This window comes from Bufo bufo, chromosome 8 (genome assembly GCF_905171765.1).
Source record: "Bufo bufo chromosome 8, aBufBuf1.1, whole genome shotgun sequence".
Taxonomy (NCBI): Eukaryota; Metazoa; Chordata; class Amphibia; order Anura; family Bufonidae; genus Bufo; species Bufo bufo.
Genome location: NC_053396.1, coordinates 230239866 through 230311954, shown reverse-complemented (window position 1 = coordinate 230311954; position 72089 = coordinate 230239866). Strand labels below are relative to the sequence as shown.

The 72089-nt window shown below is 52.3% G+C and overlaps 2 protein-coding genes across 7 annotated transcripts; one reads left to right on the top strand and one right to left on the bottom strand.

Annotated features, from left to right (window-relative positions):
- Nucleotides 1-15519: 15519 nt before the first annotated feature.
- LOC121009295 (guanine nucleotide-binding protein G(I)/G(S)/G(O) subunit gamma-8-like) lies at nt 15520-64039 on the bottom strand. Of its 6 annotated transcripts, XM_040442312.1 has the most exons (5): nt 63830-63971; nt 60968-61046; nt 53260-53378; nt 27087-27171; nt 15520-15726 (listed from the first exon to the last, which is right to left on the bottom strand). In XM_040442312.1, the coding sequence occupies exons 3-5, from the start codon at nt 53370-53372 to the stop codon at nt 15598-15600; spliced, it is 327 nt and encodes a 108-aa protein (XP_040298246.1). In that variant the 5' UTR covers nt 53373-53378; nt 60968-61046; nt 63830-63971; the 3' UTR covers nt 15520-15597. The 6 variants fall into 6 exon arrangements, with proteins under 6 accessions (XP_040298246.1, XP_040298245.1, XP_040298247.1 ...); XM_040442311.1 differs by lacking the exon at nt 27087-27171 and having other exon boundaries at nt 53265-53378; nt 63830-64035; XM_040442307.1 differs by lacking the exons at nt 15520-15726; nt 27087-27171 and adding an exon at nt 52052-53176 and having other exon boundaries at nt 53265-53378; nt 63830-64039.
- A 508-nt stretch (nt 64040-64547) lies between these two features.
- On the top strand, nt 64548-71082 carry LOC121009294 (fukutin related protein). Its single transcript, XM_040442306.1, has 2 exons — nt 64548-64709; nt 69422-71082. Exon 2 carries the CDS (start codon nt 69429-69431, stop codon nt 70932-70934), a length of 1506 nt encoding a protein of 501 aa, XP_040298240.1. The 5' UTR covers nt 64548-64709; nt 69422-69428; the 3' UTR covers nt 70935-71082.
- The last annotated feature ends 1007 nt before the right edge of the window (nt 71083-72089 follow it).

The window sequence follows — 72089 nt, the reverse complement described above, 5'->3', positions numbered from 1 at the left end:
GTGACGGTCTAGACCCCGGTATAAGGAGGTAATGTATCATCAGCCGGGGCCCCTGTGATAGATCTGGTGCAGGTCTAGACCCCGGTATAAGGAGGTAATGTATCATCAGCCGGGGCCCCTGTGATAGATCTGGTGCAGGACTAGACCCCGGTATAAGGAAGTAATGTATCGTCAGCCGGGGCCCCGGGGATAGATCTGGTGCAGGACTAGACCCCGGTATAAGGAGGTAATGTATCGTCAGTCGGGGCCCCTGTGATAGATCTGGTGCAGGTCTAGACCCCGGCATAAGGAGGTAATGTATCATCAGCCGGGGCCCCTGTGATAGATCTGGTGCAGGACTAGACCCCGGTATAAGGAGGTAATGTATCATCAGCCGGGGCCCCTGTGATAGATCTGGTGCAGGACTAGACTCCGGTATAAGGAGGTAATGTATCATCAGCCGGGGCCCCTGTGATAGATCTGGTGCAGGTCTAGACCCCGGTATAAGGAGGTAATGTATCATCAGCCGGGGCCCCTGTGATAGATCTGGTGCAGGCCTACACCCCGGTATAAGGAGGTAATGTATCATCAGCCGGGGCCCCTGTGATAGATCTGGTGCAGGTCTAGACCCCGGTATAAGGAGGTAATGTATCATCAGCCGGGGCCCCTGTGATAGATCTGGTGCAGGTCTAGACCCCGGTATAAGGAGGTAATGTATCATCAGCCGGGGCCCCTGTGATAGATCTGGAGCAGGACTAGACCCCGGTATAAGGAGGTAATGTATCATCAGCCGGGGCCCCTGTGATAGATCTGGTGCAGGTCTAGACCCCGGTATAAGGAGGTAATGTATCATCTGCCGGGGCCCCTGTGATAGATCTGGTGCAGGACTAGACCCCGGTATAAGGAGGTAATGTATCATCAGCCGGGGCCCCTGTGATAGATCTGGTGCAGGACTAGACCCCGGTATAAGGAGGTAATGTATCATCAGCCGGGGCCCCTGTGATAGATCTGGTGCAGGTCTAGACCCCGGTATAAGGAGGTAATGTATCATCAGCCGGGGCCCCTGTGATAGATCTGGTGCAGGACTAGACCCCGGTATAAGGAGGTAATGTATCATCACCCGGGGCCCCTGTGATAGATCTGGTGCAGGACTAGACCCCGGTATAAGGAGGTAATGTATCATCAGCCGGGGCCCCTGTGATAGATCTGGTGCAGGACTAGACCCCGGTATAAGGAGGTAATGTATCATCAGCCGGGGCCCCTGTGATAGATCTGGTGCAGGACTAGACCCCGGTATAAGGAGGTAATGTATCATCAGCCGGGGCCCCTGTGATAGATCTGGTGCAGGTCTAGACCCCGGTATAAGGAGGTAATGTATCATCAGCCGGGGCCCCTGTGATAGATCTGGAGCAGGTCTAGACCCCGGTATAAGGAGGTAATGTATCATCAGTCGGGGCCCCTGTGATAGATCTGGTGCAGGACTAGACTCCGGTATAAGGAGGTAATGTATCATCAGCCGGGGCCCCTGTGATAGATCTGGTGCAGGACTAGACCCCGGTATAAGGAGGTAATGTATCATCAGCCGGGGCCCCTGTGATAGATCTGGTGCAGGACTAGACTCCGGTATAAGGAGGTAATGTATCATCAGCCGGGGCCCCTGTGATAGATCTGGTGCAGGTCTAGACCCCGGTATAAGGAGGTAATGTATCATCAGCCGGGGCCCCTGTGATAGATCTGGTGACGGTCTAGACCCCGGTATAAGGAGGTAATGTATCATCAGCCGGGGCCCCTGTGATAGATCTGGTGCAGGTCTAGACCCCGGTATAAGGAGGTAATGTATCATCAGCCGGGGCCCCTGTGATAGATCTGGTGCAGGACTAGACCCCGGTATAAGGATGTAATGTATCATCTGCCGGGGCCCCTGTGATAGATCTGGTGCAGGACTAGACCCCGGTATAAGGAGGTAATGTATCATCAGCCGGGGCCCCTGTGATAGATCTGGTGCAGGTCTAGACCCCGGTATAAGGAGGTAATGTATCATCAGCCGGGGCCCCTGTGATAGATCTGGTGCAGGACTAGACCCCGGTATAAGGAGGTAATGTACCATCAGCCGGGGCCCCTGTGATAGATCTGGTGCAGGACTAGACCCCGGTATAAGGAGGTAATGTATCATCAGCCGGGGCCCCTGTGATAGATCTGGTGCAGGACTAGACCCCGGTATAAGGAGGTAATGTATCATCAGCCGGGGCCCCTGTGATAGATATGGTGCAGGTCTAGACCCCGGTATAAGGAGGTAATGTATCATCAGCCGGGGCCCCTGTGATAGATCTGGTGCAGGACTAGACCCCGGTATAAGGAGGTAATGTATCATCAGCCGGGGCCCCTGTGATAGATCTGATGCAGGACTAGACCCCGGTATAAGGAGGTAATGTACCATCAGCCGGGGCCCCTGTGATAGATCTGGTGCAGGACTAGACCCCGGTATAAGGAGGTAATGTATCATCAGTCGGGGCCCCTGTGATAGATCTGGTGCAAGACTAGACCCCGGTATAAGGAGGTAATGTATCATCAGTCGGGGCCCCTGTGATAGATCTGGTGCAAGACTAGACCCCGGTATAAGGAGGTAATGTATCATCAGCCGGGCCCCTGTGATAGATCTGGTGCAGGTCTAGACCCTGGTATAAGGAGGTAATGTATCATCAGTCGGGGCCCCTGTGATAGATCTGGTGCAGGACTAGACCCCGGTATAAGGGGGTAATGTATCATCAGCCGGGGCCCCTGTGATAGATCTGGTGCAGGACTAGACCCCGGTATAAGGAGGTAATGTATCATCAGCCGGGGCCCCTGTGATAGATCTGGTGCAGGACTAGACCCCGGTATAAGGAGGTAATGTATCATCAGCCGGGGCCCCTGTGATAGATCTGGTGCAGGTCTAGACCCCGGTATAAGGAGGTAATGTATCATCAGCCGGGGCCCCTGTGATAGATCTGGTGCAGGTCTAGACCCCGGTATAAGGAGGTAATGTATCATCAGCCGGGGCCCCTGTGATAGATCTGGTGCAGGACTAGACCCCGGTATAAGGAGGTAATGTATCATCAGCCGGGGGCCCCTGTGATAGATCTGGTGCAGGTCTAGACCCTGGTATAAGGAGGTAATGCATCATCAGCCGGGGCCCCTGTGATAGATCTGGTGACGGTCTAGACCCCGGTATAAGGAGGTAATGTATCATCAGCCGGGGCCCCTGTGATAGATCTGGTGCAGGTCTAGACCCCGGTATAAGGAGGTAATGTATCATCAGCCGGGGCCCCTGTGATAGATCTGGTGCAGGACTAGACCCCGGTATAAGGAGGTAATGTATCATCAGCCGGGGCCCCTGTGATAGATCTGGTGCAGGTCTAGACCCCGGTATAAGGAGGTAATGTATCATCAGCCGGGGCCCCTGTGATAGATCTGGTGACGGTCTAGACCCCGGTATAAGGAGGTAATGTATCATCAGCCGGGGCCCCTGTGATAGATCTGGTGCAGGACTAGACCCTGGTATAAGGAGGTAATGTATCATCAGCCGGGGCCCCTGTGATAGATCTGGTGCAGGTCTAGACCCCGGTATAAGGAAGTAATGTATCATCAGCCGGGGCCCCGGGGATAGATCTGGTGCAGGACTAGACCCCGGTATAAGGAGGTAATGTATCATCAGTCGGGGCCCCTGTGATAGATCTGGTGCAGGTCTAGACCCCGGTATAAGGAGGTAATGTATCATCAGCCGGGGCCCCTGTGATAGATCTGGTGCAGGTCTAGACCCCGGTATAAGGAGGTAATGTATCATCAGCCGGGGCCCCTGTGATAGATCTGATGCAGTACTAGACCCCGGTATAAGGAGGTAATGTATCATCAGCCGGGGCCCCTGTGATAGATCTGGTGCAGGTCTAGACCCCGGTATAAGGAGGTAATGTATCATCAGCCGGGGCCCCTGTGATAGATCTGATGCAGTACTAGACCCCGGTATAAGGAGGTAATGTATCATCAGCCGGGGCCCCTGTGATAGATCTGGTGCAGGACTAGACCCCGGTATAAGGAGGTAATGTATCATCAGCCGGGGCCCCTGTGATAGATCTGGTGCAGGACTAGACCCCGGTATAAGGAGGTAATGTATCATCAGCCGGGGCCCCTGTGATAGATCTGGTGCAGGTCTAGACCCCGGTATAAGGAGGTAATGTATCATCAGCCGGGGCCCCTGTGATAGATCTGGTGCAGGACTAGACCCCGGTATAAGGAGGTAATGTATCATCTGCCGGGGCCCCTGTGATAGATCTGGTGCAGGTCTAGACCCCGGTATAAGGAGGTAATGTATCATCAGCCGGGGCCCCTGTGATAGATCTGGTGCAGGACTAGACCCCGGTATAAGGAAGTAATGTATCATCAGCCGGGGCCCCTGTGATAGATCTGGTGACGGTCTAGACCCCGGTATAAGGAGGTAATGTATCATCACCCGGGGCCCCTGTGATAGATCTGGTGCAGGTCTAGACCCCGGTATAAGGAAGTAATGTATCATCAGCCGGGGCCCCTGTGATAGATCTGGTGCAGGACTAGACCCCGGTATAAGGAGGTAATGTACCATCAGCCGGGGCCCCTGTGATAGATCTGGTGCAGGACTAGACCCCGGTATAAGGAGGTAATGTATCATCAGCCGGGGCCCCTGTGATAGATCTGGTGCAGGTCTAGACCCCGGTATAAGGAGGTAATGTATCATCAGCCGGGGCCCCTGTGATAGATCTGGTGCAGGACTAGACCCCGGTATAAGGAGGTAATGTATCATCAGCCGGGGCCCCTGTGATAGATCTGGTACAGGACTAGACCCCGGTATAAGGAGGTAATGTATCATCAGCCGGGGCCCCTGTGATAGATTTGGTGCAGGACTAGACCCCGGTATAAGGAGGTAATGTATCATCAGCCAGGGCCCCTGTGATAGATCTGGTGCAGGACTAGACCCCGGTATAAGGAGGTAATGTATCATCAGCCGGGGCCCCTGTGATAGATCTGGTGCAGGACTAGACCCCGGTATAAGGAGGTAATGTATTATCAGCCGGGGCCCCTGTGATAGATCTGGTGCAGGTCTAGACCCCGGTATAAGGAGGTAATGTATCATCAGCCGGGGCCCCTGTGATAGATCTGGTGCAGGTCTAGACCCCGGTATGAGGAGGTAATGTATCATCACCCGGGGCCCCTGTGATAGATCTGATGCAGGTCTAGACCCCGGTATAAGGAGGTAATGTATCATCAGCCGGGGCCCCTGTGATAGATCTGGTGCAGGACTAGACCCCGGTATAAGGAGGTAATGTATCATCACCCGGGGCCCCTGTGATAGATCTGGTGCAGGACTAGACCCCGGTATAAGGAGGTAATGTATCATCAGCCGGGGCCCCTGTGATAGATCTGGTGCAGGACTAGACCCCGGTATAAGGAGGTAATGTATCATCTGCCGGGGCCCCTGTGATAGATCTGGTGCAGGACTAGACTCCGGTATAAGGAGGTAATGTATCATCAGTCGGGGCCCCTGTGATAGATCTGGAGCAGGACTAGACCCCGGTATAAGGAGGTAATGTATCATCAGCCGGGCCCCTGTGATAGATCTGGAGCAGGACTAGACCCCCGTATAAGGAGGTAATGTATCATCAGTCGGGGCCCCTGTGATAGATCTGGTGCAGGTCTAGACCCCGGTATAAGGAGGTAATGTATCATCAGCCGGGGCCCCTGTGATAGATCTGGTGCAGGACTAGACCCCGGTATAAGGAGGTAATGTATCATCAGCCGGGGCCCCTGTGATAGATCTGGTGCAGGACTAGACCCCGGTATAAGGAGGTAATGTATCATCAGCCGGGGCCCCTGTGATAGATCTGGTGCAGGACTAGACCCCGGTATAAGGAGGTAATGTATCATCAGCCGGGGCCCCTGTGATAGATCTGGTGCAGGTCTAGACCCTGGTATAAGGAGGTAATGTATCATCTGCCGGGGCCCCTGTGATAGATCTGGTGCAGGACTAGACCCCGGTATAAGGAGGTAATGTATCATCAGCCGGGGCCCCTGTGATAGATCTGGTGCAGGACTAGACCCCGGTATAAGGAGGTAATGTATCATCAGCCGGGGCCCCTGTGATAGATCTGGTGCAGGTCTAGACCCTGGTATAAGGAGGTAATGTATCATCTGCCGGGGCCCCTGTGATAGATCTGGTGCAGGACTAGACCTCGGTATAAGGAGGTAATGTATCATCAGTCGGGGCCCCTGTGATAGATCTGGTGCAGGACTAGACTCCGGTATAAGGAGGTAATGTATCATCAGCCGGGGCCCCTGTGATAGATCTGGTGCAGGTCTAGACCCCGGTATAAGGAGGTAATGTATCATCAGCCGGGGCCCCTGTGATAGATCTGGTGCAGGACTAGACTCCGGTATAAGGAGGTAATGTATCATCACCCGGGGCCCCTGTGATAGATCTGGTGCAGGACTAGACCCTGGTATAAGGAGGTAATCTATCATCAGCCGGGGCCCCTGTGATAGATCTGGTGCAGGACTAGACCCCGGTATAAGGAGGTAATGTATCATCTGCCGGGGCCCCTGTGATAGATCTGGTGCAGGACTAGACCCCGGTATAAGGAGGTAATGTATCATCAGCCGGGGCCCCTGTGATAGATCTGGTGCAGGACTAGACCCCGGTATAAGGAGGTAATGTATCATCACCCGGGGCCCCTGTGATAGATCTGGTGCAGGACTAGACTCCGGTATAAGGAGGTAATGTATCATCAGCCGGGGCCCCTGTGATAGATCTGGTGCAGGTCTAGACCCCGGTATAAGGAGGTAATGTATCATCAGCCGGGGCCCCTGTGATAGATCTGGTGCAGGACTAGACTCCGGTATAAGGAGGTAATGTATCATCACCCGGGGCCCCTGTGATAGATCTGGTGCAGGACTAGACCCTGGTATAAGGAGGTAATGTATCATCAGCCGGGGCCCCTGTGATAGATCTGGTGCAGGACTAGACCCCGGTATAAGGAGGTAATGTATCATCTGCCGGGGCCCCTGTGATAGATCTGGTGCAGGACTAGACCCCGGTATAAGGAGGTAATGTATCATCAGCCGGGGCCCCTGTGATAGATCTGGTGCAGGACTAGACCCCGGTATAAGGAGGTAATGTATCATCACCCGGGGCCCCTGTGATAGATCTGGTGCAGGACTAGACCCCGGTATAGGGAGGTAATGTATCATCAGCCGGGGCCCCTGTGATAGATCTGGTGCAGGTCTAGACCCCGGTATAAGGAGGTAATGTATCATCAGCCGGGGCCCCGGGGATAGATCTGGTGCAGGTCTAGACCCCGGAATAAGAAGGTAATGTATCATCAGCCGGGGCCCCTGTGATAGATCTGGTGCAGGACTAGACCCCGGTATAAGGAGGTAATGTATCATCAGCCGGGGCCCCTGTGATAGATCTGGTGCAGGTCTAGACCCCGGTATAAGGAGGTAATGTATCATCAGCCGGGGCCCCTGTGATAGATCTGGTGCAGGACTAGACCCCGGAATAAGAAGGTAATGTATCATCAGCCGGGGCCCCTGTGATAGATCTGGTGCAGGGTTAGACCCCGGTATAAGGAGGTAATGTATCATCACCCGGGGCCCCTGTGATAGATCTGGTGCAGGACTAGACCCCGGTATCAGGAGGTAATGTATCATCAGCCGGGGCCCCTGTGATAGATCTGGTGCAGGACTAGACCCCGGTATCAGGAGGTAATGTATCATCAGCCGGGGCCCCGGGGATAGATCTGGTGCAGAACTAGACCCCGGTATAAGGAGGTAATGTATCATCAGCCGGGGCCCCTGTGATAGATCTGGTGCAGGTCTAGACCCCGGTATAAGGAGGTAATGTATCATCAGCCGGGGCCCCTGTTATAGATCTGGTGCAGGACTAGACCCCGGTATAAGGAGGTAATGTATCATCACCCGGGGCCCCTGTGATAGATCTGGTGCAGGACTAGACCCCGGTATCAGGAGGTAATGTATCATCAGCCGGGGCCCCTGTGATAGATCTGGTGCAGGACTAGACCCCGGTATCAGGAGGTAATGTATCATCAGCCGGGGCCCCGGGGATAGATCTGGTGCAGGACTAGACCCCGGTATAAGGAGGTAATGTATCATCAGCCGGGGCCCCTGTGATAGATCTGGTGCAGGTCTAGACCCCGGTATAAGGAGGTAATGTATCATCAGCCGGGGCCCCTGTGATAGATCTGGTGCAGGACTAGACCCCGGTATAAGGAGGTAATGTATCATCAGCCGGGGCCCCTGTGATAGATCTGGTGCAGGTCTAGACCCCGGTATAAGGAGGTAATGTATCATCAGCCGGGGCCCCTGTGATAGATCTGGTGCAGGACTAGACCCCGGTATCAGGAGGTAATGTATCATCAGCCGGGGCCCCTGTGATAGATCTGGTGCAGGACTAGACCCCGGTATAAGGAGGTAATGTATCATCAGCCGGGGCCCCTGTGATAGATCTGGTGCAGGACTAGACCCCGGTATCAGGAGGTAATGTATCATCAGCCGGGGCCCCTGTGATAGATCTGGTGCAGGACTAGACCCCGGTATCAGGAGGTAATGTATCATCAGCCGGGGCCCCTGTGATAGATCTGGTGCAGGACTAGACCTCGGTATCAGGAGGTAATGTATCATCAGCCGGGGCCCCGGGGATAGATCTGGTGCAGGACTAGACCCCGGTATAAGGAGGTAATGTATCATCAGCCGGGGCCCCTGTGATAGATCTGGTGCAGGACTAGACCCCGGTATAAGGAGGTAATGTATCATCAGCCGGGGGCCCCTGTGATAGATCTGGTGCAGGTCTAGACCCCGGTATAAGGAGGTAATGTATCATCAGCCGGGGCCCCGGGGATAGATCTGGTGCAGGACTAGACCCCGGTATCAGGAGGTAATGTATCATCAGCCGGGGCCCCTGTGATAGATCTGGTGCAGGACTAGACCCCGGTATAAGGAGGTAATGTATCATCAGCCGGGGGCCCCTGTGATAGATCTGGTGCAGGTCTAGACCCCGGTATAAGGAGGTAATGTATCATCAGCCGGGGCCCCTGTGATAGATCTGGTGCAGGACTAGACCCCGGTATAAGGAGGTAATGTATCATCAGCCGGGGCCCTGGGGATAGATCTGGTGCAGGACTAGACCCCGGTATCAGGAGGTAATGTATCATCAGCCGGGGGCCCCTGTGATAGATCTGGTGCAGGTCTAGACCCTGGTATAAGGAGGTAATGCATCATCAGCCGGGGCCCCTGTGATAGATCTGGTGCAGGTCTAGACCCCGGTATAAGGAGGTAATGTATCATCAGCCGGGGCCCCTGTGATAGATCTGGTGCAGGACTAGACCCCGGTATAAGGAGGTAATGTATCATCAGCCGGGGCCCCTGTGATAGATCTGGTGCAGGTCTAGACCCCGGTATAAGGAGGTAATGTATCATCAGCCGGGGCCCCTGTGATAGATCTGGTGCAGGTCTAGACCCCGGTATAAGGAGGTAATGTATCATCAGCCGGGGCCCCTGTGATAGATCTGGTGCAGGACTAGAACCCGGTATAAGGAGGTAATGTATCATCAGCCGGGGCCCCTGTGATAGATCTGGTGCAGGTCTAGACCCCGGTATAAGGAGGTAATGTATCATCAGCCGGGGCCCCTGTGATAGATCTGGTGCAGGACTAGACCCCGGTATCAGGAGGTAATGTATCATCAGCCGGGGCCCCTGTGATAGATCTGGTGCAGGTCTAGACCCCGGTATAAGGAGGTAATGTATCATCAGCCGGGGCCCCTGTGATAGATCTGGTGCAGGACTAGACCCCGGTATCAGGAGGTAATGTATCATCAGCCGGGGCCCCTGTGATAGATCTGGTGCAGGACTAGACCCCGGTATCAGGAGGTAATGTATCATCAGCCGGGGCCCCTGTGATAGATCTGGTGCAGGACTAGACCTCGGTATCAGGAGGTAATGTATCATCAGCCGGGGCCCCGGGGATAGATCTGGTGCAGGACTAGACCCCGGTATAAGGAGGTAATGTATCATCAGCCGGGGCCCCTGTGATAGATCTGGTGCAGGACTAGACCCCGGTATAAGGAGGTAATGTATCATCAGCCGGGTCCCCGGGGATAGATCTGGTGCAGGACTAGACCCCGGTATCAGGAGGTAATGTATCATCAGCCGGGGCCCCTGTGATAGATCTGGTGCAGGACTAGACCCCGGTATAAGGAGGTAATGTATCATCAGCCGGGGGCCCCTGTGATAGATCTGGTGCAGGTCTAGACCCCGGTATAAGGAGGTAATGTATCATCAGCCGGGGCCCCTGTGATAGATCTGGTGCAGGACTAGACCCCGGTATAAGGAGGTAATGTATCATCAGCCGGGGCCCCGGGGATAGATCTGGTGCAGGACTAGACCCCGGTATAAGGAGGTAATGTATCATCAGCCGGGGCCCCTGTGATAGATCTGGTGCAGGACTAGACCCCGGTATAAGGAGGTAATGTATCATCAGCCGGGGCCCCTGTGATAGATCTGGTGCAGGACTAGACCCCGGTATAAGGAGGTAATGTATCATCAGCCGGGGCCCCTGTGATAGATCTGGTGCAGGACTAGACCCCGGTATCAGGAGGTAATGTATCATCAGCCGGGGGCCCCTGTGATAGATCTGGTGCAGGTCTAGACCCTGGTATAAGGAGGTAATGCATCATCAGCCGGGGCCCCTGTGATAGATCTGGTGCAGGTCTAGACCCCGGTATAAGGAGGTAATGTATCATCAGCCGGGGCCCCTGTGATAGATCTGGTGCAGGACTAGACCCCGGTATAAGGAGGTAATGTATCATCAGCCGGGGCCCCTGTGATAGATCTGGTGCAGGTCTAGACCCCGGTATAAGGAGGTAATGTATCATCAGCCGGGGCCCCTGTGATAGATCTGGTGCAGGTCTAGACCCCGGTATAAGGAGGTAATGTATCATCAGCCGGGGCCCCTGTGATAGATCTGGTGCAGGTCTAGACCCCGGTATAAGGAGGTAATGTATCATCAGCCGGGGCCCCTGTGATAGATCTGGCGCAGGACTAGACCCCGGTATAAGGAGGTAATGTATCATCAGCCGGGGCCCCTGTGATAGATCTGGCGCAGGACTAACCATGCTGACTGCAGTGCACCCCACAAGTGCTGGAGGGGGGGCTTCATAGAGCGGTGGTCCCACAGATGCTCAATTGGTTTCCATGGAGGACATAGGACACATAATGACCAACCATAACTATAACCAGTAAATAAGACACCAAACACTTAGTTGGATAAAATAGGCCGTGTTGCTTTATTATGGGGTAACTTAAATGTAATGAACCAGTGAATCTTTAATAAAACCATGAACCAAGGTCAATTAATAGACCAATGACAACCAATGACAACCAAGCCCACCCAGCATAGCTGGATGACTTTTTCCCCCTAATAAGCAACACGACGGAAAAAAGGGAAGGGAGGGCGAGGCTCAGGTCCGGATCTTCTTAACACTGCAGCAGCTGATAGCGATGTCCCGTCTTTTATTCTTACAGCGATCCAAGCTACAGGACAGCTCCTCCAATCAGCTGATGAAGATTTTCCCGCCGCTTGAGCACTGGCCAATCATCTTCTAGCCATCTGACAGCTGTCAATATCCAACATCTGACAGGACCAGCTGGATCCGGATAAAACCAGGTAAGACCTGTCAACATAAGAGAGGGGGAAGGGGGGGAGAAACAGCAACACTGAAACTGCCAGACCAGAACATTAAAACCACCTGACAGGAAAAGTGCCCATGTCCCCATGTGTCCCCCAAGCTATCCGCTCTGGGGGGCCCCTGCATTCTGGGGATTTACTCTAATTCTGACACTGCCAGGAAAACTGAAGCCTTTTCTGCTGATGCAGCTTAGTTATCAGAGGTGCAGGGACCCCCCGTCTGCTCCGGAGACCCTTACGCCATAGGGTTCACACTACTGTTGTGTTACTCACTCGTCTGGTAGTCCCTGGGTCATTTTGGCGGTGAGCTGCGCTCTGTAGTGTGGCGGTCCGCCATCACACACCTTCATAGCTGACGTTCACCTCTCACATCAATAGCATCTGAGGCTACCGCCACCCGGGCCTGAAAGCCAATAATCATCCCTCCTGCAACTGATATATTAACCCTTTTAGCCCGACAGCACCGAGGGATATGTGTGCAGACAGCCTATCACACATTATATACCCACCGAGGGATATGTGTGCAGACAGCCTATCACACCCCTTATATACCCACCGAGGGATATGTGTGCAGACAGCCTTCACACCCCTTATATACCCACTGAGGGATATGTGTGCAGACAGCCTATCACACCTTATATACCCACAAGGGATATGTGTGTAGACAGCCTATCACACCTTATATACCCACCGAGGGATATGTGTGCAGACAGCCTATCACACCCCTTATATACCCACCGAGGGATATGTGTGCAGACAGCCTTCACACCTTATATACCCACCGAGGGATATGTGTGCAGACAGCCTATCACACCTTATATACCCCCCGAGGGATATGTGTGCAGACAGCCTATCACACCTTATATACCCACCGAGGGATATGTGTGCAGACAGCCTATCACACATTATATACCCACCGAGGGATATGTGTGCAGACAGCCTATCACACCTTATATACCCACAAGGGATATGTGTGCAGAAAGCCTATCACACCCCTTATATACCCACCGAGGGATATGTGTGCAGACAGCCTATCACACCTTATATACCCACCGAGGGATATGTGTGCAGACAGCCTATCACACCTTATACACCCACCGAGGGATATGTGTACAGACAGCCTATCACACCTTATATAACCACAAGGGATATGTGTGCAGAAAGCCTATCACACCCCTTATATACCCACCGAGGGATATGTGTGCAGACAGCCTATCACACCTTATACACCCACCGAAGGATATGTGTGCAGACAGCCTATCACACACCTTATATACCCACCGAGGGATATGTGTGCAGACAGCCTATCACACCTTATATACCCTCCGAGGGATATGTGTGCAGACAGCCTATCACACCTTATACACCCACCGAGGGATATGTGTGCAGACAGCCTATCACACCTTATATACCCACAAGGGATATGTGTGCAGAAAGCCTATCACACCCCTTATATACCCACCGAGGGATATGTGTGCAGACAGCCTTCACACCTTATATACCCACCGAGGGATATGTGTGCAGACAGCCTATCACACCTTATATACCCTCCGAGGGATATGTGTGCAGACAGCCTATCACACCTTATATACCCCCCGAGGGATATGTGTGCAGACAGCCTATCACACCTTATATACCCACCGAAGGATATGTGTGCAGACAGTCTATCACACCTTATATACCCACCGAGGGATATGTGTGCAGACAGCCTATCACACCTTATATACCCACCGAGGGATATGTGTGCAGACAGCCTATCACACCTTATATACCCACCGAGGGATATGTGTGCAGACAGCCTATCACACCTTATATACCCACCGAGGGATATGTGTGCAGACAGCCTATCACACCTTATATACCCTCCGAGGGATATGTGTGCAGACAGCCTATCACACCTTATATACCCCCCGAGGGATATGTGTGCAGACAGCATATCACACCTTATATACCCACCGAGGGATATGTGTGCAGACAGTCTATCACACCTTATATACCCACCGAGGGATATGTGTGCAGACAGCCTATCACACCTTATATACCCACCGAGGGATATGTGTGCAGACAGCCTATCACACCTTATATACCCCCCGAGGGATATGTGTGCAGACAGCATATCACACCTTATATACCCACCGAGGGATATGTGTGCAGACAGTCTATCACACCTTATATACCCACCGAGGGATATGTATGCAGACAGTCTATCACACCTTATATACCCACCGAGGGATATGTGTGCAGACAGCCTATCACACCTTATATACCCACCGAGGGATATGTGTGCAGACAGCCTATCACACCTTATATACCCCCCGAGGGATATGTGTGCAGACAGCCTATCACACCTTATATACCCACCGAGGGATATGTGTGCAGACAGCCTATCACACCTTATATACCCCCCAAGGGATATGTGTGCAGACAGTCTATCACACCTTATATACCCACCGAGGGATATGTGTGCAGACAGCCTATCACACTTTATATACCCACCGAGGGATATGTATGCAGACAGTCTATCACATCTTATATACCCACCGAGGGATATGTGTGCAGACAGCCTATCACACCTTATATACCCACCGAGGGATATGTGTGCAGACAGCCTATCACACCTTATATACCCACCGAGGGATATGTGTGCCGACAGCCTATCACACCTTATATACCCCCCGAGGGATATGTGTGCAGACAGCCTATCACACCTTATATACCCCCCGAGGGATATGTGTGCAGACAGCCTATCACACCTTATATACCCCCTGAGGGATATGTGTGCACTCAGCCTATCACACCTTATATACCCCCCGAGGGATATGTGTGCAGACAGCCTATCACTCCTTATATACCCCCCGAGGGATATGTGTGCACTCAGCCTATCACACCTTATATACCCCCCGAGGGATATGTGTGCACTCAGCCTATCACACCTTATATACCCCCCGAGGGATATGTGTGCACTCAGCCTATCACACCTTATATACCCCCCGAGGGATATGTGTGCACTCAGCCTATCACACCTTATATACCCCCCGAGGGATATGTGTGCAGACATCCTATCCCACCTTATATACCCCCCGAGGGATATGTGTGCAGACATCCTATCACACCTTATATACCCACCGAGGAATATGTGTGCAGACAGCCTATCACACCTTTTATACCCCCCGAGGGATATGTGTGCAGACAGCCTATCACACCTTATATACCCCCCGAGGGATATGTGTGCAGACAGCCTATCACACCTTATATACCCCCCGAGGGATATGTGTGCAGACAGCCTATCACACCTTATATACCCCCCGAGGGATATGTGTGCAGACAGCCTATCACACCTTATATACCCCCCGAGGGATATGTGTGCAGACAGCCTATCACACCTTATATACCCACCGAGCCAGCTAAGCACACGTGGCTTCTTTTGTATCTATAGCGCCCATAGTTGTATCCCTATAGTGCTCTTCCACTGCCGCCAGTAATGGCCCCCAGTCTTCACTCACATGTATCGGGGGCCCGGCCCTGTCACTGTACTTCAGGCCTTCAGCTTCGCCCAGTCATTTAATTTGTGACTAATTATAGTAGTGCAGCGCTGGGGCCTGATAGATGCATGTGATATAGGTGGGTGCTCTGACGGGGCCCGGCCTGAAGTACAGTGACAGTGCCGGCCCCCAATACATGTGGGGCCCCCCTCCCCCCGCCTGCTGTGGTCGCACCCTCAATTGTTTCGCCACAGGTGTATAATATAACAGACACTGACACAGAAGGGGGTGACAGTCACAACTTTACTGAGCTCAGAACTGAACATGCAACATAATGTAGTAATGAGAACAGGGACCGATCCTGAGGCCTCACAGCACCGCGCAGACCAGGCGCTTGTCACGGAAAGGGTTCTCCACAGACGGAACCGGAGAGACCAGCGGATCCGAGAGACAGTGCGACTGACAGAAGGAGAGCATGTCCGACACCACCACCGACACCTGAGAGACACCAAGAGGGTTACACAGTATTATATCAGTGACGTCATCAGCAGGGGGCGGGGCTGTGACTACCTCTCAGACAGGATATACAGGCAGGTTGTCAGCAGTAATAGATGTTCCTGTAGTATAAGGTGTGGATCTCATGTCTGATCACAGGTCATTATATCAGTGATGTCATCAGCAGGGGGCGGGGCTGTGACTACCTCTCAGACAGGATATACAGGCAGGTTGTCAGCAGTAATAGATGTTCCTGTAGTATAAAGTATGGATCTCATGTCTGATCACATGTCATTATATCAGTGATGTCATCAGCAGGGGGCGGGGCTGTGACTACCTCTCAGACAGGATATACAGGCAGGTTGTCAGCAGTAATAGATGTTCCTGTAGTATAAGGTGTGTGATCTCATGTCTGATCACATGTCATTATATCAGTGATGTCATCAGCAGGGGGCGGGGCTGTGACTACCTCTCAGACAGGATATACAGGCAGGTTGTCAGCAGTAATAGATGTTCCTGTAGTATAAGGTGTGTGATCTCATGTCTGATCACATGTCATTATATCAGTGATGTCATCAGCAGGAGGCGGGGCTGTGACTACCTCTCAGACAGGATATACAGGCAGGTTGTCAGCAGTAATAGATGTTCCTGTAGTATAAGGTGTGTGATCTCATGTCTGATCACATGTCATTATATCAGTGATGTCATCAGCAGGGGGCGGGGCTGTGACTACCCCTCAGACATGGTATACAGGCAGGTTGTCAGCAGTAATAGATGTTCCTGTAGTATAAGGTGTGTGATCTCATGTCTGATCACATGTCAGTATATCAGTGATGTCATCAGCAGGGGCGGGGCTGTGACTACCTCTCAGACAGGATATACAGGCAGGTTGTCAGCAGTAATAGATGTTCCTGTAGTATAAGGTGTGTGATCTCATGTCTGATCACATGTCATTATATCAGTGATGTCATCAGCAGGGGGCGGGGCTGTGACTACCTCTCAGACAGGATATACAGGCAGGTTGTCAGCAGTAATAGATGTTCCTGTAGTATAAGGTGTGTGATCTCATGTCTGATCACATGTCAGTATATAAGTGATGTCATCAGCAGGGGGCGGGGCTGTGACTACCTCTCAGACAGGATATACAGGCAGGTTGTCAGCAGTAATAGAGGTTCCTGTAGTATAAGGTGTGTGATCTCATGTCTGATCACAGGTCATTATATCAGTGATGTCATCAGCAGGGGGCGGGGCTGTGACTACCTCTCAGACAGGATATACAGGCAGGTTGTCAGCAGTAATAGATGTTCCTGTAGTATAAGGTGTGTGATCTCATGTCTGATCACATGTCAGTATATCAGTGATGTCATCAGCAGGGGCGGGGCTGTGACTACCTCTCAGACAGGATATACAGGCAGGTTGTCAGCAGTAATAGATGTTCCTGTAGTATAAGGTGTGTGATCTCATGTCTGATCACATGTCATTATATCAGTGACGTCATCAGCAGGGGGCGGGGCTCTGACTACCTCTCAGACAGGATATACAGGCAGGTTGTCAGCAGTAATAGATGATCCTGTAGTATAAGGTGTGTGATCTCATGTCTGATCACAGGTCATTATATCAGTGATGTCATCAGCAGGGGGCGGGGCTGTGACTACCTCTCAGACAGGATATACAGGCAGGTTGTCAGCAGTAATAGATGTTCCTGTAGTATAAGGTGTGTGATCTCATGTCTGATCACATGTCATTATATCAGTGATGTCATCAGCAGTGGGCGGGGCTGTGACTACCTCTCAGACAGGATATACAGGCAGGTTGTCAGCAGTAATAGATATTCCTGTAGTATAAGGTGTGTGATCTCATGTCTGATCACATGTCATTATATCAGTGATGTCATCAGCAGGGGGCGGGGCTGTGACTACCTCTCAGACAGGATATACAGGCAGGTTGTCAGCAGTAATAGATGTTCCTGTAGTATAAGGTGTGTGATCTCATGTCTGATCACATGTCATTATATCAGTGATGTCATCAGCAGGGGGCGGGGCTGTGACTACCTCTCAGACAGGATATACAGGCAGGTTGTCAGCAGTAATAGATGTTCCTGTAGCATAAGGTGTGGATCTCATGTCTGATCACATGTCATTATATCAGTGATGTCATCAGCAGGGGGCGGGGCTGTGACTACCTCTCAGACAGGATATACAGGCAGGTTGTCAGCAGTAATAGATGTTCCTGTAGTATAAGGTGTGATCTCATGTCTGATCACATGTCATTATATCAGTGATGTCATCAGCAGGGGGCGGGACTGTGACAACCTCTCAGACAGGATATACAGGCAGGTTGTCAGCAGTAATAGATGTTCCTGTAGCATAAGGTGTGGATCTCATGTCTGATCACATGTCATTATATCAGTGATGTCATCAGCAGGGGGCGGGGCTGTGACTACCTCTCAGACAGGATATACAGGCAGGTTGTCAGCAGTAATAGATGTTCCTGTAGTATAAGGTGTGTGATCTCATGTCTGATCACATGTCATTATATCAGTGATGTCATCAGCAGGGGGCGGGGCTGTGACTACCTCTCAGACAGGATATACAGGCAGGTTGTCAGCAGTAATAGATGTTCCTGTAGTATAAGGTGTGTGATCTCATGTCTGATCACATGTCATTATATCAGTGATGTCATCAGCAGGGGGCGGGGCTGTGACAACCTCTCAGACAGGATATACAGGCAGGTTGTCAGCAGTAATAGATGTTCCTGTAGTATAAGGTGTGTGATCTCATGTCTGATCACATGTCATTATATCAGTGATGTCATCAGCAGGGGGCGGGGCTGTGACTACCTCTCAGACAGGATATACAGGCAGGTTGTCAGCAGTAATAGATGTTCCTGTAGTATAAGGTGTGTGATCTCATGTCTGATCACATGTCATTATATCAGTGATGTCATCAGCAGGGGGCGGGGCTGTGACTACCTCTCAGACAGGATATACAGGCAGGTTGTCAGCAGTAATAGATGTTCCTGTAGTATAAGGTGTGTGATCTCATGTCTGATCACAATGTCATTATATCGGTGATGTCATCAGCAGGGGGCGGGGCTGTGACTACCTCTCAGACAGGATATACAGGCAGGTTGTCAGCAGTAATAGATGTTCCTGTAGTATAAGGTGTGTGATCTCATGTCTGATCACATGTCATTATATCAGTGATGTCATCAGCAGGGGGCGGGGCTGTGACTACCTCTCAGACAGGATATACAGGCAGGTTGTCAGCAGTAATAGATGTTCCTGTAGTATAAGGTGTGTGATCTCATGTCTGATCACATGTCATTATATCGGTGATGTCATCAGCAGGGGGCGGGGCTGTGACTACCTCTCAGACAGGATATACAGGCAGGTTGTCAGCAGTAATAGATGTTCCTGTAGTATAAGGTGTGTGATCTCATGTCTGATCACATGTCATTATATCAGTGATGTCATCAGCAGGGGGCGGGGCTGTGACTACCTCTCAGACAGGATATACAGGCAGGTTGTCAGCAGTAATAGATGTTCCTGTAGTATAAGGTGTGTGATCTCATGTCTGATCACATGTCATTATATCAGTGATGTCATCAGCAGGGGGCGGGGCTGTGACTACCTCTCAGACAGGATATACAGGCAGGTTGTCAGCAGTAATAGATGTTCCTGTAGTATAAGGTGTGTGATCTCATGTCTGATCACATGTCATTATATCAGTGATGTCATCAGCAGGGGGCGGGGCTGTGACTACCTCTCAGACAGGATATACAGGCAGGTTGTCAGCAGTAATAGATGTTCCTGTAGTATAAGGTGTGTGATCTCATGTCTGATCACATGTCATTATATCAGTGATGTCATCAGCAGGGGGCGGGGCTGTGACTACCTCTCAGACAGGATATACAGGCAGGTTGTCAGCAGTAATAGATGTTCCTGTAGTATAAGGTGTGATCTCATGTCTGATCACATGTCATTATATCAGTGATGTCATCAGCAGGGGGCGGGGCTGTGACTACCTCTCAGACAGGATATACAGGCAGGTTGTCAGCAGTAATAGATGTTCCTGTAGTATAAGGTGTGTGATCTCATGTCTGATCACATGTCATTATATCAGTGATGTCATCAGCAGGGGGCGGAGCTGTGACAACCTCTCAGACAGGATATACAGGCAGGTTGTCAGCAGTAATAGATGTTCCTGTAGTATAAGGTGTGTGATCTCATGTCTGATCACATGTCATTATATCAGTGATGTCATCAGCAGGGGGCGGGACTGTGACAACCTCTCAGACATGATATACAGGCAGGTTGTCAGCAGTAATAGATGTTCCTGTAGTATAAGGTGTGTGATCTCATGTCTGATCACATGTCATTATATCAGTGATGTCATCAGCAGGGGCGGGGCTGTGACTACCTCTCAGACAGGATATACAGGCAGGTTGTCAGCAGTAATAGATGTTCCTGTAGTATAAGGTGTGTGATCTCATGTCTGATCACATGTCATTATATCAGTGATGTCATCAGCAGGGGGCGGGGCTGTGACTACCTCTTAGACAGGATATACAGGCAGGTTGTCAGCAGTAATAGATGTTCCTGTAGTATAAGGTGTGATCTCATGTCTGATCACATGTCATTATATCAGTGATGTCATCAGCAGGGGGCGGGGCTGTGACTACCTCTCAGACAGGATATACAGGCAGGTTGTCAGCAGTAATAGATGTTCCTGTAGTATAAGGTGTGTGATCTCATGTCTGATCACATGTCATTATATCAGTGATGTCATCAGCAGGGGGCGGGGCTGTGACTACCTCTCAGACAGGATATACAGGCAGGTTGTCAGCAGTAATAGATGTTCCTGTAGTATAAGGTGTGATCTCATGTCTGATCACATGTCATTATATCAGTGATGTCATCAGCAGGGGGCGGGACTGTGACAACCTCTCAGACATGATATACAGGCAGGTTGTCAGCAGTAATAGATGTTCCTGTAGTATAAGGTGTGTGATCTCATGTCTGATCACATGTCATTATATCAGTGATGTCATCAGCAGGGGGCGGGGCTGTGACTACCTCTCAGACAGGATATACAGGCAGGTTGTCAGCAGTAATAGATGATCCTGTAGTATAAGGTGTGTGATCTCATGTCTGATCACATGTCATTATATCAGTGATGTCATCAGCAGGGGGCGGGGCTGTGACAACCTCTCAGACAGGATATACAGGCAGGTTGTCAGCAGTAATAGATGTTCCTGTAGTATAAGGTGTGTGACCTCATGTCTGATCACATGTCATTATATCAGTGATGTCATCAGCAGGGGGCGGGGCTGTGACTACCTCTCAGTCAGGATATACAGGCAGGTTGTCAGCAGTAATAGATGATCCTGTAGTATAAGGTGTGTGATCTCATGTCTGATCACATGTCATTATATCAGTGATGTCATCAGCAGGGGGCGGGGCTGTGACTACCTCTCAGACAGGATATACAGGCAGGTTGTCAGCAGTAATAGATGTTCCTGTAGTATAAGGTGTGTGATCTCATGTCTGATCACATGTCATTATATCAGTGATGTCATCAGCAGGGGGCGGGGCTGTGACTACCTCTCAGACAGGATATACAGGCAGGTTGTCAGCAGTAATAGATGTTCCTGTAGTATAAGGTGTGTGATCTCATGTCTGATCACAATGTCATTATATCGGTGATGTCATCAGCAGGGGGCGGGGCTGTGACTACCTCTCAGACAGGCTATACAGGCAGGTTGTCAGCAGTAATAGATGTTCCTGTAGTATAAGGTGTGTGGATCTCATGTCTGATCACATGTCATTATATCAGTGATGTCATCAGCAGGGGGCGGGGCTGTGACAACCTCTCAGACAGGATATACAGGCAGGTTGTCAGCAGTAATAGATGTTCCTGTAGTATAAGGTGTGTGATCTCATGTCTGATCACAATGTCATTATATCGGTGATGTCATCAGCAGGGGGCGGGGCTGTGACTACCTCTCAGACAGGATATACAGGCAGGTTGTCAGCAGTAATAGATGTTCCTGTAGTATAAGGTGTGTGATCTCATGTCTGATCACATGTCATTATATCAGTGATGTCATCAGCAGGGGGCGGGGCTGTGACTACCTCTCAGACAGGATATACAGGCAGGTTGTCAGCAGTAATAGATGTTCCTGTAGTATAAGGGGTGTGATCTCATGTCTGATCACATGTCATTATATCAGTGATGTCATCAGCAGGGGGCGGGGCTGTGACTACCTCTCAGACAGGATATACAGGCAGGTTGTCAGCAGTAATAGATGTTCCTGTAGTATAAGGTGTGTGATCTCATGTCTGATCACATGTCATTATATCAGTGATGTCATCAGCAGGGGGCGGGGCTGTGACTACCTCTCAGACAGGATATACAGGCAGGTTCTCAGCAGTAATAGATGTTCCTGTAGTATAAGGTGTGTGATCTCATGTCTGATCACATGTCATTATATCAGTGATGTCATCAGCAGGGGGCGGGGTTGTGACTACCTCTCAGACAGGATATACAGGCAGGTTGTCAGCAGTAATAGATGTTCCTGTAGTATAAGGTGTGTGATCTCATGTCTGATCACATGTCATTATATCAGTGATGTCATCAGCAGGGGGCGGGGCTGTGACTACCTCTCAGACAGGATATACAGGCAGGTTGTCAGCAGTAATAGATGTTCCTGTAGTATAAGGTGTGTGATCTCATGTCTGATCACATGTCATTATATCAGTGATGTCATCAGCAGGGGCGGGGCTGTGACTACCTCTCAGACAGGATATACAGGCAGGTTGTCAGCAGTAATAGATGTTCCTGTAGTATAAGGTGTGTGATCTCATGTCTGATCACATGTCATTATATCAGTGATGTCATCAGCAGGGGGCGGGGCTGTGACTACCTCTCAGACAGGATATACAGGCAGGTTGTCAGCAGTAATAGATGTTCCTGTAGTATAAGGTGTGTGATCTCATGTCTGATCACATGTCATTATATCAGTGATGTCATCAGCAGGGGGCGGGGCTGTGACTACCTCTCAGACAGGATACACAGGCAGGTTGTCAGCAGTAATAGATGTTCCTGTAGTATAAGGTGTGTGATCTCATGTCTGATCACATGTCATTATATCAGTGATGTCATCAGCAGGGGGCGGGGCTGTGACTACCTCTCAGACAGGATATACAGGCAGGTTGTCAGCAGTAATAGATGTTCCTGTAGTATAAGGTGTGTGATCTCATGTCTGATCACATGTCATTATATCAGTGATGTCATCAGCAGGGGGCGGGGCTGTGACTACCTCTCAGACAGGATATACAGGCAGGTTGTCAGCAGTAATAGATGTTCCTGTAGTATAAGGTGTGGATCACATGTCTGATCACATGTCAGTATATCAGTGATGTCATCAGCAGGGGGCGGGGCTGTGACTACCTCTCAGACAGGATATACAGGCAGGTTGTCAGCAGTAATAGATGTTCCTGTAGTATAAGGTGTGGATCTCATGTCTGATCACATGTCATTATATCAGTGATGTCATCAGCAGGGGGCGGGGCTGTGACTACCTCTCAGACAGGATATACAGGCAGGTTGTCAGCAGTAATAGATGTTCCTGTAGTATAAGGTGTGTGATCTCATGTCTGATCACATGTCATTATATCAGTGATGTCATCAGCAGGGGGCGGGGCTGTGACTACCTCTCAGACAGGATATACAGGCAGGTTGTCAGCAGTAATAGATGTTCCTGTAGTATAAGGTGTGTGATCTCATGTCTGATCACATGTCATTATATCAGTGATGTCATCAGCAGGGGGCGGGGCTGTGACTACCTCTCAGACAGGATATACAGGCAGGTTGTCAGCAGTAATAGATGTTCCTGTAGTATAAGGTGTGTGATCTCATGTCTGATCACATGTCATTATATCAGTGATGTCATCAGCAGGGGGCGGGGCTGTGACTACCTCTCAGACAGGATATACAGGCAGGTTGTCAGCAGTAATAGATGTTCCTGTAGTATAAGGTGTGTGATCTGATGTCTGATCACATGTCATTATATCAGTGATGTCATCAGCAGGGGGCGGGGCTGTGACTACCTCTCAGACAGGATATACAGGCAGGTTGTCAGCAGTAATAGATGTTCCTGTAGTATAAGGTGTGTGATCTCATGTCTGATCACATGTCATTATATCAGTGATGTCATCAGCAGGGGGCGGGGCTGTGACTACCTCTCAGACAGGATACACAGGCAGGTTGTCAGCAGTGATAGATGTTCCTGTAGTATAAGGTGTGGATCACATGTCAGTATATCAGTGATGTCATCAGCAGGGGGCGGGGCTGTGACTACCTCTCTGATGTATTTATGGGCGGAGTCATTTGGGTGTCACATTATACACTATACACTGTGTGCACAATTATTAGGCAGGTTGTATTTTTGAGGATTAAATGTAATTATTGAACAGCTCCAGGGCCGTCGGTCAGAATATTTCTGAAAGTATAAGTCCGGTTTTGGCTTTTTTAGGAGGATATCGATTATTAGGAAATATTTTCTTAAAGTGAGAAAAATAAACATCTAAAAATTTATAAACAAACATTTCAGATATTTCAAAAAAAACCTCAGGGGGTGATTTACTTGGAGCGAAGTTATAGCTGGCGGTGGCGCCGCAGATCCGCGCCGGTCTAAGGCTAGGGCCACATGGGACATGCACTGTATCGCACTGTGACATGTGACCTGCTGCGACTGTCCCAGTGCGAGACCATAGACTGCCATTATAAAGGTTCCGTGCGACCCATGCCCATGTAGCCCTCGCCCAGATGTCTCATGGCTTCCATGTATCTCCACCTAAAACAGGCGTAGAAGTGATGAATGAGACCGCCTCCTGGCCCGCCTCCTGGCCCGCCCCCTTCCACGCCCCTTATTTAGATCGGGCATGAGCAGAGAAGAGTGGCAGATATATAGGCCTAGCTCTGATGGTAAATGACCCCCTGGTGCCCCATATCTTCACTACCAGCCATGGACTGCTCTCCCCTTTACATACCTCCCAACCATCCCGGATCCGGCGGGACAGTCTGGATTTCAGTGGCTGTCCCGCGGTCCCGGTACGGGGGAGCCATGTCCGTCGGCTCCCTGCGCTCCACACTGCAGGTCTGCGTAGGAGGTCGGGGCCAGGGCCGACCAGGAGCTCCCTGTGTAGTCAACGCCGAGGATAAACGATGGCGTTTTGGACTGCAGAGGAGTAAGGGGAGTAAAGGGTTAATATAAAGAGCAGCTATAGGGAATGGTATAGCCTGATAGGGGTGTGTGTCATCTAGGGCTGAATAGAGAGGTGTTATGAGCTGTATTTTCCCTATTATCCGCCCCCGTTATCTGATTGGTCCTTAGGGGTGGTTCTGCCTGAGGTTATGTATGGGGCTGCAGGAGCCTGTCCGCTCTCTTTCTTGCTGTTGCTGTTGCTGCTGCTGCTAGGGAATGAGGTGAGTATGTGGAGTTTTTTTTTTTTGTGTGTTTTTTTATGCCTGTGAAATAGGCACTTAGATGGGCATATTACTGCCTGTGAAGGGGGCACTTTACTGGGCATATTACTGCCTGTGAGGGGGCACATATCTGGGTATATCTACTGTGAGGGGGCACATATCTGGTATAACTACTGTGAGGGGGCACATATCTGGTATAACTACTGTGAGGAGGCACATATCTGGTATAACTACTGTGAGGGGCACATATCTGGTATAACTACTGTGAGGGGGCACATATCTGGTATAACTACTGTGAGGGGGCACATATCTGGTATAACTACTGTGAGGGGGCACATATCTGGTATAACTACTGTGAGGGGGCACATATCTGGTATAACTACTGTGAGGGGGCACATATCTGGTATAACTACTGTGAGGAGGCACATATCTGGTATAACTACTGTGAGGGGCACATATCTGGTATAACTACTGTGAGGGGGCACATATCTGGTATAACTACTGTGAGGGGGCACATATCTGGTATAACTACTGTGAGGGGGCACATATCTGGTATAACTACTGTGAGGGGGCACATATCTGGTATAACTACTGTGAGGGGCACATATCTGGTATAACTACTGTGAGGGGGCACATATCTGGTATAACTACTGTGAGGGGGCACATATCTGGTATAACTACTGTGAGGGGGCACATATCTGGTATAACTACTGTGAGGGGGGTACATATCTGGTATAACTACTGTGTGGTGACATAAAGGAGGAATAATTAGGGGGCATTTAGGGGACTAGGATTAGGTGTTTAGTTAACTTTTGGGCAGAGTTAGAGCCGTGGCCTAGTGCGGAAAAAATTTGCTGTGGATGTCTTTGGGGGGTATGCCTTTAAGAGGGGCCCCCAGGTCTCCGCAGGGTTGAGGGGAGGAAGGGGCCGTGCAGTGGAGACTTCATGAAGGCGATGGGGCTTTGTCCTGCAGAAAAATCATGGTTTTCTTGATGAAAACCTTTTCCTGGACCACTGCTTGAGGAAAGTGTCTTCTAAAAACTGGCAGTGGGTATTATCGATACCAGCCCACCGAACCCCTCCCCCCACCCCACCGTGCTGGCGTCTGAGTGGAAGGGGAGCTCTGTGCCCGTTACTGACCCACCACGGGCCCCTGATCTGCTCCGTCAAGAGTCTTTCTCATCTCATCAGTTTATCTGTCTTCATACATTTCTTGGCCCGGTCCTGACGTCTTGTCCAGTGGTGGTCGGGTCTCTGAGCACTGGACACCTTGTACTTCTGGGCCCTCCAAGGAGGCTGCAGTTCTGGAATGACAGCTCTGGAGGAGAATGGCTTCCTGGTCGCATCACGTTTCATTATTCTCAAATCTTTGACAGTTCATTTGTGTCTTTCTTTCTCAACACATTTCTTACGACCACATTGACTACTTGCAACAAAACTTTTGATGGTTCTGTGGTCATGCCCCCATATCTTAGCAATTTCAAAAGTGCTGCATCCCTCTGAAAGACTTCCAACAATTTTTTTACTTTTCAGACTCAGTTAAATCTCCTTTTTGCCCCGTTTTGCTAGAGGAAAACAAGCTGCCTAATAATTATGCACACCTTGATATAGAGTCTTGATCTCCTGAGGACAAACCCCCCTATTACAGACACATCACCTGATCCAGCTTGGACTTGGAAAATATGCAGAAAATGAAGATCTGGTCAAAACACTCACCTGCCTAATAATTGTGCACACAGTGTATCTACATGTTTCACACACTCGGACCTCCTGCCGTTCTCTTACATTAGAGCCTCCAGTTCATTGGAGTCACAGGCGGCCGGAGTGTTACGACGCATCCGATTGGTTACCACAGCCTAGACCCCACCTCACCTTCATCCGCTCTATGTCCACCTCCATCTTCAGCTGCTCCACGTCTTTTCGGGCTTCAGCGATTTTGGCTAAATTGTTCGACATTCTACAATGAAGTAACAAGAACAGCATGATGTAAAATACAGGACACTCAGGGGCGTAGCTATAGAGGGTGCAGAGGTAGCAGTCGCTACCGGGCCCAGGAGCCTGAAGGGGCCCAAAGACCCTTGTGCCACATAAAAAAACACTGGCATTATAGAAAGTGCATGCTGGTCAAGTTACCCCTCTGGCTGGAGGGAAGGGGTTAGGCCAAGAATTTGGCATGTCAGGGGTAAGGGTGAGGTTTTTGCCTCCAGCAGTACGAACGCTATGTGCTTCCCTGCCCCTGGCCACAAAGCACTGAGGGAAGGGGGGCCCCAAGCTGAACTCTAGCACCAGGGCCCATGAGCCCATAGCTACGCTCCTGAGGACACTGCAGTGCCAAAAGTATGTGAACCCCTCCAGACTGTGACCACTGCTATAGACAAGGTCTTCTATTGGTTTACAGACCCCAATCCATGATGTCCTGGATGAAGATGAGTCCTGGTGCTGTGTTCTGGATGAAGAGGAGTCCTGGAAGAAGAGGAGTCCTGGAAGAAGAGGAGTCCTGGAAGAAGAGGAGTCCTGGAAGAAGAGGAGTCCTGGGGCCATGTCCTGGATGAAGAGGAGTCCTGGTGCCGTGCCCTGGAAGAAGAGGAGTCCTGGTGCCGTGCCCTGGATGAAGAGGAGTCCTGGTGCCGTGTCCTGGATAAGGAGGAGTCCTGGGGCCGTGCCCTGGATGAAGAAGAGTCCTGGGGCCGTGCCCTAGATGAAGAGGAGTCCTGGGCCCGTGCCCTGGATGAAGAGGAGTCTTGGGGCCGTGCCCTGGAAGAAGAGGAGTCCTGGTGCCGTGCCCTGGATGAAGAGGAGTCCTGGTGCCGTGTCCTGGATGAAGAGGAGTCCTGGGACCGTGTCCTGGATGAAGAGGAGTCCTGGTGCCGTGCCCTGGATGAAGAGGAGTCCTGGGGCCGTGCCCTGGATGAAGAGGAGTCCTGGGGCCGTGCCCTGGATGAAGAGGAGTCCTGGTGCCGTGCCCTGGAAGAAGAGGAGTCCTGGTGCCGTGTCCTGGATAAGAAGGAGTCCTGGTGCTGTGTTCTGGATGAAGAGGAGTCCTGGAAGAAGAGGAGTCCTGGAAGAAGAGGAGTCCTGGGGCCGTGTCCTGGATGAAGAGGAGTCCTGGTGCCGTGCCCTGGAAGAAGAGGAGTCCTGGTGCCGTGCCCTGGATGAAGAGGAGTCCTGGTGCCGTGTCCTGGATAAGGAGGAGTCCTGGGACCGTGCCCTGGATGAAGAAGAGTCCTGGGGCCGTGCCCTAGATGAAGAGGAGTCCTGGGCCCGTGCCCTGGATGAAGAGGAGTCTTGGGGCCGTGCCCTGGAAGAAGAGGAGTCCTGGTGCCATGCCCTGGATGAAGAGGAGTCCTGGTGCCGTGTCCTGGATGAAGAGGAGTCCTGGTGCCGTGCCCTGGATGAAGAGGAGTCCTGGGGCCGTGCCCTGGATGAAGAGGAGTCCTGGGGCCGTGCCCTGGATGAAGAGGAGTCCTGGTGCCGTGCCCTGGAAGAAGAGGAGTCCTGGTGCCGTGTCCTGGATAAGAAGGAGTCCTGGTGCCGTGTCCTGGATAAGGAGGAGTCCTGGTGCCGTGTCCTGGATAAGGAGGAGTCCTGGGGCCGTGTCCTGGATGAAGAAGAGTCCTGGGGCCGTGCCCTGGATGAAGAGGAGTCCTGGGGCCGTGCCCTGGATGAAGAGGAGTCCTGGGGCCGTGCCCTGGATGAAGAGGAGTCCTGGGGCCGTGCCCTGGATGAAGAGGAGTCCTGGGGCCGTGCCCTGGATGAAGAGGAGTCCTGGGGCCGTGTCCTGGATGAAGAGGAGTCCTGGTGCCGTGCCCTGGAAGAATAGGAGTCCTGGATGAAGAGGAGTCCTGGTGCCGTGCCCTGGATAAGGAGGAGTCCTGGTGCCGCGCCCTGGATGAAGAGGAGTCCTGGGGCCGCGCCCTGGATGAAGAGGAGTCCTGGGGCCGCGCCCTGGATGAAGAGGAGTCCTGGGGCCGCGCCCTGGATGAAGAGGAGTCCTGGGGCCGCGCCCTGGATGAAGAGGAGTCCTGGGGCCGCGCCCTGGATGAAGAGGAGTCCTGGGGCCGTGCCCTGGATGAAGAGGAGTCCTGGGGCCCCACACATTTTGGCTCTCGTCGGTCCAGTTTCCACTCCTTTAACCTCGGCTGTTTGACTCCTTAGGATCATCTCTTACAGGTGACCGGGATGAAATGACCAGTAGAAAAGGTGAAATCTGGGGTGACTGTCACTTACCTCTTCACTGTCTATGGACGTCACCTAGGAGAGGCTGCTAACCAGTGATTAGACAGAGGGGTGCACATACTTTTGGCCATGCACGTATAGAGGGCAGCAGGTGTGCGTTATGTCCCTGCAGGCAGCAGATCACCCCGGGGAGCAGGCAATCACAGCAGCAATTACACCGCCGAGCACAAACCTTCCCCCATCATAATGGGAGTGTGTGGAGCTGGTAGAGCAGACTTTAGTGCGTCAGGGGGGCCCGCACCTCTATACAACACATACGGGGCCCCTCATATAATTATCAACAATTTATTCATTCAGGGGCTGTTATGTGGAGGGATAAGGCAGGTGATATTGTGCCTCATAGGGCTCTGCAGAGCATCGCTCCCACAGGGCTTTACACCAGGGCTGATAACAGAGGACAATGGAGCTGCAGCAGATCTGTCACACTGAACCGACTGATCAGGTCTGTGCAGTATGGTGGGGGCACATACAGTTAGTCTATATGCACCATGACGATTACCCTCCCCCTCCATGATGTAGATTACCCCCCTCCATGATGATTAGCCCCCTCCATGATGTAGATTACCCCCTCCATGATGTAGATTCCCCCCCTCCATGATGTAGATTACCCCCCTCCATGATGTAGATTACCCCCCCTCCATGATGTAGATTACCCCCCTCCATGATGTAGATTACCCCCTCCATGATATAGATTACCCCCTCCATGATGTAGATTACCCCCCTCCATGATGTAGATTACCCCCCTCCATGATGTAGATTACCCCCCCTCCATGATATAATTACCCCCTCCATGATGTAGATTACCCCCTCCATGATGTAGATTACCCCCTCCATGATGTAGATTACCCCCCTCCATGATGTAGATTACCCCCCCTCCATGATGTAGATTACCCCCCTCCATGATATAATTACCCCCTCCATGATGTAGATTACCCCCCTCCATGATGTAGATTACCTCCCCTCCATGATGTAGATTACCCCCTCCATGATGTAGATTACCCCCCTCCATGATGATTAGCCCCCTCCATGATGAAGATTACCCCCTCCATGATGTAGATTACCCCCCTCCATGATGTAGATTACCCCCCCTCCATGATGTAGATTACCCCCCTCCATGATATAATTACCCCCTCCATGATGTAGATTACCCCCCTCCATGATGTAGATTACCTCCCCTCCATGATGTAGATTACCCCCTCCATGATGTAGATTACCCCCCTCCATGATGATTAGCCCCCTCCATGATGAAGATTACCCCCTCCATGATGTAGATTACCCCCTCCATGATGTAGATTACCCCCCTCCATGATGTAGATTACCCCCCCTCCATGATGTAGATTACCCCCCTCCATGATGTAGATTACCCCCCCTCCATGATGTAGATTACCCCCCTCCATGATGTAGATTACCTCCCCTCCATGATGTAGATTACCCCCCTCCATGATGTAGATTACCCCCCTCCATGATGTAGATTACCCCCCCTCCATGATGTAGATTCCCCCCCTCCATGATGTAGATTACCCCCCCTCCATGATGTAGATTACCCCCCCTCAATTATGTAGATTACCCCCCTCCATGATGTAGATTACCCCCCTCCATGATGTAGATTACCCCCCTCCATGATGTAGATTACCCCCCCTCCATGATGTAGATTACCCCCCTCCATGATGTAGATTACCCCCCTCCATGATGTAGATTACCCCCCTCAATGATGTAGATTACCCCCCTCCATGATGTAGATTACCCCCCTCCATGATGTAGATGTAACGGACCGTTTCAGCAGACAAGGGGTTAAAATCCGTTTAGGCGATAAGCCCCTTTCTGAGAGACAGGCACAGCTACTGCAGGATACGCCAAACTCCCGAACTGGATACAAAGTAGCACTCCAAACTGGAACCTCACGAATAGCTGCTAGCAGACGAACAGGAAAAGCATACAATCCTGGCAATCGGTCCTCTAACAGCATACAGCGGATCCCCCCAATAACGAGACAAGGCTCCGTTTTGAGGGTCAAGCAGTGGTCTGACTGTACTTGAAGTACAGCCTCTTTTATTCACAAAAAACAAACATAGTACTGCCCACAGGGGTTTGAAATACAACCAATCAGTATATTACAAGACATACAATGTAACTACAGCAAGCAATCGTTCACGCCCCCAGAGGACCAGAATGAAGACTGGGACATAGGACAACATATCCCCACAATGCATCATGGTTTCCTCCTCTCTGTCCAGAAAACCTGAAGAGCAATCCAATTATCTCTGAGGACAAAGGGAGACCGCCAATACACATGTGAGGACAACAGAACAGACATCACCATTTTAAACACACAATGGGACAATAGAAACACACCCAGCATATTCCCTCCCCTTATCCTGAGAGGAGACTCAATTATACATACAGTTAAACATACTTTCTACCCAACTTTCATAACTCTAAAACCATACATCGCATTCACATAAAAATTACATATTCACAATCAATCCATTCAGGGGAACAACATATTAAAAAATGGCATGAATCAGACCAGGGGTTCAAAAGTTAGTAAAATATCTTTTGGGCCCTGGCTGGCACATGGCTATCTGGCTCAAACCAGTTTTACAGAGCCCTCTTTCCTGGAGACAATGGGAAATAATCAAATTATATCCAGGGATAGAGGCAGACTCCATTGAGCACATGGTTGCAAAAAGACATAAAATACAATAAAATACACAAGGTTACATTTACTACATAAAATAAAGACATGCAACATATCCCCAGATAGCTTAGGTCTGAGCGCATATTATTGAATGGCGCTCAGACCACACACATACAGTTCAATTGCCATGGAGCTTAAGTTTTGCATGGGCTGATGATAGGGCCCATAATCCTGGGGCAGGAGGCCAGCAGCCAGTCCTCTCCAAAGCCCAGTGGCGAGGTTGGTTTCGCCACACATCTCCCCCCCCCAGGGAAGACTAACCAGGTACCTGACCTCACGCCGGTCGGTACCTGAGTTAGTCTGGCAGCCCACCCACAACCCAATACTGGACCTGTTGACTTTAGTAGCCTGTCTCTGTCCAGTGAGTCCACCAAGGTTATGTTGGAAGCTGGTACTCCCGGTCTCTGTGTTGCTCCATGGCTTGGAGTGGGGGTTGCTTTGTGGGCAGGTATCAGCGGTACTCTGCCCTGGTGCCAGCTCTACCACGGAAGAAGCCTGGTTGGAGCCTGGTTGTTGGAGGGGGAGACCGACTGTCTCTACCCCCTGTGCTGTAAGTGCAGAGACCACGGTCCCATCTGCACTGTTGTGGGGCTTACTTTGTCCCCCTGGTGCGTTAAGCTGCCGCTGGGGAGAGGGGGTAATGAGCTCCTCTCCCATACATACTTCCAGCCGCTGGGGAGGGCGACCGACCGTCTCCGCTCCCAATACAGTGTCCTGCTGCTGGGGAAAGGAGACTGGGCTCTCTATTCCCTGCTGGACACTCTGCCGCTGGGGGACAGGACCGACTGTCTCTGCCCCCTGGAACTCCGCCTGCCGCTGGGGAATGGAGACTGGGCTCCCAATTCCCAAAAAATCACTCTGCTGCTGGGGGACAGGACTGACTGTCTCTGCTCCCAATACAGTGTCCTGCTGCTGGGGAATGGAGACTGGGTCTGTCACCTTACTGTCCTGCTGAGCCTTCTCACTGGCGTGGAACAGCTGCTGGTAGCCCTGTTCCAGCTCCATCTCCCGGGTCACCAGGTGGACCAGGTCCTGCTCAATCTCATGAGTGTCGTCCCAGTCATACCTGCTCTCCCTCCATTCCAAGAGATCATGGAACCGGGCTTGTGTAGGGCTCCCAAACTCCAGCTCTGAAAAAGTCTCCCATAACAAGCCAGGACCATCAAACTCCTCTCCCTCCGGCTTGTCATGCTCAGCTGTCCTGGGTAGGTACCGTGCCCCATACCACCAGAGCGCCTGGTAGGCATCTTCCAGCCACAGCTCCCGCCATGCTAGGAGTTCCAATTCCTTCACCCATTCCTCCCGGGGCTGCTCTCCCAGGAAGGGCATCCGCAGGGCTACTCGCTTCTGCAACCGCTGGTCTTCCGTGGGGAGTCTCTTGTCCTGCATATACTCCACAATACCCAGTACCTGGTACCAGATGCCTTTGCGGACTGCATCTCGGTCATCCATGACACCCTCATCGTACTCCACTGCTGTTTCCATTCTGGTGCTGTCAGGGTCGCTGTACTGGGACATGCGTTGCCCTCAAATTGTAATTCCAGGGAATGATGTTTCTTTGTAGCTGTCCTTTTGGCTGTAGGAACGATCCCGCTGCTTGCCACCAATGTAACAAAGCGTTTCAGCAGACAAGGGGTTAAAATCCGTTTAGGCGATGTGCCCCTTTCTGAGAGACAGGCACAGCTACTGCAGAACACCAACTCCCGAACTGGATACAAAGTAGCACTCCAAACTGGAACCTCACGAATAGCTGCTAGCAGACGAACAGGAAAAGCATACAATCCTGGCAATCGGTCTTCTAACAGCATACAGCGGATCCCCCCAATAACGAGACAAGGCTCCGTTTTGAGGGTCAAGCAGTGGTCTGACTGTACTTGAAGTACAGCCTCTTTTATTCACAAAAAACAAACATAGTACTGCCCACAGGGGTTTGAAATACAACCAATCAGTATATTACAAGACATACAATGTAACTACAGCAAGCAATCGTTCACGCCCCCAGAGGACCAGAATGAAGACTGGGACATAGGACAACATATCCCCACAATGCATCATGGTTTCCTCCTCTCTGTCCAGAAAACCTGAAGAGCAATCCAATTATCTCTGAGGACAAAGGGAGATCGCCAATACACATGTGAGGACAACAGAACAGACATCACCATTTTAAACACACAATGGGACAATAGAAACACACCCAGCATATTCCCTCCCCTTATCCTGAGAGGAGACTCAATTATACATACAGTTAAACATACTTTCTACCCAACTTTCATAACTCTAAAACCATACATCACATTCACATAAAAATTACATATTCGCAATCAATCCATTCAGGGGAACAACATATTAAAAAATGGCATGAATCAGACCAGGGGTTCAAAAGTTAGTAAAATATCTTTTGGGCCCTGGCTGGCACATGGCTATCTGGCTCAAACCAGTTTTACAGAGCCCTCTTTCCTGGAGACAATGGGAAATAATCAAATTATATCCAGGGATAGAGGCAGACTCCATTGAGCACATGGTTGCAAAAAGACATAAAATACAATAAAATACACAAGGTTACATTTACTACATAAAATAAAGACATGCAACATATCCCCAGATAGCTTAGGTCTGAGCGCATATTATTGAATGGCGCTCAGACCACACACATACAGTTCAATTGCCATGGAGCTTAAGTTTTGCATGGGCTGATGATAGGGCCCATAATCCTGGGGCAGGAGGCCAGCAGCCAGTCCTCTCCAAAGCCCAGTGGCGAGGTTGGTTTCGCCACAGTAGATTACCCCCCCTCCATGATGTAGATTACCCCCCCTCCATGATGTAGATAACCCCCCCTCCATGATATAATTACCCCCTCCATGATATAGATTACCCCCCTCCATGATGTAGATTACCCCCCTCCATGATGTAGATTACCCCCCCTTCCATGATGTAGATTACCCCCCTCCATGATGAAGATTACCCCCCTCCATGATGTAGATTACCCCCCCTCCATGATATAATTACCCCCTCCATGATGTAGATTCCCCCCCTCCATGATGTAGATTACCCCCCTCCATGATGTAGATTACCCCCCCCTCCATGATGTAGATTACCCCCCTCCATGATGTAGATTACCCCCTCCATGATATAGATTACCCCCTCCATGATGTAGATTACCCCCCTCCATGATGTAGATTACCCCCCTCCATGATATAATTACCCCCTCCATGATGAAGATTACCCCCTCCATGATGTAGATTACCACCCTCCATGATGTAGATTACCCCCCTCCATGATGTAGATTACCCCCCTCCATGATGTAGATTACCTCCCCTCCATGATATAATTACCCCCTCCATGATGAAGATTACCCCCTCCATGATGTAGATTACCCCCCTCCATGATGTAGATTACCCCCCTCCATGATGTAGATTACCCCCCTCCATGATGTAGATTACCCCGCCTCCATGATGTAGATTACCCCCCCTCCATGATGTAGATTACCCCCCTCCATGATGTAGATTACCTCCCCTCCATGATGTAGATTACCCCCCTCCATGATGTAGATTCCCCCCCTCCATGATGTAGATTTCCCCCCTCCATGATGATTAGCCCCCTCCATGATGTAGATTACCCCCCTCCATGATGTAGATTCCCCCCTCCATGATGTAGATTACCCCCCTCCATGATGTAGATTACCCCCCTCCATGATGTAGATTACCCCCTCCATGATATAGATTACCCCCTCCATGATGTAGATTACCCCCCTCCATGATGTAGATTACCCCCCCCTCCATGATGTAGATTACCCCCCCCTCCATGATATAATTACCCCCTCCATGATGAAGATTACCCCCTCCATGATGTAGATTACCACCCTCCATGATGTAGATTACCCCCCTCCATGATGTAGATTACCCCCCTCCATGATGTAGATTACCCCCCTCCATGATGTAGATTACCCCCCCTCCATGATATAATTACCCCCTCCATGATGAAGATTACCCCCTCCATGATGTAGATTACCACCCTCCATGATGTAGATTACCCCCCTCCATGATGTAGATTACCCCCCTCCATGATGTAGATTACCTCCCCTCCATGATATAATTACCCCCTCCATGATGAAGATTACCCCCTCCATGATGTAGATTACCCCCCTCCATGATGTAGATTACCCCCCTCCATGATGTAGATTACCCCCCTCCATGATGTAGATTACCCCCCCTCCATGATGTAGATTACCCCCCTCCATGATGTAGATTACCCCCCTCCATGATGTAGATTACCTCCCCTCCATGATGTAGATTACCCCCCTCCATGATGTAGATTACCCCCTCCATGATGTAGATTACCCCCCCTCCATGATGTAGATTCCCCCCCTCCATGATGTAGATTACCCCCCCTCCATGATGTAGATTACCCCCCCTCAATGATGTAGATTACCCCCCTCCATGATGTAGATTACCCCCCTCCATGATGTAGATTACCCCCCTCCATGATGTAGATTACCCCCCTCCATGATGTAGATTACCCCCCTCCATGATGTAGATTACCCCCCTCCATGATGTAGATTACCCCCCTCCATGATGTAGATTACCCCCCTCCTACCCCCCCTCCATGATGTAGATTACCCCCCCTCCATGATGTAGATTACCCCCCCCTCCATGATATAATTACCCCCTCCATGATATAGATTACCCCCCTCCATGATGTAGATTACCCCCCTCCATGATGTAGATTACCCCCCCTTCCATGATGTAGATTACCCCCCTCCATGATGAAGATTACCCCCCTCCATGATGTAGATTACCCCCCCTCCATGATATAATTACCCCCTCCATGATGTAGATTACCCCCCTCCATGATGTAGATTACCCCCTCCATAATGTAGATTACCCCCCTCCATGATGTAGATTACCCCCTCCATGATGTAGATTACCCCCCTCCATGATGTAGATTACCCCCCCTCCATGATATAATTACCCCCCCTCCATGATATAATTACCCCCCTCCATGATGTAGATTACCCCCCTCCATGATGTAGATTACCCCCTCCATGATGTAGATTACCCCCCTCCATGATGTAGATTACCCCCCCTCCATGATATAATTACCCCCTCCATGATGTAGATTACCCCCCTCCATGATGTAGATTACCCCCCTCCATGATGTAGATTACCCCCTCCATGATGTAGATTACCCCCTCCATGATGTAGATTACCCCCCTCCATGATATAATTACCCCCTCCATGATGTAGATTACCCCCTCCATGATGTAGATTACCCCCCTCCTCATTATTTGTGCAGAGAGTAATCATTGTGTCATCTAAGACTCCTGGTCGGGAGGAATGGATTTGTTTGAGCTCCTTCATCTCCCGGTCACCTGCCCCTCACCCTTCATCTCCCGGTCACCTGCCCCTCACCCTTCATCTCCCGGTCACCTGCCCCACACCCTTCATCTCCCGGTCACCTGCCCCTCACCCTTCATCTCCCGGTCACCTGCCCCTCACCCTTCATCTCCCGGTCACCTGCCCCACACCCTTCATCTCCCGGTCACCTGCCCCTCACCCTTCATCTCCCGGTCACCTGCCCCTCACCCTTCATCTCCCGGTCACCTGCCCCACACCCTTCATCTCCCGGTCACCTGCCCCACACCCTTCATCGGTCACCTGCCCCACACACGCCGGGACCTCCTCTGCCCCCGATGCACCCACCTGAATCTGCAGGGCTAGCAGGACGGCGGTGTCGGCTCCAGGCTTCTTCTCCAGGTACTGACAGGTGGCCTCCTGCATGATGACTGTCTCCAGAGAGAGGGCGGAGAAGACAGACGTCACCTCATTGTTCTGCTGCAGAAAAGGCACCTGAGCATCTGCTCCACCACACATCGCCTCCTGTAGAAACCCCTGTCTACATACAGTGCATTGGGAAAGTCCTCACACCCTCAGTACAGTGCATTGGGAAAGTCCTCACACCCTCAGTACAGTGCATTGGGAAAGTCCTCACACCCTCAGTACAGTGCATTGGGAAAGTCCTCACACCCTCAGTACAGTGCATTGGGAAAGTCCTCACACCCAGGGGCGGATTAAGTGCATGTGAGGCGTGGGGCTGTCTAGCCCGCACGGGCCCCTCCCTGTATGAAGAGGCTGCGGTGCTTCGTCTCTTCCTCGGCCATATGACATCACATTCCTCGTTCACACGGCCTAGTGATTGGGGCTGATCTGTAATACCGAGCGCAGTGCTATCACATGGACAGAGGCTGCGGCGCTCACTGGGACCTCGCGGTCTCCTCAAACAGCCAGGAGTCGGACCCCCACCATCTCGTAACTCTCTGAGAATAGATGTCATAGATGTTACCTGCAGTCCTATGTAACACCCCACATAACACAGTGAACTATTGTGTTATCTGGGCTGTTACATAGGACTGCAAGGATTCAGGGAACATCTACTACATTATCTGTACACAGAAAGTTATCACTGTTATCTGGGCTGTTACATAGGACTGCAGGTGACATCTACAAATTAAAATCTTAGCCCGCTCTACATATAGGGGAATACAGCGCCACATGTCTGTTACATCCAGGGACATCTCCTGTCATGTAGACCTTCTCTTCCCTCTTCTCCTCCATCTGACCCAGACCGCCAAGACTAATTCTTTCAGCCGCATCTCGTCTCTGCAGAGTTTGTTACAGACACGTTAGATTTCTCATAATTGGGGTCATTTATCAAACTGGTGTAAAGTAGAACTGGTTTAGGTGCCCATAGCAACCAATCAGATTCCACCTTTCATTTTCAAAAGAAGCTGTCAAATATGAAAGGTGGAATCTGATTGGTTGCTATGGGCACCTAAACCAGTTCTACTTTACACCAGTTTGATAAATTATCCCAAAGGTCCCTATAGAGTCTACAGCAGCTATAACGTCCCCTAGAGACCCCCAGTAATAAGAACACCTTATATTGTGCTCCAGGTAACAATCCCTGTATAGTGTCCCCAAAAATGAATGTCCCCTAAAAATAATTTAACCCACACTGCCCCAAATAATAATTTCTACCACACTGCCCCCATGAAAAAATTTGCCCCCACACTGGCGCCCATAAAGTAATTTGCCCCCACACTGCACCCCCTAAAGTAATTTGCCCCCACACTGCACCCCCTAAAGTAATTTGCCCCCACACTGCACCCCCTAAAGTAATTTGCCCCCACACTGCACCCCCTTAAGTAATTTGCCCCCACACTGCATCCTGCAGCATGGGTGGAGAAGGAAGTTAGAAGGAGTGTAGCCTAACCCCTGCTAGGGGTCGGGGGTCTGTGTGTGGAGTTCCCCTGCATAGGGAAGACAGCAAGGACCTAGTCTCAGTTGAGACTTGGCTATATTCCCAGTCTGAGATGAAGAGAGCAGAAACCACAGACCAACTCCAGAGTTCCAGGAAGAAAGCATCCCCTGAGAATCCGTCTGTGAGATAAGTCCAGTGCCTAGAAGCCTATTCCTCCTCAGCTAGTCTGTCCCCACACAGCAGAAGCTAAGACAAGTGCAGAAGCTAATCCTGCCGCAGTTACAGATCTACCAAGCAGACGTTTATCCTGCAAGCTCCACATTTAAAGCAGAAGTATTCATTCCTGCCAATCATTGCCAAAACCTGCTGGGACCAAGAGACCAAAGCTGTACACTGTTTGGATGCAAGTTATTTCAAGTAAAGAAACGTTTGAACTTCATCTAAAGGTCTGGACATCATTTATTCTGCAAAGTTCCTCTATTACTCCTATGACTACCCTCAAATTTATTGCAAGGGAGCCAGGAGTCTGGCCGTACCCAGTTAGGAGACACCGTGACACGATTACCACAAAACTATAGAGACATTATAGGCCATTACACCACTCTGGCATTCCTAATCTGGGACGTGCGTTATAACACCTTGGAAGGGCCCTGGGATAGTACCCTGTGCACGCTGCAATTTGCGTCACGACAAATACAGAATATAATACACCCGTACCTGGCCTCTGCATAAGTGGCGTCACGAACAGGATCGAATTGTGTGTCTAACACTACTACAAGGCCTAAGAACTGTGTCAAAACCCTGAAAATTGACTTTATAGTTTTTATTGCGGTCCCAGACAGCACTAAACAGTGCGCACCAGCACTCCATGGGTTAATTCGCCATATTTATGTAATGGCGCAGCTTCTTCATGCCCCTCAGAAGCGGGAAAACACGGGAAAACCCTCTCAGGAGCACGAAAATGCTGACTACGCCCCCCTAGAAGCAGGAAACTTAAATCCTGCCCACCAAGAACTTTGTAATGTGAGCCAAGGGAGTGAAGACCCCCCCCCCCCCTCAGGCTCCTCCTTCACTTTCTGCATCCAGCCTGACTGAGGAAGGAAGATGGCGCTCCCCAAGCCAAAGTGGGACCAAATGACTATCGCAGGCGAACCGGTGTATGAAAATTACCCACCGGAGGTACGGGTCTCCCAACTGGTGAAAAGGAACGGCCCCTCAGCGCTTGCCAGGATTCCGGAGGCTGTGGATTCCTCCTCGGACAGCAAGACAGCCGCCACTCCTGAGACAAAGATGGCCGCCATCCTCAAGCCCGCTCCCGCGGAAGCCCCCATCAGACAAGCGATCCAGGTCCCGGAGGCGCCCACGTCGCAATGACATCATCCACCCCCGCAACCGACGTCTCGGCCCAGCAGCAAGCTGTGATTCCCACAGAATTGACTGAGGCTCTAGAGACCACCGCGAACACCAGCAGGAGGCCCTGGAACCGGCCACAACTACAGGTCGTATCGATCTTGCTCCCTGAGGCCCCGGTCCAGCTCGTAGCTCCCCCTGCACCGCGCCTGGTGGTACCCGATCACTCTACTAGGCCCAGAGAGGGCTCCGAACGCCGACTGGCGCGGCGGAGGCGGCAGTAGTTTCCACTCCGCCGCCCAGGAGGACTGAACCAGGCCCAATCACATTAATCCTGAGGTCCCTCTCGAGATCACTCGCCATGCCCAGAGTCAATGGCAGTATAAAATTCCAGGGGAAGAGTGGGTAAAGCAGGTCCTGGATGACCCCCGGCCAGGGGAACCCAAATTGATTCGGCGCACGAGAACTGTGCTGTGGTTTTCTGTTGAAAGAGGAGTGGGGTTCCTACAGGACAACTACAGCAGGGAGGAATTGTTTGTGGGTCACCGCTCCGTGAAACTGAACTATCTGCCGCAGGCCCGCCACGACTTATATGTTGGGGACCAGGTGGAATACACCCCAATGCGCTCCGTACAGGGTCCATTTGCTGCCAGAATTACCCTCCTGGCCAAGCCACTATCCTCTGCTTTCACCCCAGAGGCCTGGCAGAAAGAACCAGGTTCTGCTGGTAGGATCAGATGCCTGCAGAAAGCCCCGGATGGCCAGCTGAGGTTCAGAGAACGAGCCCAACCTGAGCCAGAGCCCCTTATCCCTGACCTGGCTGCACCCCAAACACTACGGGTGGGTCAGATTAACAATTCTGTGTTGACTTTCAATCCCAGGGTACAACCTTATGTCCTACCCTGGAAACTTCCACAGGCACCCCTGGATTGCCTACCAGAACCTCTTCAGCCAGAGGTTTTGCATGCCTCTGGACCGACAAGGGATTCCGGCTTGCAGCAGGTCACCGCAGCTTTCTCCAGGCTGACTACTTAGCCAAGGAGAAGGCAGTGGCGCACCACTACAGCCACAAAGCTTAGCTACCAGAGGCAGGAGCACCCTCTTATGAGCTTTAGTAGCTCCAGGAGTGAGGAGGACCTGCAAGACCGTCTCTAAATGCCTCCTTCACTGCAATAAAAAAACTTATGGGAGCCACAACATGGACTGCACTCGAAGGGTGAAGATCTGTTGGCCATTTGTTCTGTGTATGTTGCCCTTGTTTGTTCTTCACCAGGATGGACATGGTTTGTTAGGACTCCCCCCCACTTAAGCAACTGTCTACATCCCAGTTTGCGCATTGTTTTTCCTTTTTGCCCCCTTCTCAGGTTATTTGAGAGCCTCATAGGACTATGGTTCTCATCATGCTGCTATTTTATTACTGTTTTATACCGTTCCTTGGATTACAAATATACCTTCTATTGGATTACAAATCATCACATATAGATTACAATTAACTCTATTGTTTCCCGTGGGTTACAAGTGACTTTTGTTTGTTTCCAGAGGATTCCAACTTTAAAGCACTTCCAAAAAAAGGGACTAAAGTCATGTTTGAGCGTATAATGGTGATATTGATTGCACTGATATTTGCATAATGTTTTTGCACTAATTTTACTTCAATGTTTACAGGTTGTGCAACGTTCAAGCACTTATGGCCATTGTGTGTATTCTTCTCCAGGTGCCACAATGTGAATCTATGCATTTTTTGTGAAATTGCACTTACCTTTTCACTTAGCCAGATCAGTAGCTCCTTTCTTTTGTGTCACTTTGCTTTACAGCTCTTTTCTCTTTATACGAACTGCCTCTGCGGACGCTTAATACTAACGGCCTACTCCTGGTGTCATGTATCCTAGGTACCCAGGTAGGACAAGTGGCAAGTCCCAGGCAGGTCCAGCAACTACAAGAGTAATCCTGCTGCTTCGGGAACGGCTAGGGGAGTCATATACACCTCCTTCCTGTTTGTTATACAGTCAGGTCCATAAATATTGGGACATGGACACAATTCTAACATTTTTGGCTCTATACACCACCACAATGGATTTGAAATGAAACAGACAAGATGTGCTTTACCTGCAGACTGTCAGCTGTAATTTGAAGGGATTTACATCCACATCAGGTGAACGGTGCAGGAATTACAGCAGTTACATATGTGCCTCCCACTTGTTAAGGGGCCAAAAGTAATGGGACAGAATAATAATCATAAATCAAACTTTCACTTTTTAATACTTGGTTGCAAACCCTTTGCAGTCAATTACAGCCTGAAGTCTGGAACGCATAGACATCACCAGACGCTGGGTCTCATCCCTGGTGATGCTCTGCCAGGCCTCTACTGCAACTGTCTTCAGCTCCTGCTTGTTCTTGGGGCATTTTCCCTTCAGTTTTGTCTTCACCAAGTGAAATGCTCAATCGGATTCAGGTCCGGGGATTGACTCGGCCATTGCAGAACATTCCACTTCTTTCCCTTAATAAACTCTCTGGTTGCTTTTGCAGTATGCTTTGGGTCATTGTCCATCTGCACTGTGAAGCGCCGTCCAGTGAGTTCTGAAGCATTGGGCTGAATATGAGCAGATAATATTGCCCGAAACACTTCAGAATTCATCCTGCTGCTTCTGTCAGCAGTCACATCATCAATAAATACAAGAGAAGCAGTTCCATTGGCAGCCATACATGCCCACGCCATGACACTACCACCACCATGCTTCACTGATGAGGTGGTATGCTTAGGATCATGAGCAGTTCCTTTCCTTCTCCATACTCTTCTCTTCCCATCACTCTGGTACAAGTTGATCTTGGTCTCATCTGTCCATAGGATGTTGTTCCAGAACTGTGAAGACTTTTTTAGATGTCGTTTGGCAAACTCTAATCTGGCCTTCCTGTTTTTGAGGCTCACCAATGGTTTCCATCTTGTGGTGAACCCTCTGTATTCACTCTGGTGAAGTCTTCTCCTGATGGTTGACTTTGACACACATACACCTACCTCCTGGAGAGTGTTCTTGATCCGACCAACTGTTGTGAAGGGGGTTTTCTTCACCAGGGAAAGAATTCTTCGCTCATCCACCACAGTTGTTTTGGCCGCGCCTAATGTTTTTGCTATCTCTCCGATGGGTTTGTTGTGTTTTTTCAGCCTAATGATGGCTTCACTGATGGTGACAGCTCTTTGGATCTCATCTTCAGAGTTGAGAGCAACAGATTCAAAATGCAAATAGCAGACTGGAAATGACCTCTGGACCTTTTATCTGCTCATTGTAATTGGGATAATGAGGGAATAACACACACCTGGCCATGGAACAGCTGAGAAGACAATTGTCCCATTACTTTTGGTCCCTTAACAAGTGAGAGGCACATATGGAAACTGCTGTAATTCCTGCACCCTTCACCTGATTTGGATGTAAATACCTCAAATTACAGCTGACGGTCTGCAGGTAAAGCACATCTTGTATGTTTCATCTCACATCCATTGTGGTGGTGTATAGAGCCAAAAATGTTACAATTGTGTCCATGTCCCAATATTTATGGACCTGACTGTATGTGCCAGGATTGGCAGTGGGACTACTAAACCCCCATCCTGTTTGGTCTTCCAGGAGTTCCATGGAATTATTATACCCTCCTCCTGTGATATTGCCAGAAGAGTTTGGAGAAGTGCATACCTCCCTCTTCTGTGCCATTGCCTAAGGTACGGCGCCTCCACCTTAGAGCCATTTAGCTACCCATAGTCACCATAGTGATCGTGCTATAAGCCTTAATTTCCGACTTTGGTGCAGAGAAGGGAATACAGTATAAAGCCACCCTTCCATTTGCGGGCATTCTATTACATAATAGCGGGACTACAGAGTAAAGACACCCCCATGCTTTCTTAGGTGTTCAGAGCTCAGAACACTTCAAAGTTAGTCAGTAATGATAACTTAGTGCAGACCGTTGGTTCACTGGTTACACTGAGAGGGCAACTGTTAATAAGACACCCTACTCATGCAGGCAGGAACCTTAGGGTAGCTGTTATATGTTTGTCTTTGTATGTCTTTATATTTATCTCATGCAGCACTTTGTATTTCATTGGGTAACCCAGAGCTTGTTTCTTCTTACCCTAAGCACAAGTCGAGGACGGCTTGACTCAAAGTAAGGGGGAATTTAACACCCCAGAGTTGTGTTACTACACGCCTCTACTATCTTCTAAGCGCCTTTATACTGTCATCAGATATGATTTTGCTCATGTCTTTCACAAATGTGCATATAAATCTATGTTAAATGCAATTAGCCTGGTTACCAGTAGGTGGCAGCAAATCATTGGCAGGTACAAGTCACAGTTAAGTATATCGGAGCTGGAATGGATTATTCCAGTTTAGCTCCCCCTCTGTGGAGAGGTGGGCTGGTCCCACATCCTGCAGCATGGGTGGAAAAGGAAGTTAGAGGGAGTGTAGCCTAACCCCTGCTAGGGGTCGGGGGTGTGTGTGGCGTTCCCCTGCATAGGGAAGACAGCAAGGACCTAGTCTTGGCTGAGATTTGGCCATATACCAAGTCTGAGCACCTTCAGCTCTGCTGGATGAAGAGAGCAGAAACTACAGACCAACTCTAGAGTTCCAGGAAGAAAGCATCCCCTGAGAATCCATCTGTGAGATAAACCCAGAGTCCTAGGAGAAGCCTATTCCTCCTCAGCTAGTCTGTCCCCACACAGCAGAAGGTACCAGATAAGTGCAGAAGCTAATCCTGCCGCAGTTACAGATCTACCAAGCAGACGTTTATCCTGCAAGCTCCACATTTAAAGCAGAAGTATTCATTCCTGCCAATCATTGCCAAAACCTGCTGGGACCAAGAGACCAAAGCTGTACACTGTTTGGATGCTGAAGTTATTTCAAGTAAAGAAACGTTTGAACTTCATCTAAAGGTCTGGACATAATTTATTCTGCAAAGTTCCTCAATTACTCCTACAATCACTATACTCAAATTTATTGCAAGGGAGCCAGGAGTCCGGCCGTACCCAGGTAGGAGACACCGGTGACACAATTATCACCATCCTACAGAGACATTATAGGCCATTACACCACTCTGGCATTCCTAATCTGGGAAGTGCGTTATAACACCTTGGAAGGGCCCTGGGGTAGTCCCCTGCGCACAATGCAATTGGCGTCATGACAAATACAGAGTATCATCCACCCGTACCTGGCCGCTGCATAATCTCCAGTCCACAACCTGTCCTCTCCATACATCTGTGACCTGATCTCCTGACACCTCCTCACATATAATCTCCAGTCCATAGCCTGTCCTCTCTATACATCTCTGACCTGATCTCCTGACACCTCCTCACATATAATCTCCAGTCCACACTCTGTCCTCCCCATACATCTCTGACCTGATCTCCTGATACCTCCTTACATATAATCTCCAGTCCACACCCTGTCCTCTCCATACATCTCTGACCTAATCTCCTGATACCTCCTCACATATAATCTCCAGTCCATAGCCTGTCCTCTCCATACATCTCTGACCTGATCTCCTGATACCTCCTTACATATAATCTCCAGTCCACACCCTGTCCTCTCCATACATCTCTGACCTAATCTCCTGATACCTCCTCACATATAATCTCCAGTCCATAGCCTGTCCTCTCCATACATCTCTGACCTGATCTCCTGATACCGCCTCATATAATCTCCAGTCCACACTCTGTCCTCTCCATACATCTCTGACCTAATGTCCTGATACCGCCTCACACAATCTCCAGTCCACACCCTGTCCTCCCCATACATCTCTGACCTAATCTCCTGATACCTTCCCACATATAATCTCCTGTCCTCCTCATACATCTCTGACCTGATCTCCTGATACCGCCTCACACAATCTCCAGTCCACACCCTGTCCTCTCCATACTTCTCTGACCTAATGTCCTGATACCTTCCCACATATAATCTCCAGTACACACCCTGTCCTCTCCATACATCTCTGACCTAATCTCCTGATACCTCCTCACATATAATCTCCTGTCCTCTCCATACATCTCTGACCTGATCTCCTGATATCTCCTCACATATAATCTCCAGTCCACAACCTGTCCTCTCCATACATCTCTGACCTAATCTCCTGATACCTCCTCACATATAATCTCCTGTCCTCTCCATACATCTCTGACCTGATCTCCTGATACCTCCTCACATATGATCTCCAGTCCACACCCTGTCCTCTCCATACATCTCTGACCTGATCTCCTGATACCTCCTCACATATGATCTCCAGTCCACACCCTGTCCTCTCCATACATCTCTGACCTGATCTCCTGATATCTCCTCACATATAATCTCCAGTCCACAACCTGTCCTCTCCATACATCTCTGACCTAATCTCCTGATACCTCCTCACATATAATCTCCTGTCCTCTCCATACATCTCTGACCTGATCTCCTGATACCTCCTCACATATAATCTCCAGTCCACACCCTGTCCTCTCCATACATCTCTGACCTGATCTCCTGATACCTCCTCACATATAATCTCCAGTCCACACCCTGTCCTCTCCATACATCTCTGACCTGATCTCCTGATACCTCCTCACATATAATCTCCAGTCCACAGCCTGTCCTCTCCATACATCCCTGACCCAATCTCCAGGACTTCCTTCTTGCTCCTCCATACCCTGGATCTGACTATCCTCCAGCATTCAAACCTTCAGGAAAGCTACATCTTCCGCTAACCTTGCTGCCATCACCTCCTGCCTCTTCCACCCTAGATTGTGAGCTCTTGTGGCTTCTCCCTCTCTATAGGAATTATGTTACATGGCATGAAGAAGCGGATGTTGGCTTACACTGTGTGACACTGATCAGTCACCGCCCACCTTCTATAATGTGTGTGGGGGGGGGGGAACAATATAATCCACGGGGGAGGGGGGGGGGGGGGCACATGTAATATGAAGTTGTACATTATAACCCCTGAGGACACAGCAGCCTGCGGATTACAACCCCCCACCTCTCACACGCACCATGAATCACGTTCTGTGTTATATTTGGACTGGGGGGTTTTGTTCAGTTTCCATGGCGACTCGGGATGAGACAGACGGCGCTTTGTGTGTGAGGGGCAGATGTGGACGCCGGTTCTACAGAGATGGAGTCTGCGACGCTGTGTGCACGCCAGAACGACCGCCACAGAGCCTCCGCGGACCCCACCAATCCCTGGCTATAAGCCCTCTGGTATATGAATATAATGCAAGGCCTACAGTACCTACTGGCACAGGCAGAAATGGGATACCAGGTTATTCATATGACATTCGAGGGAGTCAGGGTTGACTACTTCTCTGGGCACGACTGGTTGTCAGGCTGCTCGGTGCTGCCCCCTGCTGCGACTGACGACACAATGACACAAAGTGACAAGAAACACTTTATTTACAGGATCTGATAGAAAACAATGGCGGATATTTACAGCAATCAGCGGCGCCTCCATATATACAATCCGATCAGCGCCACCGCCTCTGTACACGTCATCATACACATATTACTGTACACTGGGGTCCAGTCCACAAGGTGACCCCTCGGGGGGAGGAGCAAAGGGTGAACCTGGCAACATCACACTGATGGGGGTTGTAGTTCACTCTGCTACAAGAACCATCAGAAGAGATCCCACAGGGCAGACAAAGGGTTAACAGTCATGCAGATATTCATGCATCATGGGAGTTGTAGTTCAGCAACTGCAGTAAACTGCCATGATGCATTCTGGGGGTCAAAGCACAGAGAGCAGACACCCCGAAACCAAGAGGACACAAGATACTGCCCCCTGTTATCAGCCATGTCAGCCGAGAGGATGACTGTAGGACAGGAGGATACAGTCTATTGCCCCCTGTTATCAGCCATTTCAGGGGGGAGGATGACTGTAGGACAGGAGAATACAGTCTATTGCCCCCTGTTATCAGCCATTTCAGGGGAGAGGATGACTGTAGGACAGGAGAATACAGTCTATTGCCCCTGTTATCAGCCATTTCAGGGGGGAGGATGACTGTAGGACAGGAGAATACAGTCTATTGCTCCCTGTTATCAGCCATTTCAGGGGAGAGGATGACTGTAGGAGAGGAGAATACAGTCTATTGCCCCCTGTTATCAGACATTTCAGGGGAGAGGATGACTGTAGGACAGGAGAATACAGTCTATTGCTCCTTGTTATCAGCCATTTCAGGGGAGAGGATGACTGTAGGACAGGAGAATACAGTCTATTGCCCCCTGTTATCAGCCATTTCAGGGGAGAGGATGACTGTAGGACAGGAGAATACAGTCTATTGCCCCCTGTTATCAGCCATGTCAGCCGAGAGGATGACTGTAGGACAGGAGAATACAGTCTATTGCTCCCTGTTATCAGCCATTTCAGGGGAGAGGATGACTGTAGGACAGGAGAATACAGTCAATTGCTCCCTGTAATCAGCCATTTCAGGGGAGAGGATGACTGTAGGACAGGAGAATACAATCTATTGCCGCCTGTTATCAGCCATTTCAGGGGAGAGAATGACTGTAGGACAGGAGAATACAGTCTATTGCTACCTGTAATCAGCCATTTCAGGGGAGAGGATGACTGTAGGACAGGAGAATACAATCTATTGCCGCCTGTTATCAGCCATTTCAGGGGAGAGAATGACTGTAGGACAGGAGAATACAGTCTATTGCTACCTGTAATCAGCCATTTCAGGGGAGAGGATGACTGTAGGACAGGAGAATACAATCTATTGCCGCCTGTTATCAGCCATTTCACCCCGGGGAGAGGATGACTGTAGGACAGGAGAATACAATCTATTGCCGCCTGTTATCAGCCATTTCAGGGGAGAGAATGACTGTAGGACAGGAGAATACAGTCTATTGCCGCCTGTTATCAGCCATTTCAGGGGAGAGGATGACTGTAGGACAGGAGAATACAGTCTATTGCTGCCTGTTATCAGCCATTTCACCCCGGGGAGAGGATGACTGTAGGACAGGAGAATACAGTCTATTGCCGCCTGTTATCAGCCATTTCAGGGGAGAGGATGACTGTAGGACAGGAGAATACAATCTATTGCCCCTGTTATCAGCCATTTCAGGGGAGAGGATGACTGTAGGACAGGAGAATACAGTCTATTGCCCCCTGTTATCAGCCATTTCACCCCGGGGAGAGGATGACTGTAGGACAGGAGAATACAGTCTATTGCTCCCTGTTATCAGCCATTTCAGGGGAGAGGATGACTGTAGGACAGGAGAATACAATCTATTGCCGCCTGTTATCAGCCATTTCAGGGGAGAGGATGACTGTAGGACAGGAGAATACAATCTATTGCCGCCTGTTATCAGCCATTTCAGGGGAGAGGACGACTGTAGGACAGGAGAATACAGTCTATTGCCCCCTGTTATCAGCCATGTCAGCGGAGAGGATGACTGTAGGACAGGAGAATACAATCTATTGCCGCCTGTTATCAGCCATTTCAGAGGAGAGGATGACTGTAGGACAGGAGAATACAGTCTATTGCCCCTGTTATCAGCCATTTCAGGGGAAAGGATGACTGTAGAACAGGAGAATACAGTATATTGCCCCCTGTTATCAGCTATTTCAGGGGAGAGGATGACTGTAGGACAGGAGAATACAGTCTATTGCCGCCTGTTATCAGCCATTTCAGGGGAGAGGATGACTGTAGGACAGGAGAATACAATCTATTGCCGCCTGTTATCAGCCATTTCACCCCGGGGAGAGGATGACTGTAGGACAGGAGAATACAATCTATTGCCGCCTGTTATCAGCCATTTCAGGGGAGAGAATGACTGTAGGACAGGAGAATACAGTCTATTGCCGCCTGTTATCAGCCATTTCAGGGGAGAGGATGACTGTAGGACAGGAGAATACAGTCTATTGCCGCCTGTTATCAGCCATTTCACCCCGGGGAGAGGATGACTGTAGGACAGAAGAATACAGTCTATTGCCGCCTGTTATCAGCCATTTCAGGGGAGAGGATGACTGTAGGACAGGAGAATACAGTCTATTGCCGCCTGTTATCAGCCATTTCACCCCGGGGAGAGGATGACTGTAGGACAGGAGAATACAGTCTATTGCCGCCTGTTATCAGCCATTTCAGGGGAGAGGATGACTGTAGGACAGGAGAATACAATCTATTGCCGCCTGTTATCAGCCATTTCACCCCGGGGAGAGGATGACTGTAGGACAGGAGAATACAATATATTGCCCCCTGTTATCAGCCATTTCAGAGGAGAGGATGACTGTAGGACAGGAGAATACAGTCTATTGCCCCTGTTATCAGCCATTTCAGGGGAGAGGATGACTGTAGGACAGGAGAATACAGTCTATTGCCCCTGTTATCAGCCATTTCAGGGGAGAGGATGACTGTAGGACAGGAGAATACAGTCTATTGCTACCTGTTATCAGCCATTTCAGGGGAGAGGATGACTGTAGGACAGGAGAAGACAGTCTATTGCTCCCTGTTATCAGCCATTTCAGGGGAGAGGATGACTGTAGGACAGGAGAATACAATCTATTGCTACCTGTTATCAGCCATTTCAGGGGAGAGGATGACTGTAGGACAGGAGAAGACAGTCTATTGCCGCCTGTTATCAGCCATTTCACCCCGAGGAGAGGATGACTGTAGGACAGGAGAATACAATCTATTGCCGCCTGTTATCAGCCATTTCAGGGGAGAGGATGACTGTAGGACAGGAGAATACAGTCTATTGCCCCCTGTTATCAGCCATTTCAGGGAGAGGATGACTGTAGGACAGGAGAATACCGTCTATTGCCCTCTGTTATCAGCCATTTCAGGGGAGAGGATGACTGTAGGACAGGAGAATACCGTCTATTGCCCTCTGTTATCAGCCATTTCAGGGGAGAGGATGACTGTAGGACAGGAGAATACAATCTATTGCTCCCTGTTATCAGCCATTTCAGGGGAGAGGATGACTGTAGGACAGGAGAATACAGTCTATTGCTCCCTGTTATCAGCCATGTCAGGGGAGAGGATGACTGTAGGACAGGAGAATACAATCTATTGCCCCCTGTTATCAGCCATTTCAGGGGAGAGGATGACTGTAGGACAGGAGAATACAGTCTATTGCCCCCTGTTATCAGCCATTTCAGGGGAGAGGATGACTGTAGGACAGGAGAATACAGTCTATTGCCCCTGTTATCAGCCATTTCAGGGGAGAGGATGACTGTAGGACAGGAGAATACAGTCTATTGCCCCCTGTTATCAGCCATTTCCGGGGAGAGGATGACTGTAGGACAGGAGAATACAGTCTATTGCCCCCTGTTATCAGCCATTTCAGGGGAGAGGATGACTGTAGGACAGGAGAATACAGTCTATTGCCCCCTGTTATCAGCCATTTCAGGGGAGAGGATGACTGTAGGACAGGAGAATACAGTCTATTGCTCCCTGTTATCAGCCACATATCACTGTACTCTTCTTCAGCGACATAAGTGTAGGAGGGTGTTGGGAGGATCCCCTGGGGTGTATTCGGGTGTCACACGGTTGTCATGACCTTCAGTGACCCCGTGTGGAACCTCATGATCTTTTTCTTAAGTGCCTGAGAAGCTTTTACCTTAAACATTTGGGGGCGTCCCTCAGCATCCCGAGGGGGAAGCTGCATTGGCCATACCAAGCCCCCTTCTTCCTCCTCCTCTTCCTCCTCTTCTCCTTCTGAGTCCACTCTGGCTTCACCCTCTGGGACTCCTACACTAATCTCAGCTGTGGACCTCCACTTCCTGCAGGGGGGGCCGATCCTGGCTGTTGGGGTCCTCCCATCTCTTCCCAAGGTGTAACAGCGGCCCCCTTCTTGGATATGGGCTCGAGGGTCCCCCCATTCCTGCACAAAGGTTTGGGGGTCTGCCCAGCCCTCGGTGTGCGCCCTAGAATTTGCCCAGCTCTCTTTGTAAGTGCGGGGGTGCACCCAACCGTCTAAGTGCCCCCGGGAGCCCTGCCACACTTCTGGGGGGACCCTGGGGTCTACGCTGTCCTCTGGCCGAGGAGTAGGGTCCCTCAGGCTAGTTTCAGAAAGGGACCTTGGGGTCCTTCGCCCCCCTCTTTTGCGCGGTGGTTCCTCTGCAGATAGGCATTTCCTAGGAGGTTTTGGAGGGGACCCTTCAACACTGTGGCCCTTTAAGAGTGGGGGGTGCTTCCTGCGGGGGCCGCGGTGAGTGGGGGTGTACGAGGTGCTGGCCATTCTACACACAGGGGCGGGGGCAGGGGGTCTCTCGGTGGAGACAGAACGCAGGTACGGGGCTCGGAGCTGACGACGAAGCAGAGATAGAATATAACCCTCAGCGCGGCGAGCAGGAGGCGGTGGGGGAGGGGGAGGAGATGTGGGGGAGGGGTACGGGGCAGACATGGAGCGGGGCACCAGAAGACGAGAAGAAGAGGAGCGAGTGTGATGGGATCCCACAACCAGGTCACCTGGGGGCAAAAAGAAGAAGAGTGGGGCAGTTACATAGAGGCGAGGAGAAGCGGCGGCAGGAGCAGCGGGGACCGCCACCGACCTCACCTGCGCTCTTGGGGCGTTCACTGGCGTAATGCATCCGAGCCTCGGCCTGGCTCCCCCGGGGGGCTCGCTCCAGGAAGACGTCACATGACTCAGGACCCTCTGCTTCATACTCCGCTGCAGAGAGAGAGAGAAAAAGTAATGGCGCCCTGAACGGTGGGAGGAGCCTAGAAAGGGCGGAGCCTCTGGATCATTACAAAAATACAAGATGCGGAAACTAATCCAACCAAAGTGTACAAAGTATACATAAACCCCCCCCCCCCCGCCCTCCCACCCAGTATATACCATCCCCCCCGCCCAGTATATACTACCACCGAGCCCTCCCACCCAGTATATACCATCCCCCCCCGCCCAGTATATACTACCACCGAGCCCTCCCACCCAGTATATACCATCCCCCCCGCCCGGTATATACTACCACCGAGCCCTCCCACCCAGTATATACCATCCCCCCCGCCCAGTATATACTACCACCGAGCCCTCCCACCCAGTATATACTACCACCGAGCCCTCCCACCCAGTATATACTACCACCGAGCCCTTCCACCCAGTATATACCATCCCCCCTGCCCAGTATACACTACCACCGAGCCCCCCCGCCCAGTATATACTACCACCGAGCCCTTCCACCCAGTATATACCATCCCCCCGCCCAGTATATACTACCACCGAGCCCTCCCACCCAGTATATACTACCACCGAGCCCTCCCACCCAGTATATACTACCACCGAGCCCTCCCACCCAGTATATACCATCCCCCCCGCCCAGTATATACTACCACCGAGCCCTCCCACCCAGTATATACCATCCCCCCCGCCCAGTATATACTACCACCGAGCCCTCCCACCCAGTATATACCATCCCCCCCGCCCAGTATATACTACCACCGAGCCCTCCCACCCAGTATATATCATCGAGCCCTTACACCCAGTATATACCATCCCCCCCGCTCAGTATATACCATCGAGCCCTGCCACCCAGTATATACCATCCCCCGCCCAGTATATACTACCACCGAGCCCTCCTACCCAGTATATACCATCCCCCGCCCAGTATATACTACCACCGAGCCCTCCCACCCAGTATATACCATCCCCCCGCCCAGTATATACTACCACCGAGCCCTCCCACCCAGTATATACACTACCACCGAGCCCTCCCACCCAGTATATACCATCCCCCCCGCCCAGTATATACTACCACCGAGCCCTCCCACCCAGTATATACCATCCCCCCCGCCCAGTATATACTACCACCGAGCCCTCCCACCCAGTATATACCATCCCCCCGCCCAGTATATACTACCACCGAGCCCTCCCACCCAGTATATACTACCACCGAGCCCTCCCACCCAGTATATACCATCCCCCCGCCCAGTATATACTACCACCGAGCCCTCCCACCCAGTATATACCATCCCCCCCCGCCCAGTATATACTACCACCGAGCCCTCCCACCCAGTATATATCATCGAGCCCTTACACCCAGTATATACCATCCCCCCCGCTCAGTATATACCATCGATCACTACCACCCAGTATATACCATCCCCCGCCCAGTATATACTACCACCGAGCCCTCCCACCCAGTATATACCATCCCCCGCCCAGTATATACTACCACCGAGCCCTCCCACCCAGTATATACCATCCCCCCGCCCAGTATATACTACCACCGAGCCCTCCCACCCAGTATATACTACCACCGAGCCCTCCCACCCAGTATATACTACCACCGAGCCCTCCCACCCAGTATATACCATCCCCCCGCCCAGTATATACTACCACCGAGCCCTCCCACCCAGTATATACCATCCCCCCCCGCCCAGTATATACTACCACCGAGCCCTCCCACCCAGTATATATCATCGAGCCCTTACACCCAGTATATACCATCCCCCCCGCTCAGTATATACCATCGATCCCTACCACCCAGTATATACCATCCCCCGCCCAGTATATACTACCACCGAGCCCTCCCACCCAGTATATACCATCCCCCGCCCAGTATATACTACCACCGAGCCCTCCCACCCAGTATATACCATCCCCCCGCCCAGTATATACTACCACCGAGCCCTCCCACCCAGTATATACTATCCCCCCGCCCAGAATATACCATCCCCCCCGCCCAGTATACACTACCACCGAGCCCTCCCACCCAGTATATACTATCCCCCCGCCCAGTATATACTACCACCGAGCCCTCCCACCCAGTATATACTATCCCCCCGCCCAGTATATACTACCACCGAGCCCTCCCACCCACTATATACTATTCCCCCCCGCCCAGTATATACTACCACCAAGCCCGCCCTCCCACTATATACTATTCCCCCCGCCCAGTATATACTATTCCCCCCGCCCAGTATATACTACCACCGAGCCCTCCCACCCACTATATACTATTCCCCCCCGCCCAGTATATACCATCCCCCAGCCCAGTATATACTGTCCCCCACCTCTTCCCCGCCCAGTAGACACCACCCTCCAATCCAGTATATACCACCGAGCCCTCCCACCCAGTATATACTACCACCGAGCCCTCCCACCCAGTATATACTACCACCGAGCCCTTCCACCCAGTATATACCATCCCCCCTGCCCAGTATACACTACCACCGAGCCCCCCCGCCCAGTATATACTACCACCGAGCCCTTCCACCCAGTATATACCATCCCCCCGCCCAGTATATACTACCACCGAGCCCTCCCACCCAGTATATACTATCCCCCCGCCCAGTATATACTACCACCGAGCCCTCCCACCCAGTATAGTATATACTACCACCGAGCCCTCCCACCCAGTATATACCATCCCCCCCGCCCAGTATATACTACCACCGAGCCCTCCCACCCAGTATATACCATCCCCCCCGCCCAGTATATACTACCACCGAGCCCTCCCACCCAGTATATACCATCCCCCCCGCCCAGTATATACTACCACCGAGCCCTCCCACCCAGTATATACCATCCCCCCCCGCCCAGTATATACTACCACCGAGCCCTCCCACCCAGTATATATCATCGAGCCCTGCCACCCAGTATATACTACCACCGAGCCCTCCTACCCAGTATATACCATCCCCCGCCCAGTATATACTACCACCGAGCCCTCCCACCCAGTATATACCATCCCCCCGCCCAGTATATACTACCACCGAGCCCTCCCACCCAGTATATACTACCACCGAGCCCTCCCACCCAGTATATACCACCCCCCCCGCCCAGTATATACTACCACTGAGCCCTCCCACCCAGTATATACCATCCCCCCCGCCCAGTATATACTACCACCGAGCCCTCCCACCCAGTATATACCATCCCCCCGCCCAGTATATACTACCACCGAGCCCTCCCACCCAGTATATACTACCACCGAGCCCTCCCACCCAGTATATACCATCCCCCCCGCCCAGTATATACTACCACCGAGCCCTCCCACCCAGTATATACCATCCCCCCCGCTCAGTATATACCATCGAGCCCTACCACCCAGTATATACCATCCCCCGCCCAGTATATACTACCACCGAGCCCTCCCACCCAGTATATACCATCCCCCGCCCAGTATATACTACCACCGAGCCCTCCCACCCAGTATATACCATCCCCCCGCCCAGTATATACTACCACCGAGCCCTCCCACCCAGTATATACTATCCCCCCGCCCAGAATATACCATCCCCCCCCGCCCAGTATATACTACCACTGAGCCCTCCCACCCAGTATATACCATCCCCCCCGCTCAGTATATACCATCGAGCCCTACCACCCAGTATATACCATCCCCCGCCCAGTATATACTACCACCGAGCCCTCCCACCCAGTATATACCATCCCCCGCCCAGTATATACTACCACCGAGCCCTCCCACCCAGTATATACCATCCCCCCGCCCAGTATATACTACCACCGAGCCCTCCCACCCAGTATATACTATCCCCCCGCCCAGAATATACCATCCCCCCCCGCCCAGTATACACTACCACCGGGCCCTCCCACCCAGTATATACTATCCCCCCGCCCAGTATATACTACCACCGAGCCCTCCCACCCAGTATATACCATCCCCCGCCCAGTATATACTACCACCGAGCCCTCCCACCCAGTATATACTACCACCGAGCCCTCCCACCCACTATATACTATTCCCCCGCCCAGTATATACTACCACCGAGCCCTCCCACCCAGTATATACCATCCCCCGCCCAGTATATACTACCACCGAGCCCTCCCACCCACTATATACTATTCCCCCCCGCCCAGTATATACTACCACCAAGCCCGCCCTCCCACTATATACTATCCCCCCGCCCAGTATATACTATCCCCCCGCCCAGTATATACTACCACCGAGCCCTCCCACCCACTATATACTATTCCCCCCGCCCAGTATATACTACCACCGAGCCCTCCCACCCACTATATACTATTCCCCCCCGCCCAGTAAATACCATCCCCCAGCCCAGTATATACTGTCCCCCACCTCTTCCCCGCCCAGTAGACACCACCCTCCAATCCAGTATATACCACCCCCTGACCTCTATCTGGTGTATACCGCACCCCGCAAACCTCACTGCCTTGTATATAGAATCCCCGCAGTCCAATATACAACCCCCAAACCATCCAGTATCTACCACATTGAAGGGCACAGGGTTTGAGGAGCTTTATGTGGTTTGGTTACATTAACACAACAATAAACTGTCTGACGTCCTGATTCCCAAATGGTTAATCTCCCCCTCAAATTGCAGGACTGGCGGGCGCTGGGCACGGTTCACTGGGCAGGAGAAGAAAAACATCAGATGCTCAAAGTGCGCTGGGCAGGAATGATCACGACCCGTCACTCATTCCCCAGACGAGGAAAGCCTACCAAGCACATGGAGCACGGGCAGCACTCCGGGCCAACCCAGCGCCTACCAGCCGCGTGGTTAACCCCATCATAGCAAGGTGCAGTCTGTGTGTCCTGGGGGGGGGGGGGTGGGGGCGATGGCGACCCAGGAGGTGGAGAGGTCGGGGCCATGGCGGCCTAGGAGGTGGAGAGGTCGGGAGATGAACTTTACGCGATGACAGGAGCATGCCGCCCGGTATACACAGCGCCCCCGGCCCACGCCGCCCGGTATACACAGCGCCCCCGGCCCACGCCGCCCGGTATACACAGCGCCCCCGGCCCACGCCGCCCGGTATACACAGCGCCCCCGGCCCACGCCGCCCGGTATACACAGACTCCTTCATGAATGGCCAATACAGTTGGACAGTGACACAAGCTCCATGGTTCGGGCTCTGCTGCCACCACATTGAAGTGTAGACTTTCAGGTTTAATTCATGGGGTTGAACAAAAACATCCTGTGAAATGTTCAGGAACTGCAGCCATTTTTCTACAGACCTCCTCATTTCAGGGGCTCAAAAGTAATTATTTCCAGAAATAGAAATTTTATTTTTAACCCTTTGTAGAGAATCCTTTGCAGGCAATACCTGACGTCTGGAGCCATGGACATCACCAGGCGCCCTCCCTTTGCCTTTACTGCAGCCGTCTTCAGTGAAATGGTCGATGGGGCTGCGATCTGGTGATTGACTCGGCCATTGCAGAATATTCCACTTCTGTGCTTTCGCAGTATGTTTTGGGTCATTGTCCATCTGTCCTGTGATGCGCCGTCCACCTTGCTGCATTTAGTTGAATCTGAGCAGAAGGTCTATCCCTGTAGAATTCTGAATTCATCCTGTTGCTCCTGTCTCCAGTTACATCATCAATAAACACTAGTGCCCCGGTGCCGTTGGAGGCCATGAATGCCCATGCCACCACACTGCCTCCACCATGTTCTACAGAGGATGTGGTCTGCTTTGGATCACGATCCATAACCAGCCTTTTCCATACTTTCCTTCCATCGTTCTGGTGCAGGTAGATCTTAGTTTCATCTGTTCCAGAACTGGGCCGTCTTCTTTAGATGTTTTTTGCCTTTCTATTTTTGAGGCTGATGAATGGTTTGCACCTTGTGATGAACCCTCTGGATTTGCTCTCATGAAGTCTTCAATTTATGGAAGACTTAGATACTGATACATCTACTTCCTGGAGAGTCTTCTTCACTTGGTAGACTTAGATACTGATACACCTACTTCCTGGAGAGTCTTCTTCACTTGGTAGACTTAGATACTGATGCACCTACTTCCAGGAGAGTCTTCTTCACTTGGGTGGATATTATGAAGGGGTTTTCTTCACCATGGAAAGGATTCCGCAATCATCCACCACGGCTGTCTTCTGTGGACGTCCTGGCCTTTTTGACTTCCAGAGCTCACCAGATGCTCTTTTTTAGCAGAATGTACCAAACTGTTCATTTGACCGCTCCTAACATTCCCGCCATCTCTCTGATGGATTTCCTCTTTTTTCAGTCTGTTTCACTTCCTTTGAGAGCTTTTTTGACCACATGTTGTGGGTTCACAGCAACAACTTCCAAATGCAAATACCACACCTGGAATCCGCTCCAGACCTTTTACTTGCTTAATTGATGATTGATTAATGAGGGAATAGCCCATGCAGCCCATTAAATAACTTTTGAGATAATTGTCTAATTATCTTTTGTCCCTTGAAAAAGAGGCAGCGACATAGTAAAGAGCTGGAATTCCTCAACTCTTCCTCCAATAAGGATGTGAATCCGCTGAGATTAAAGCTGAGGGTCTGCACTGCGCCCCTACTGACTGTGTAACGGGATCTACAATATGTTTTACTAAACGGCTAAAATACCAAAACCTGTGTTACTGTCCAAATATTTCTCAACCGAACTGTAATGGATAATTTCCTGTAGCAAGATAGATCGATAATCAGCCACTTAGACAAAACAGCCTGTGTAGTCCCAGCACCCCCGGCCCATGTAGTCCCAGTAGTCACAGCACGCCCCCGGTCCGTGCCTCCCAGTAGTCACAGCACGCCCCCGGCCCATGTAGTCCTAGTAGTCACAGCACGCCCCCGGCCCGTGCCTCCCAGTAGTCACAGCACGCCCCCGGTCCGTGCCTCCCAGTAGTCACAGCACGCCCCCGGTCCGTGCCTCCCAGTAGTCACAGCACGCCCCCGGTCCGTGCCTCCCAGTAGTCACAGCACGCCCCCGGTCCGTGCCTCCCAGTAGTCACAGCACGCCCCCGGCCCGTGCCTCCCAGTAGTCACAGCACGCCCCCGGTCCGTGCCTCCCAGTAGTCACAGCACTCCCCCGGTCCGTGCCTCCCAGTAGTCACAGCACTCCCCCGGCCCGTGCCTCCCAGTAGTCACAGCACGCCCCCGGCCCGTGCCTCCCAGTAGTCACAGCACGCCCCCGGCCCGTGCCTCCCAGTAGTCACAGCACGCCCCCGGTCCGTGCCTCCCAGTAGTCACAGCACGCCCCCGGTCCGTGCCTCCCAGTAGTCACAGCACGCCCCCGGTCCGTGCCTCCCAGTAGTCACAGCACGCCCCCGGTCCGTGCCTCCCAGTAGTCACAGCACGCCCCCGGTCCGTGCCTCCCAGTAGTCACAGCACGCCCCCGGTCCGTGCCTCCCAGTAGTCACAGCACGCCCCCGGCCCGTGCCTCCCAGTAGTCACAGCACGCCCCCGGTCCGTGCCTCCCAGTAGTCACAGCACGCCCCCGGTCCGTGCCTCCCAGTAGTCACAGCACGCCCCCGGTCCGTGCCTCCCAGTAGTCACAGCACTGCCGTCCTGTGTCATTACTGGTATCACTCACCGTTTTCCTGGTCGTTTTCTGCTCGCAGTCGCAATTCCCCAAGTTGTCTCTCCAGCTCCCACAGCTGCCGGTCCAGATCCTGAGGAAGAGGAATGTAAGCGACACGTACAGGGATGATGGGTGTTATTAGGAGTGAGCCAATCGACCCTAGGATCACAGATGTTTCTGTACAGCATTAAAATGTATGGGCTCTGCGGAGCCCAAGTTCGTAATGCCCGAAGTCGCATGAGACTACAGTGAATTATTACGGTATTACTATCTGCGGCTTTGTGCTGGCTGGTACCTCGGTATCGCAGCCCACTTCGGATTCCTATATGAAGACGCAGATATGAATACAGCAGTAATTCACCGAAGTCTCGCGCCATACGAACTTAGGCTCCATGGAGCCCATACATTTTAATGCTGTACGGAAACCGCTTTAAAAATGAAGGTTTTGAACGAATGGACTTCGGATCTCTGATTTGAGGGTTGATTCGCTCAAGACTAATCCACATACAGGGACGGATGTTATACGCATGTGGGCACAATCACTGGTCCCTTCCGTTAACAGAAGGAAAACCCACAACGGTCACTGAAATAACGGAAACTGACTAAAGTAATAAATAGAAATTTCCAGAGAATCGGCGAATGAGGATCAGACGTTGCTTCTGATGACCCCGGCCGGACGCAGACGATGGGAGTCCTAGAGAAGACTGAAGATTATGTGACCAGAGGGACGTCCTGTACTGACCTCACAGGTGTCTTCAGACTGGTAACCAGTCCGTCTGCCTAGACGGTGAGAAGTGGTCCCTGTGTTGGTTTCATGGCGGGCACCACACTGAACACGGACCAAAGAAAGCGAAGGAGAGAACTATCTCAGGAGATTAGAAAGAACATTCTAGACCAACATGTCTATAAGACCATCTCCAAACGGCTTCATCTTCCTGTTACTACAGTTGCGCATATTATTCAGAAGTGAGTCTACAGGACTGTAGCCGACCTCCCTGGACGCGGCCGCAAGAGGAAAACTGATAACAAATCGAAGAGATGAATAATAACAACAGTAACCAAAGAGCCCAGAACAACGTCCAGAGATTAGAGGTGAACCCCGAGGTGCATCAGTGTCAGATCGCAACACCCGTCAAACCCCCGAGGAGGAAAGCACTGCTGAAGGTAAATCCTAAAAAAGGGAGACTGGAATTGGCCGAAATGCAAACTGACAAGCCCCAAAGCTTCCGGAGAACGTCCCCCGGACACGAGACAAGACCATCAGGTCGAAGGTCACAGATACAAGAATGAAGCAAAGGAAAGAAGATTGGGGCAGATTTATCAAAACTGCTGCAAAGGAGAAATGACTCCGCTGAACCGCGACGCCCGATCCTCAGGAAACGTCTGCTCATTACTTTTATCAGTTTCCGTTATTTCAATGACCGGTGAGAGGTTTCCCTTCTTTAACGGACGGAACCAACAATTGTGTCCACGTGTGTATATGGGGTGGATGGAAAGTCCTCACATGGGCACAAGTCCTCACACCCCTCACATGGGCACAAGTCCTCACACCCCTCACATGGGCACAAGTCCTCACACCCCTCACATGGGCACAAGTCCTCACACCCCTCACATGGGCACAAGTCCTCACACCCCTCACATGGGCACAAGTCCTCACACCCCTCACATGGGCACAAGTCCTCACACCCCTCACATGGGCACAAGTCCTCACACCCCTCACATGGGCACAAGTCCTCACACCCCTCACATGGGCACAAGTCCTCACACCCCTCACATGGGCACAAGTCCTCACACCACTCACATGGGCATAAGTCCTCACATGGGCATAAGTCCTCACATGGGCATGTCTTCACATGGGCACAAGTCCTCACACCCCTCACATGGGCACAAGTCCTCACACCCCTCACATGGGCACAAGTCCTCACACCCCTCACATGGGCACAAGTCCTCACACCCCTCACATGGGCACAAGTCCTCACACCCCTCACATGGGCATAAGTCCTCACACCCCTCACATGGGCATAAGTCCTCACACCCCTCACATGGGCATAAGTCCTCACATGGGCATAAGTCCTCACATGGGCATAAGTCCTCACATGGGCATAAGTCCTCACATGGGCACAAGTCCTCACACCCCTCACATGGGCATAAGTCCTCACACCCTCAGGGTCCTCACATTCTGCTCTCTCGCTCCTTGTGCTATCAGTTCCCCCATCGTTCTGCCCTCAGTCCCCAGAACGAGAAAGTGAGAAATCTTCACTAATTTACTGCGAGGGGAAAATAACATCTCACATGGACAAAAGTCTTCACACCCTTTACTCAGGACGTAAGTCTTCGGCCTCTTTTCTTGAGGTATAAGTAAAGGTGTGAGGACTTATGTCCATGTGAGGGTCCGTGTCCACCTGAGGTCCCGTGCCCACCTGAGGTCCCGTGCCCACCTGAGGACCCGTGCCCACCTGAGGACCCGTGCCCACCTGAGGACCCGTGCCCACCTGAGGTCCCGTGCCCACCTGAGGTCCCGTGTCCACCTGAGGTCCCGTGCCCACCTGAGGTCCCGTGCCCACCTGAGGTCCCGTGCCCACCTGAGGTCCCGTGTCCACCTGAGGTCCCGTGCCCACCTGAGGTCCCGTGCCCACCTGAGGTCCCGTGCCCACCTGAGGTCCCGTGCCCACCTGAGGTCCCGTGCCCACCTGAGGACCCACCAGATGCATTGTATAAAGAAGGAGAATTCTATTTCACGGGGATGATGGGTGTTCTATACGGGGAGGATATGGAATACACGGGGATGATGGGTGTATTTACGTGGATGACAGGTGTTATACTCGTGGGATGTATAAACAATCACTACTACCCTCATCGTCGCCGTCTGCTCACCTCTCCGCCCCGCAGCGCCCGCTGTACTCGCACCTCCTGGCGGTCCCGCAGTAATTTCAGCTCGCACAGCCCGGCCACACTTCCCCGCAATAACTGACGGAGCCTGCCCCGGTCCACAGAGCCTCCGGAGCCCAGCATATCACCCCGGAGCCCGCTGCGATCTGACTGAGGAGCCGCAGACAGAGTTCATTGGCCCGGTGCGCACAATGGACCAATCACAAGCCGACGCTCCGCGTCTTACCCAATCACAGCCAAGAAAATTCTGACAAATCCCGCCTGCCCTACAGACAGCCCGGATCAAAAAGACAGTAAACCCGCCCACCCATCAGTCAAAGCTTTTACGTCAGTACTGTCTGAACCAATCACAAGGCGACATATTTACATATTCGTGATTGACAGTAACCACGCCCAACATTTGGTAGTTGACTAAGTGACGCCTCCAAGATCAAGTTGTCTTCATAGAAGATGAATGACATTCAGCTCAGCCAATAAAATCTACTCGAGGATTGTGTCAGCCAATTACTGCGTAGGACCTGACTTCCAGAGAGCCAATTAACATACAGTTGCCTAGGCTGCAGCTAGAAATACATGCTATCAGCTGGACACGCCCACACTACGCTGCCACGTCGAAGGAGAGACTGAAGAGCTATTTAATATTCCACACGGCGGCACCGATGGGTGGGGCCTGATTGACGAGTCGTCATGATGAGGGCGGGACTAGACGCAACGAGGCGGGGACAGAGACCGGAAGAGCCGCTGTTTATTTGTGTCTGTGTCAATAAAGTTTAGGGCGACTGACGTCACAGGTTGCGGGAAAGAGGAAGACACGTGGGCAGCGGCTGATGTAAAGAAGCTACAATGTAACTAGCGGCCGATACAGGTAACGACCGCCCCTCCCCCATGGAGCTAACCACCGCCCCTCCCCCATATAGCTGGTAGTGACTGCCCCTCCCCCATGGAGCTAACGACCGCCCATCCCCCCCATATAGCTGGTAGTGACTGCCCCTCCCCCATGGAGCTAATGGCCGCCCCTCCCCCATAGATCTGGTGATGACCGCCCCTCCCCCATAGATCTGGTGATGACCGCCCCTCCCCCATGGATCTGTTGATGACCGCCCCTCCCCCATAGATCTGGTGATGATCTCCCCTCCCCCACCTCCCCCATAGATCTGGTGATGACCGCCCCTCCCCCATAGATCTGGTGATGACCGCCCCTCCCCCATAGATCTGGTGATGACCGCCCCTCCCCCATAGATCTGGTGATGACCGCCCCTCCCCCATAGATCTGGTGATGACCGCCCCTCCCCCACCTCCCCCATAGATCTGGTGATGACGGCCCCTCCCCCATAGATCTGGTGATGACCGCCCCTCCCCCATAGATCTGGTGATGACCGCCCCTCCCCCATAGATCTGGTGATGACCGCCCCTCCCCCATAGATCTGGTGATGACCGCCCCTCCCCCATAGATCTGGTGATGACGGCCCCTCCCCCATAGATCTGGTGATGACGGCCCCTCCCCCATAGATCTGGTGATGACCGCCCCTCCCCCATAGATCTGGTGATGACCGCCCCTCCCCCATAGATCTGGTGATGACCGCCCCTCCCCCACCTCCCCCATAGATCTGGTGATGACCGCCCCTCCCCCATAGATCTGGTGATGACCGCCCCTCCCCCATAGATCTGGTGATGACCGCCCCTCCCCCATAGATCTGGTGATGACGGCCCCTCCCCCATAGATCTGGTGATGACGGCCCCTCCCCCATAGATCTGGTGATGACCGCCCCTCCCCCATAGATCTGGTGATGACCGCCCCTCCCCCATAGATCTGGTGATGACCGCCCCTCCCCCATAGATCTGGTGATGACCGCCCCTCCCCCACCTCCCCCATAGATCTGGTGATGACCGCCCCTCCCCCACAGATCTGGTGATGACCGCCCCTCCCCCATAGATCTGGTGATGACCGCCCCTCCCCCATAGATCTGGTGATGACCGCCCCTCCCCCATAGATCTGGTGATGACCGCCCCTCCCCCATAGATCTGGTGATGACCGCCCCTCCCCCATAGATCTGGTGATGACGGCCCCTCCCCCATAGATCTGGTGATGACCGCCCCTCCCCCATAGATCTGGTGATGACCGCCCCTCCCCCATAGATCTGGTGATGACCGCCCCTCCCCCACCTCCCCCATAGATCTGGTGATGACCGCCCCTCCCCCACAGATCTGGTGATGACTTCCCCTCCCCCATAGATCTGGTGATGACCGCCCCTCCCCCATAGATCTGGTGATGACCGCCCCTCCCCCCATAGATCTGGTGATGACCGCCCCTCCCCCATAGATCTGGTGATGACCGCCCCTCCCCCACAGATCTGGTGATGACCGCCCCTCCCCCCATAGATCTGGTGATGACCGCCCCTCCCCCCATAGATCTGGTGATGACCGCCCCTCCCCCCATAGATCTGGTGATGACCGCCCCTCCCCCCATAGATCTGGTGATGACCGCCCCTCCCCCCATAGATCTGGTGATGACCGCCCCTCCCCCCATAGATCTGGTGATGACCGCCCCTCCCCCACAGATCTGGTGATGACCGCCCCTCCCCCATAGATCTGGTGATGACCGCCCCTCCCCCCATAGATCTGGTGATGACCGCCCCTCCCCCATAGATCTGGTGATGACCGCCCCTCCCCCACAGATCTGGTGATGACCGCCCCTCCCCCACAGATCTGGTGATGACCGCCCCTCCCCCATAGATCTGGTGATGACCGCCCCTCCCCCACAGATCTGGTGATGACCGCCCCTCCCCCACAGATCTGGTGATGACCGCCCCTCCCCCACAGATCTGGTGATGACCGCCCCTCCCCCATAGATCTGGTGATGACCGCCCCTCCCCCACAGATCTGGTGATGACCGCCCCTCCCCCACAGATCTGGTGATGACCGCCCCTCCCCCATAGATCTAGTGATGACCGCCCCTCCCCCATAGATCTGGTGATGACCGCCCCTCCCCCCATAGATCTGGTGATGACCGCCCCTCCCCCATAGATCTGGTGATGACCGCCCCTCCCCCATAGATCTGGTGATGACCGCCCCTCCCCCATAGATCTGGTGATGACGGCCCCTCCCCCATAGATCTGGTGATGACCGCCCCTCCCCCATAGATCTGGTGATGACCGCCCCTCCCCCATAGATCTGGTGATGACCGCCCCTCCCCCACCTCCCCCATAGATCTGGTGATGACCGCCCCTCCCCCACAGATCTGGTGATGACCGCCCCTCCCCCATAGATCTGGTGATGACCGCCCCTCCCCCACAGATCTGGTGATGACCGCCCCTCCCCCATAGATCTGGTGATGACCGCCCCTCCCCCATAGATCTGGTGATGACCGCCCCTCCCCCATAGATCTGGTGATGACCGCCCCTCCCCCCATAGATCTGGTGATGACCGCCCCTCCCCCCATAGGTCTGGTGATGACCGCCCCTCCCCTCATAGGTCTGGTGATGACCGCCCCTCCCCCATAGATCTGGTGATGACCGCCCCTCCCCCCTAGATCTGGTGATGACCGCCCCTCCCCCCATAGGTCTGGTGATGACCGCCCCTCCCCCCATAGGTCTGGTGATGACCGCCCCTCCCCCATAGATCTGGTGATGACCGCCCCTCCCCCATAGATCTGGTGATGACCGCCCCTCCCCCACCTCCCCCATAGATCTGGTGATGACCGCCCCTCCCCCACAGATCTGGTGATGACCGCCCCTCCCCCATAGATCTGGTGATGACCGCCCCTCCCCCATAGATCTGGTGATGACCGCCCCTCCCCCATAGATCTGGTGATGACCGCCCCTCCCCCACAGATCTGGTGATGACCGCCCCTCCCCCATAGATCTGGTGATGACCGCCCCTCCCCCATAGATCTGGTGATGACCGCCCCTCCCCCATAGATCTGGTGATGACCGCCCCTCCCCCCATAGATCTGGTGATGACCGCCCCTCCCCCCATAGGTCTGGTGATGACCGCCCCTCCCCCCATAGGTCTGGTGATGACCGCCCCTCCCCCATAGATCTGGTGATGACCGCCCCTCCCCCATAGATCTGGTGATGACCGCCCCTCCCCCATAGATCTGGTGATGACCGCCCCTCCCCCCATAGATCTGGTGATGACCGCCCCTCCCCCCATAGGTCTGGTGATGACCGCCCCTCCCCCCATAGGTCTGGTGATGACCGCCCCTCCCCCCATAGGTCTGGTGATGACCGCCCCTCCCCCATAGATCTGGTGATGACCGCCCCTCCCCCATAGATCTGGTGATGACCGCCCCTCCCCCACAGATCTGGTGATGACCGCCCCTCCCCCACAGATCTGGTGATGACCGCCCCTCCCCCATAGATCTGGTGATGACCGCCCCTCCCCCACAGATCTGGTGATGACCGCCCCTCCCCCCATAGATCTGGTGATGACCGCCCCTCCCCCATAGATCTGGTGATGACCGCCCCTCCCCCACAGATCTGGTGATGACCGCACCTCCCCCCATAGATCTGGTGATGACCGCCCCTCCCCCACAGATCTGGTGATGACCGCCCCTCCCCCACAGATCTGGTGATGACCGCCCCTCCCCCACAGATCTGGTGATGACCGCCCCTCCCCCATAGATCTGGTGATGACCGCCCCTCCCCCACAGATCTGGTGATGACCGCCCCTCCCCCATAGATCTGGTGATGACCGCCCCTCCCCCATAGATCTGGTGATGACCGCCCCTCCCCCACAGATCTGGTGATGACCGCCCCTCCCCCATAGATCTGGTGATGACCGCCCCTCCCCCACAGATCTGGTGATGACCGCCCCTCCCCCACAGATCTGGTGATGACCGCCCCTCCCCCACAGATCTGGTGATGACCGCCCCTCCCCCACAGATCTGGTGATGACCGCCCCTCCCCCACAGATCTGGTGATGACCGCCCCTCCCCCATAGATCTGGTGATGACCGCCCCTCCCCCACAGATCTGGTGATGACCGCCCCTCCCCCCATAGATCTGGTGATGACCGCCCCTCCCCCATAGATCTGGTGATGACCGCCCCTCCCCCACAGATCTGGTGATGACCGCACCTCCCCCCATAGATCTGGTGATGACCGCCCCTCCCCCACAGATCTGGTGATGACCGCCCCTCCCCCACAGATCTGGTGATGACCGCACCTCCCCCCATAGATCTGGTGATGACCCCCCCTCCCCCACAGATCTGGTGATGACCGCCCCTCCCCCACAGATCTGGTGATGACCGCCCCTCCCCCACAGATCTGGTGATGACCGCCCCTCCCCCATAGATCTGGTGATGACCGCCCCTCCCCCACAGATCTGGTGATGACCGCCCCTCCCCCATAGATCTGGTGATGACCGCCCCTCCCCCATAGATCTGGTGATGACCGCCCCTCCCCCACAGATCTGGTGATGACCGCCCCTCCCCCATAGATCTGGTGATGACCGCCCCTCCCCCACAGATCTGGTGATGACCGCCCCTCCCCCACAGATCTGGTGATGACCGCCCCTCCCCCACAGATCTGGTGATGACCGCCCCTCCCCCATCATCCTCTGATGTTGTCTCTCCCCAGGCTGAGGATGCGCTGCCCGCTCTGCCACGTCCTGCTGGCCCTGACTCTGCTGTGTAACCTGCTGCTTCTGTACTACACCTGGCGCCTCCGCCCGGAGCCGCGCCCCCCGTCTTCTCTGTCCGCGGGCATCACTGTCATTGTGCGGGAGTTCCGCCCCTTTGAGCATGGCCTGGCGGAGTTACAGCGCTCCTTCCTGCGCGCCCGCCCTGCACTCCAGATCCTGGTGGCTTCAGAGTTGGCTCCGTACCCGCCGGTCCCTGGCATTTCCCTGCTGAGGCTTCACCCATCCCCGGAGCTGCCCAGCGCTGCCGCCCGCCTGGAGTCCCATGTTCACACCCGCCTGGTGGCGCTGGTACCGGACGGGTGTGCCCTGGATCCTCCTGATCTCCTGGAGCGGATGGCTCGTGGACTGCGCGACGCTGCGCCCGGAGTCAGACTAGTGGCGGCCGGAGCTGGCGCCCCCCTGCACTGCCTGCGCCTGAACGTGTCTCGGAGGGAATGGACGGCACAGTACCGGGTGGCCGGCGGCGGAGAGTCCTGCGGAGCGGTGGCCGGAGCGGCAGTCCTCCTCATGCGCTCCCGCGACTTGTTTGACTTGCCCTTTCCTCTCTCCCGCCCCCTGCTGGCGGCCATATTTATTCAGGCGGCTCTGCGTGGGTGGAGGGTGAAGGTGATGGATGACGTCATGTTTCCTCGCACTCCGTTCCCGGCCACAGACCACGGCCGCTGGAAGGCAGAGCAGGCGGAGCGGGCAGAGGAGGCAGCCACAATGCGGGCACTGGGCGTGAAGCTGCTGCGCGGACTGGATGGGGGGGAGCGCTGGTTTGGCTGCACCAAGGAGACGCCCCGCTGCTTTGGGACTGTGGTTGGAGAAACCCCGGATTACCTGCACGAGGGGCGCTGGACCCCCCCCTGCTGCCTCCGGGCCCTCAGGATCACAGCGCTCCACGTCATCAAGGTCCTGGAGGCAAACAACGTGCGGTACTGGCTGGAGGGGGGGAGCCTGCTGGGGGCCGCCCGCCATCGGGACATCATCCCCTGGGACTATGACGTGGACCTTGGCATCTACCTGGAGGACGTCGCCCTGTGCCCAGAGCTGCAAGGGGCCCACGACGGCTCTCTGGTGGATGAGGAGGGCTTTGTGTGGGAGCGGGCCGTGGAGGGCGACTTCTTCAGGGTGCAGTACAGTCAGACCAACCACCTCCATGTGGACCTGTGGCCCTTCTACCCCCGGGATGGACTGATGACCCGGGACTCCTGGACTGGTCACCCGCAGGACATTGAGTTCCCAGAGCGCTTCCTCCGGCCCCTGCAGACGCTGCCGTTCGCCGGGGCTTTAGTTCAAGCCCCAAATCGCCACGTGGAGCTGCTGAAGATGAAGTTTGGGGAGAGAGCCATAGAGGAACCCGAGTACCCCAACCCGGCCCTACTGAGAATGGGGGGGGCGGTGAGACCAGAGCGAGGTCTGAAGGGTGGGAGGGGGCGCAGGACGATAGGGGGCGCAGGACGATAGGGGGCAGATAATGGCTGAAATAAACAAATGATGTTCACTGCATGGACTGTGTATATACCCCGGAGAGCAAGGGGCGGATACATGTATATATCGTATATACCCAGGAGAGCGAGGGGCGGATACATGTATATATTGTATATACCCCGGAGAGCGAGGGGCGGATACATATATATATTGTATATACCCCGGAGAGCAAGGGGCAGATACATGTATATATCGTATATACCCAGGAGAGAGAGGGGCAGATACATGTATATACCCCGGAGAGAGAGGGGCGGATACATGTATATACCCCGGAGAGCAAGGGGCGGATACATGTATATATCGTATATACCCAGGAGAGCGAGGGCGGATACATGTATATATCGTATATACCCCGGAGAGCGAGGGGCAGATACATGTATATATCGTATATACCCAGGAGAGCGAGGGGCGGATACATGTATATACCCCGGAGAGCGAGGGGCGGATACATGTATATATCGTATATACCCAGGAGAGAGAGGGGCGGATACATGTATATACCCCGGAGAGCGAGGGGCGGATACATGTATATATCGTATATACCCAGGAGAGCGAGGGCGGATACATGTATATATTGTATATACCCCGGAGAGCAAGGGGCGGATACATGTATATATCGTATATACCCAGGAGAGCGAGGGCGGATACATGTATATATTGTATATACCCCGGAGAGCGAGGGGCGGATACATGTATATATCGTATATACCCAGGAGAGCGAGGGCGGATACATGTATATATCGTATATACCCCGGAGAGCGAGGGGCAGATACATGTATATATCGTATATACCCAGGAGAGAGAGGGGCGGATACATGTATATACCCCGGAGACCGAGGGGCGGATACATGTATATATCGTATATACCCCGGAGAGCGAGGGGCGGATACATGTATATATCGTATATACCCAGGAGAGCGAGGGGCGGATACATGTATATACCCCGGAGAGCGAGGGGCGGATACATGTATATATCGTATATACCCCGGAGAGCGAGGGGCGGATACATGTATATACCCCGGAGAGCGAGGGGCGGATACATGTATATACCCCGGAGAGCGAGGGGCGGATACATGTATATACCCCGGAGAGCGAGGGGCGGATACATGTATATACCCCGGAGAGCGAGGG

Excerpts from the sequence above, each read along its gene's own strand:
- LOC121009294 (XM_040442306.1), top strand. The coding sequence starts at position 69,429 with ATGCGCTGCCCGCTCTGCCACGTCCTGCTGGCCCTGACTCTGCTGTGT.
- LOC121009295 (XM_040442307.1), bottom strand. The coding sequence starts at position 63,967 with ATGCTGGGCTCCGGAGGCTCTGTGGACCGGGGCAGGCTCCGTCAGTTA. Across the intron at positions 61,047-63,829 it reads GGGCGCTGCGGGGCGGAGAG|GATCTGGACCGGCAGCTGTG; the intron begins GTGAGCAGACGG and ends CCTCTTCCTCAG. Across the intron at positions 53,177-53,264 it reads TGAACGCCCCAAGAGCGCAG|GTGACCTGGTTGTGGGATCC; the intron begins GTGAGGTCGGTG and ends TTTTGCCCCCAG.